Source organism: Lissotriton helveticus, chromosome 7, assembly GCF_964261635.1.
Source record: "Lissotriton helveticus chromosome 7, aLisHel1.1, whole genome shotgun sequence".
Classification (NCBI taxonomy): Eukaryota; Metazoa; Chordata; class Amphibia; order Caudata; family Salamandridae; genus Lissotriton; species Lissotriton helveticus.
The window spans coordinates 1,356,412,384-1,356,484,472 of NC_136068.1; positions in this window are offsets into that span (position 1 = coordinate 1,356,412,384).

Consider the following 72,089-nt stretch of genomic DNA (forward strand, 5'->3'; position numbering starts at 1 on the left):
AGACCGGTCATTTTTTGTTGTTATGTATAATGTCTTGTGTAGGGAAATGAAATGACAGGTCGTTAAATATATTTCCCCTGACCCCTTTTTCATACTTAGTCTTGTAGTGTAGTGTAGTCCCAGCGATCCTACAGCCTCTGGGCAGCTCCATTTCTTCTATCGATTTCCTTAACCCATTTACTTAGTATATGGTTTGTCGTGCCCCTAGGGCACCATTGTAATTTGTGCGACTATTGTATTTTTCTGAAGAGTATTGTTATGTGCTTAGCCCTCTGATCTCATAAAGAGTTTCGAGGTGTTTGTTATTAATAAATATATTGTTTATTTTCATAACAACCTGTGTGGTGTCCTTTCATCTGGTATTCAAGGGGTTATATGTGGTAAAACAGCTGGCTTCACATGCCAAAAGAGTTTAGCCTAAGACTGCTTTGTCCATGCTACCATTAGGATAGCTGGTCTATAAGGTTGACTTACAACCAATCACCATAAGGGTTGTTTGGACTGATACAAGGTGATCACTAGAACTAGTGAGCATCATATATCAGGCCAACTTCTCACAGTGTGTGTGTGTGGTTGTGTGTGTGAAAAGAGTGGGAGGCACATCTGCTCCCACTGGGTTTGGGTTCCCTTCAACACTGCCATCAATCAGAACACACTGATGCAAACAAAGGATCCTTGGCTGCCTGAAAATTCTCAACGCGGTTACTTACAATTTCTTTCGAGATGGTGGTGAGTTGTTCACTATGGGTAACAGAACAGAATATGTCACTTCTGGCAGCATTTCTTAAGTTGAACCTGCGTCTTGTAGAGCACTGGTTTCTGGTGAACCTATAAGTCTTAAAGAAGGAGGGAGATCAAGTGGTTTTGTAGCATGAAGCCTTTGAAATCAATTATAATGAAAATATTTTTGAATGTGAGGAAGGGATTTCCATTGAAGTCCAATAGAAAATTTTTCCTTGTTTGGCGAGTGTGCAGAAGCTGCAAAAAACTGAAAGACTGAAAGCATCAAATCCAATGTTGAAAAGGTAGCAAATCAGGTGTATTTACTGTAGACCAGAGAAGTAAGTGGGCATTACTAGATATAATTCTCCTCCATGCGAACCTCTACCAACAACGAGGAAACAGTTATGTATCAATTACTGTAGGTGTCAGAACAAGATTGCAGGGGTTTTATTCCTATCCTGGGATGTCCACCAGTGTGTTGGTGGGAGCATGTCAGCCTGCATGGCTCCTTCTGTAGTTGTCACTCAAAGACAGCCTCTGCTCCACCTTTCATCTAGCAGCAGTAGTCATGGGAGGAAGGGACAGATGGCTTTGCCTGGAGACCCATGGCCCAAGTATGTACCTTCTTCCTGTGCTCGTGCTGTCACCGGATGCCTGCCACAGCAGGAGATGTCATGTGCAGCTCCTACAACGCGGCCAGTCTTTGAAATCAGAAGTAAAACGGAGGGTGGATAAACAGACAATGTTAGAGAGTCCTAAGTGTACAGTGTACAGAGTGCTTAAAAGGCGGGTGCCTATTATCAGCTAGTGTCTCATTGGTTGGTGAGACTCCCACATTCTCTAATATATTCTAAAAAAGTGTTCCTGTGCTTACTGAGGGTGTTAACTCCTTTTAATACTCTACATACAATTAAAGATCAAAGGTCGTGGTGGATAATGAGGGGAAGGGCAAATAACAGTTATTTTTTGCTGGCACCGTCTGAGCAATCTGGCTCGCATTTGTCCTTCCAACTTCATCGCACACAATCATGCACACATGCACCTCCTAGGTTTGCTTCATCTCTCTGCCACACAGTGTAGGAGGATGCTATGGTGAGTTTGAGGGGAAGGCAAGGAGTGAACGGGTGAGTTCAACTAGGTTAGGGTTTAGTTTCTTTTTTTATTTGTATGGTTGCAAACCCATGCAGATTCTAAGTTTCCAAATGTTGGGAGTGCTATTGAGTTGGGCATTAGAGGTAAAGGTATTAAGATTTGCAGAGTGAAGGGTGAATCAAAGTCTAGCGAAGGGTGAATCAAAGTCTAGTGGAGCGTGAACCAAAGGGTGAATCAAACTCTAGTGGAGGGTGAACCAAAGGGTGAATCAAACTCTAGTGGAGGGTGAATCAAAGTCTACCGAAGGGTGAATCAAAGTCTACCGAAGGGTGAATCATAGTCTATATTTAGGTGACATATGGACAGTAGTAGAGGCCGGGAGAGGGTTAAAGAGAGCTGGGTGGCTGGAGCAGTTTTTATTTGCTCCTACTTCCAAACAGATGTGCATGTATGTCTTTGCTAGCATAGGTCCCAGAAGAAGGCTACTGGAGGTATTTTGGTTGTGCAGCTATCATCCCCCTAACCCTGGGTGAACTACAGCAATATCAACAGATACAGCCCTGCCTCATATCTAGCCTCCTCTTCTCCCTGTGGAAAAACTGCACCTGTGCATACATAGTGCAAGAGTGAGGGCCTCATAAAGTAGGGAAGGCAGGAGAGAGTATGAGGCAGGAGTTATGAAATGCTGAGGGAGATGGTGGTCATAAGTGGTATGCGTCTATCCCCCGCTTTTGTTCATGGCGCCTTACCAGTTTCAACTTTTCCATCACCTTACCCACCTCTATGACACGTGATTATTCTGACCGTCATTTTCACATACTCATAATGGGAGAGGCATTGGAAACACTGGAATGATTGTCTGTAAAAATGGCTTGACCTAACATATGTCAGTACCCCAGCTTCGAGGTCGACCGCTCTAGCCATTAGGCTACATCCTACATCATCACTGTGAGTATCTGTCAATCCCTATTACCTAGAAATGTATATAAATGGTAAGGGTTTAAGCATTAAGAACCAATCTTTGGAGGGAAGATGTCTTTCCGGTAGGAAAGGTGTTACTGAAGTGGGGTCCACAAAAAATACCTCCCCTTTCTTCTCACTCATGTTTAATATCCAAATGTTCCTTACTTGTCATACAAGAACAACATTACAGCTCATAGTATTCACAGACAAAAATAAACTTTCGAGAAAAAGTCAATACCCTTCAAGCCTGAACAAACGGCTACTCTTTCAATGCCGAGTAATTGGAATTCTGGGGCATATTACCAAGCAATAGCGATAATTATCGCTATTGCTTGGTTAGAGAGAAAAATTTACCGCTGAGCTGCGGCGATTTTTATCGCAGATAAACCTTGGTATTACCAAGGTTTATCGCAAATGCGATAAAAAACGGCCGCAATGCATGAATATCGCTGAAAAGTCAGCGATATTCATGCATTACCGAGCTAATGCTCTAAGCCATGTTATCCACCTCCCATTGGATAACATGGCTAAGAACTGCTCAGGGCAGGTGTTAGCTTTTGGAGATATTCGCGCTTGGCGCGAATATCTCCAAAAGTTGGTAATAGGAGATAGCGATGTTAGCGACTGTTTCCAGTCGCTAACATCTTGGCACGCCCACTTTGCATGTCATTAGTGATAAATATCACTGACATGCAAAGTGGGGCCCAAGATGGTCGCTATCTCCTACTAGCTGTCGCTAACTGGTGTTAGCGACAGCTAGGTAATAGGGAGATAATTTTATCTCCGCTTTCTTGGCTTTTAAAGCCAAAAAAGCGGAGATAAACCCCCTTGATAATATGCCCTTCTGTTTTTCTAGGTACAGCGCTGCAGGCTTTCTCGGCTCTGGCCACACAGCTCTTCACAATGCTGTTCAGTCCCCCACTGGCAGACTTCTCAAGTTAGACAAGTAACTGCCGGTTGTTTTTGCAGTTTTATAAAGCGCGAACTCAACCCCAAGGTATTAGAGCGCTTTACATGAGCACCAGTTACATTACAGGAAGACACAGGCGTTTTTGGTAGGCTCATTGAGCGATTTACCCAGAATCACAGGATGTAGAACCGATGCCGAGACTCGAACTTGGCTGGTCGTTGCGCCACACCCTCTATCTTGTGGCGCTAGATATTGAAATTGCAGAATAGAACTAACAAGAAGACAGATGTCGCAGATACAATTTTTTTTTCTTCATAACGTTTAGTTAATATGTGTGTTTTAACTTTTGTGTCGAGCTGTTTCAGGCCGTCGAAGGACGTCTTGCCAGAACATCACCGGACTAAGCGCCTCGCGCAGATCAAGGTATGTCTCATTAAACTGCATTAATATAATTGTCTGCTACCATGCGCTGCACAGTTCGACCAAGCAAATACGGTAAATTAAGACTGTTTCCAAAGCAGGAATGTACAAAACGGTGTCCCTCTGTGTCCTGCTGCTCAAATACACACCCGAAACCGAGCACGTTTACACGCCGGTAAAGTGGACGGAACTAAAAAGAACAGCAGTTCCAGAAGAAAAAAGTGTGCTCTTCCGTGTTTGTTCCTTTTCAAAAGTGAATTAAGAATGCCATTCAAATGATGATGTGGGGTATTGTTTGTTGAACTAACAGCCGAGGAGCATTGATGTAACTTTTTATCGGGAAAAGCATATATGAAAGCAGGAACTCAGCATTGCTGTGGCGGGGGAGCACATTCCTTTCAAGTCTGATGGGGGGGGGGGCGGGGGGGAGGCGGATTCCTTTGAAGTCTGATGCCGAGGCTCAGACAAATGGTATGGTGCGCGATGTGGCTGGCGATGTGCATGCGCCTGGCTCACATGAAGTGTACCCGATCCGCAGCAGTTTGGGTAGACTTTTGAAAGGGTTACTATTATCTCGACAAACAAGCATTGCTAAAGCAATGCTGTAGTTGAGACCTAAAAATGAATGTCTCCGTCTCTAATGCAACCGGTGCTCATGTAAAGCGCTCTGATACCTTCGGTCGAGTTTGCCCTATATAACTCCCTCCCCCAAAAAAGATGTTGCTGCTGGGCCAGTGGCAACGTATCTACATGGCAGAGGGTCTCAAATTTTATATCGTTCTGTGCAAAGTTTGTGGTCAAAATATCAACAACCAGAATAATGTGAAGAGAAACATATATAAGGATAGATTTTCTATTTTTAATCTATATTTAACTATACATGCTAACCTTCACAGTATCGTGGAGGTTAGAATTTTGGCCATGAACATTTTAACATTCTTAATTCCATATATAAGTAGTAGACATTTCGTCCTTGTAGTCAACATTTTAGTCCTTAACACTCTGACACATAACCTGGCAGAGAAGTCATCGATCTGGTTCCTGTTCAAGACCACTGTTTAAATCTAATTTTGATGACCGGGGATTCGGTTTGTAGATTCAAGGCACAAGAGGACATGCAGGGGGCTGGCAGGAGAGAAAGAAAAGCTTTCTTGTCGTAAGTATGTCTGTGCCCTCTTCTATATCAGAATGTTCATAGACTTCCCAGTCATCCACTACCCTGCCTTTTATTCTGTTGCACTTGATTGCATTGACCAACTGCATTTCTCCCTATGATCCAGCAACCTCTCGCCACCCTCATAGTTTTATTTAAACTTTCAAACCAGCGTGCCAAGTCCAAAGATAATTTAAAGTCTTTAAAGTTATCCAGAAACTATCAAAGCTATCCTTCAACTTACAAAGCTAGCCTGTAACCTACGCATTTATTCTTCAAACTCCAAACTAACTTTCGACACCGTCTAAGTTTTACCATGGGCTCAGGTATTCACACAACCGCTAAGGGTATGATACAGCTTCAAAACTTCTAATTGAACGTTTATACTTATCTTTCAATCTCCAAAGCTGATGTGTCACTGCCAAAGGTATCCCACAAGCTCCAATATTATATATCAAGTATCAGAGTTATCTCTCAACCTCTTGATGTCACCAGTATTAAAGTTGGCCCACAACCTTCAATGTTATACAGCAACTATCAAAATTGTCTCTCAACTCCCAAAATGATCTTGCAACTCCCAAACCTCTTATTCCCCAAGTTGTCTCAGAAGATCAGGTTATCACACAAATTCCAAGGTTGTCACACATCTTCCAAAGTTATCATGTAACCTTAAAAGTTATCTTTCAAACACCAACACTGATGTGACACCTTCAAACATACCAACAATCTTCTGAGTTATCCAGCATCTGTCAAAGTTATATGTCAACCTCCAATGTCATCCAACACCTATTAAAGTTATATCTTAACTTCCAGTGTTATTCATCAACTACTAAAATTACCTACTGTCAAAGCTATCCCTCAACTTCTTACATCAGTCTGCAGTCCCCAATGTTATTTGCAACTTTCAAGTTATCCTGCAACCTAGAAAATTATCTTTCAACCCTTCAATGCCCCATGATAACCACTAACATCCTGACACCGGCAGCGCCTAAAGCTACCTAGCAATATCCAGATACCTACCACTTCGAAATGTATTCTGAAATCTGCACAGCAAGTCCTCAGTATCCAAAATTATCGGTAAGACCTACAGACATCGAACAATATGCAAAGTTATCCGAAAGCATCCTACGGTATTCCAGCAGGCTCAAAGGTAAACCTGCAAACTCCAAAGTTTGGCACTAGGATGGCTCAGTGACTTAAAAGCCTGCTGCTAAGATCTGTTTGTAACCCACAGGCCACAGTCGAAGACCGAGCTGGCTAGATTCATCCTTTCATTCTTTGAATACTGAATAAATTAGTATAATTAAGTTGGGTAATTTTCACAACTGTTATTTACAGCACTAGACTGTTAATAGCAAGCCCTCTATAAAAACAATTTCTTATAATTGTTGTGCAGCCCACAATATTATTCCACAAAGCTTCAACCTTATTATGCAACCTCACACAAAGAATAATGTCCCTATCTTCAGGCCAAAAGTCTTGTGAAAGCCAATGCTTAAGGCCTGATAAACAGCTCAGACCTGAATAACGATACATGTTAGGGGCTTTTTGGATGTGATGATTTGAGGTGGTCTGAATGTATCAGATGCAATAAGTATTGTCCGGGACCAGGTGCACTTACATCGAGAAAGCAAAAGACACACAAATGATGGACGGAATGCAGAACAAATCAAACATTCAGCCCTCAGTCAAAAGATCTGGGCTAAATCCATCGTTCTTTTACTCACCATGCCACCCAGTTTAGACCCACCCATATGCAAATCAGTCTTGGCCCTGCGCCTCATTGGAACAGTGCAGGCCGCACTACCAAGCCAGGTCCTCCCTGACCAGAAACAAGTATCCTGAGACGCTTTTTGCATTTCACACTGGAGGGCAAAGATACAATGATGTCCTGATTACCAGGTCTAACTCAAAGTAAAAAGCACACAGTAATGTCCCAAACGGTAGGTCATTTCTGAGAAGATGGAAGTTCTGGCCTTCTGCAACACCGACCATGGGACTCCACCTCGTGGCTGTCGGAGCTAGGACACCTACGTTCTGCCGCACTCTCACTTGCAGACTCGCACAGCTTCTGCAAAAGCCAAACCATAGGTTTCTCATTCTCCTGCATTGCACCAAAGACAAAGAATGACCTTCGTCAACACATCAGGGCCTTGAGTTCCACAAGAAGTTGAAGACCTTACTCTTCACATAAGCACCTTGGGGACCACCCACCTACACACCTGCCCAAACGCATGGCTATCCTCTTGGGTGATTAGTGCGCTATACAAATCAACATAAAATAACATGAGATGACATGACATTGCAATCCCCACCAAGTGTCATGGAAAGGGGTCACCTCTTGTGAATCATTCCCCTCTCCACTGCGGTAATAAATAGAATATACAATACTAATAATAACAATAATGTTAAACGATTACATAAAGCACACAGCACAAACCAAATCTTCTTATGCTACTTTAATAAAGGTGATAATAAAGGTTGATTGACTGAGCAGGCGCTTTTAACCTACATTAATTGAGCTCTCTTGTAAGTATACTTCATCTAGTTGCTTATTATCCAAAGAAGGTGAATGCCAGACCCTGCTGTTAACACCTGTGCTGTGTGGAAGAAGACATGGTCTTGTAATGGCCCTTTACATGCATTCTAACGTTCCCTGATAGGGTCGCGCTGAGTTCAAGGGGTGCCTAGAAGTTTGCAAATGCCATTCCAGGCAAATGTAAGATAAAAGCAGCTTAACCCTATCCCTTCTGTGGCTTCTTTTATCATCCAATTATGTTGTGTTACGTTATTTAACCTTTGTTTAGCGTCCACCTGGCAATAGTGTGGCATTCTAGCACTCAAAGAGTCTCATTATGAGTCAGCCAGTAATAGTAGTTATTGCCCCCATAGACAGATGTGTGCGAATACTGCATCTCCAGGGGGTTTCACCTGATGATTTCTCCTGCTGCAAGCAATGGCTCTGTAAACTACTCGGGACGAGAATGCCAGATCATCACGGTACATCTGATGTCTGCATAATATCCCCAAAACCATATTTGCTCTCCTGGAATTACCCGGACCCCCTTCCCCAGGAACAGTAATACCAGGGGAGAGAAATAACAGGGTTTATTCAGGGCCTCTTGTAATGAGGGCCTGGGTATATGAAGCAAGTATAGGCAGGTCTGTACAATTGTTTGGAGAGGTGTGTGGTTGTAATATGGCCAATGCCCTGTGAAAGTTCTGGGTGAGGTGCACGAGGCCCTCTTGACACAGAGTCTGCTCGTGCACCAACAATCCCATGGGATATAAAGGTCTAGTCCAGAACTAAGCCTTGCGAAGCCTCATATAATCAAAAGATGTATAAAGAAAATATACATACAGAGTGCCTTTAGGTCAGCCCCTTCATCCATTGGTCTCAACAACTGCCATTCACATTGCACAGTCTGCGCAACACAACATACAATGAGTCAGCCCACTTCAGCCATTGGATTTCTTGCACTGAGTGATGGCCTTTTCCTAATCACATGTGCATACTCAACTGAAAGAAGTGCACTTCAGTGCTATGTTTGGTGGACAAGTAATTACCATTACCAATGCTTTTTGCTTTCCATTCTTTATTCTGTTTGTATTTTGTAGACATTCTTGTGTGTTTGAACTGTCTTCAGGTTACAGTAGTGTACCTTATCTTTGCACCAATAACATTCATATTTTCCTGTAAGGTCCATTAAAACTGGAAAGGATTGCTATCCCTGCTCTACGCACACCCATCTGTATGGAACTACTATGTACACACATCTGTTATGACGTATCTGTAATGATTTAGTAAACTTGTTTGCAATAATGTATATCTTTATAAAAATTCTAATGTTTATTGCACACATAAATATGCCATGTATAACCAGCAGTATTTTTTCATTTTCTTTTATTATTTAAATTGTGTAGCGTATTTTAGATAAAAAGTAACAAAAAAGGATTCATCACAATTCAAGACAGGACGGCTTTGCCAGTGCGTGTTTATAACTGAGCGCAGAGCAGCTGGTTTCAAGTTATGTCTACAACACAGTTGCTTACTATTCTCTTGCATTTGTGTGTGTTTATTTTCTTTATTAACAGATGTACATAGCATGAACAAGTCACAGTAGCCGTCAGTCAGAAGACTTAACGTTGTTACCAGGAAAACATAAAAACATTATGTTATTAAAAAATGCAGAAATAAAACACAACTACATCTAGAGGGCTGAAATAAGGACATGAGAGATCAGAACTGGATCGATGCATTGGAAGGCGTAGATTAAAAAAATATACAGAGAATAATTATTTTAGATAACATCATAAAAGACATGAACATTGAGAAATTACCGTAGCTATCATTGGTGGATCAGGTGCAAAGGCACCAGGGCGCTGGGGTAGAGGGGCGCACTGCTCCCTGAATAGGATTGTCATTTACTATTGTGGGCGCTATCTCTTACATAAGCTGTAAAATAGACATAGCACCCATCACAGTGTCGGGTATGGTGTTGTCCGAATGAATAGACGAGGCAATGTGTCCCTAAGATAAGATTCAAAACAGCATTTCAAAATACAGTAAATAAAAAAAGACTGACAAACAATTTTAGCAAAATCCATGCTTTACTCTTTTCAAACCAATTGCATCACTCATTTAATTCACGTGGAAAACCAGTGTTTGGGTTCCTGTAAACGGTTTAGACGTGTGCAATATTTACAAGTTAATCAACCAACAGCTTTAATTGCCCAGCATTAGGTGCAGTGTGGCTCGTAACCTGGGAAGTAATCTCGGGTTAAAATTCCAGTGAGCGAGCCTCACTTCTCAATGGGTTTAGGGGAGAGGGCCTCACTCAGTCCCATTCTGGCTCACTCACTTTCACTCGGTCTCATTCTCACTCCGACTCACTCACTTAGTCTCACTCATTCTCAGTTAGTCTGGCTCAGTCTCACTCAATCTCATCATTCTCCCTCAGCCCCACTCATTCTCATTCAATCAATCTCACTCTGACTCTCCCAGTCTCACTTGTTTCCACTCAGTCCCACTCATTTCGACTCACTCATTCTCTGACTTTCTCTGTCTCACTCATTCTTTGAATCACTCACTCTCTGAATCAACCATACTGTGGCTTACTTAGTCTCACTGATTCTCAATCAGTCTCACCTAGTCCCCCACATTTTTCACTTATTCTCAGCTCAATCAATCAATCTTACTCTGCTGCAGCGGCGTTACGAAACTTGAGGCCCCCCCCCCTGCAAGGTAAATGGAGGGGCCCTACTATGGATTTAATCAGGAGCTCTCGGGCCAGAGTACTGTGCTGAGGGGGGGGCTGCAGCTCGGAGGAACGACCGCACTGCAGGGGCTACAGGGGCCTGTGTTATATCACTGCTCTGCTTTATTCAATCTCACTGACTCACCTAGCATACAACAATACCAAATATGGTGGATTTCACCCTCCATGTATATAATTGGCAGTTTCTGACAATACGCCCTCTGAGCCAGCAGTGGTGGAGCAAAACAGACAATGCATATTATGAGATCCAGTAAATGGAACATTGAGGAGCTTGCAGTATGGTGAATACTTTGTACATCTGAAAATAATCAGTTTATTATTTTGCATCTGAAACTAGAATTTTTGCAGCCTCAATGCCTAGTAGGCGTAAATTCGGCCATTTTCATTCATAAACATACAGTTATTGCAGAATTGTCCCATAGAACAGATCTTCTTGATATTTGGAGTGGAATTGGCAAATGTTATGAGCTGAGATGAAAGTGGGAATGATGAAGAAGTTGATGACTCACTCACCCTTACCTGCATATATGGGTCTTCATGTTAGTTATTGGTAATTCAGATCAAATATGGTAAGAAGGAAGGTCATGCAATTGCATTATCAATTAACACAAGTGTGGCTGTTTTCTGGTTGCAACCGGGACTGAAAACGGATCATTGTAACTCTAGTTTGTTGTTATAGAACATATTATAACTTTGATTTGGGAGTGCACCAACTTGCCTTTGCTAGAACGGAGATAGTTGTGATTGGTCTGTGGTGGAATGAACAATGCAGTTATGAAAACGCTATTATAATTTATACACGGGACAGGCATATTTGACAATTAATATGCATATATATCGTATTGTCTGAAAATATTCTATCACCATAATCAATAGCTATTAGTTTTTATGGATTTGACCTCTACCTTTGATAATGTTTACAGAATTAAACTATATGACTGGAAAAGGTGACTGAAAAGCAACAAGTAAAGTTCCTAAAAAGGATGCAATACTGTTGACAACTACTTTAGATGTGTCTAAGAGGGAGAGCGTACTGTGTTTCGGTAATTTCTTTTTCTACAGAGGCAAGCAGGGCCTCTCCGAGCCCTGTTCCTTTTTAGGTCAAGCCTAGGCAGGTTGCATGCTCTGTCTGGAAGACCTGTCGTAATCACTATACGGATTGTTCTGCCTACTGCTTGCCATTGGTTCACTCCTGCATTGCTCTTTTTCCTGGCTCCTTATTGGTTTGCGCTCCCGATACATCATTTCCGTTTTATGTCGAGGAGCACCAGCCAATAACAGTTTACTTTTGGTGTAGGTAGTTATGTGTTCCTTTAGGGACTACTTGTTTTATTTCCTCCTAGTCATTCACCACGGTGCCTGCTTCGTGGGCTGTTGGGCGCATACGTTTTTTGTACACAAACGCTGCGCTTCATGTTATAGCACAGCACCTGCTTTCTTGAGGGCCGCCATGTGCATAACTTTTATTTTTTTATTTTTTTAAAAACATATTTTATTGGGGTTGGTTCACATCCATTACAACTTATGACCCGTCTCCATAACAACATGTACTGGTGATTCCTTATACATCTTTGCAATTATGTTTTCATAGAGCCACTAGTGAAGCGGCTTTAAATGTGTTATAGTCCAGTAAAATAATAACCTACATGGATTTACATTTACATATGTGTGAAAAAGAAAAAACAATTTTGCAAAGTTTGTCACTTTATACATCCTGACTATATCTTATATTCTCTATACCGTGCCATGTGAACATTCCCTTATTTTCTCATACCTAATGAAGCAAAATAACGTCGTCAACAACTGAAATTACTCATTCCCCCTTCCACCCTTCGGCCATTTGGTTAATTCGCTCATTTGCAGCTAACACCACTTTCTGTATGTTACTTCGTGAGTTCTCAACTCAAGCTATAGATTTTACCTTAACAATAAGAAAATTGCATCATGAATGTACTGGCAGCTTTACTATTATCTTATCCATATTTACAGTTCATCAGTATACTCGTCAAAGTGCATGAATATCGGTCGCTTTAAGTTCTTCCATTAACACATTCCAATCCAAGAAAATTGTTTTTTTCCTCAGTCCACGCCTTTCTCCCCTCTGGATTTCTATACCCCGAAACAGTACCCCAACGGATTGCATCATTATACCAATCCTGGACCACTGGTGCTTTCCTTGCCTTCCAGAGTATTGTTATCGTTCTTTTTGCTAATATTAGCATTAGATTAAGGAAGCAGGTTGTGGGTGCCCAGGTTTGCTAGTAAGACTTAGTCCCAGCAAACAGCATTCTAAGGTGTTAATTATTCTCCCAGGTGCTATGGTTGTTAATATGTTGTGTATTGTGGACCAGTCATTTAAAATTCTTGGACAGGACCATAACATGTGTAGTAGGTCAGCGTTCAGCTCTTGACATCAGGGGCACTCATCAGCTACATCAGCAAACATCACACTTAATCTGTGGGGAGATAAATATGCCCGGTGTAATATTATTAGTTGTATGAATTTAAATTTGGGATTACGTGCCACCTTCCTAGGGTATTCGATAGCACCCTTCCATTTCTTATCTGTAAGATCCCTCCCTATTTCTGCATTCCACCTTTCTCTGAGAGACCTTAGTGATGCCGCCGTATGTGATTTGATCCCATGTGCCAACCACTTTGTTAGATGACTACCGTTTACCATTAGGTGCAACATGTTTACTAATTCGTGCTTTGGGGTTATTGTCCATCCGGCACCCATCCCTTACGTATAAATCTCAGGATCTGTGTGTGCTTCAAAAAAAGTGTATTGGGTACTCCTTGCTCTCTTACCAGTGTTTAATGATCTACTAGTGTACCGTCCACAAAGAGCATACCTATTGTATCCACTCCTGCTTCCAGCCAGGCTGAGATACGTCATTGGGATACTACCTCCAAAGGCAGTGGGATACCCAACAAAGGAATATTCGGGGCGTACCGTCTTTGTTGTTTAGTGTATAGTAGTGCCTTCCTCCAGTAATGTAGAGCCACTTTAAGTAGTGGAGGTGTATTCGGTGGTATCTTTACGTTTGGCATCTGTAACTTATGTAGCTTACCCCCTCCCACTCCCTCTGTGAGAGTCCTATTTCACGTAGATTCCTGCCTGCTAGCCAGTATGCCATCCACTGAAGCAGGCTGGTGTAACAGTATGTTTTGAAGTCCGGTACCCCCATTCCTCCGCTTCTGTTGTTTAACTTAAGCTTTGCTAGTCCTATTCTTCGTCTACCCGTGCCCCAGATTAGTTCTATCAACAATGTGTCTAGTGCTTTGTATATGTGGGCAGGGAATACTATAGGCAAGTTTGTAAAAAAGTACAACAGTCTGGGGAGCATCACCATTTTGGTGATGGCTATTGTTCCCGCCACCGAAATGGGCAGGGATGCCCAAAACGTAATTTGTGCTCTAATTGCGTTAATTGCTCTAGTGACATTGCCATTTATCAGGTTGTCCAACTCCCTGTATATGTGTATTCCTAGATATTTAAAGGTTGTTTGCGCCAATTGGAAGGTCCATGGGCCAAAAAGTAGCGAGTCTTGTGATCTGTGGCACCGGAATGAGTAGGCATAAGATTTGCTTTTATTGATAGAGAGCCCAGAAAGCAGCTGGAATTTCTCTAAAATTACTGAGCTAGGTGCATGGTCTTTATATAAGTCCTCTAAATATAAGATTATGTCATCGGCATAAGCCGAGATAATGTGTGTTTCAGCCCCAGCGTATATACCATGCTGTGGTGCTAGGAAACGTATTTTAACTAGAAGAGGTTCCAGTGCTAAGCCATGTGCATAACTTTGATATAGACTGGCGCCATGCTTTATGTTTTCGCACAACACCCGCTTTCATGTTTGCAACACAAGCACCGCACTTTATGTTTCAGCTCGGCGCCCGATTTCATAATTATTATCCGATTAGCTCTAAGTCTCGCAAATTTCAAGACCTATTACATTACAAATGCTTGTTAATGTGTATATTGCCCTTCTGGAGGGGTGTTTGATGACTCATCCAATCTAAGTGATTGACACCTACCACTGTTTGCTGCATTCCAATAATGCTGTACTGTATTTTGGCACAGCTACCTGACTGCAGCAATTGCTTTCTCAATTCAATTCAATATAACTTGATGTGGTCTAAAGAAATTAGGCCATATAAGTACATAAAAGTGATGCACATATCTGTAATCAGACATAAAAGTTTTTTTTTTAAATCGTACATTTAAAACTGTTACAAAATAAGTCAATAAAGGACTTTAGGCTTCAACAACATGACAAATAATACATCAAATAACCAAACTTACATTGAGCAGAAAAGCCAGATATCAGTGCTCCATTACAGTATTATGGGCAGTGGCTGCTGTTGAGAGAGCATGAAGATGTGATAGAGAGAGAACAAAAGCCTCCAATAGGGTTCGCCATGCGCTCCTACTATCCCCCAGAAGTAAACCCAACATCTCTACCAACTCTACATACTGAGCCACAGTGCCCGTAAAATTGTGACCGACTAGCCCATCATGGTGTTTCTAGCCCTAAGTGCTGCTTTCAGGAAGGCACAGACAATGAAAACGATTTCAGGTCAACACGGGGATTGTAAGTGAAGGGTAGCTGACCTACAGCCACGGAGGCCTAGCCCCCGTAATAAGGGTCTCAGAAAGTCTTCAGGGCTGTAAATCACAAAAACATACAAAACCACCATAAGTGCCACAACATAAAACCAGCATGTATGCATACATACATACATCAGTGTTTTAAAAACAATGCAATTCTATACAGACAGCGTCAATGGGAAACCTTGATCAATATTTGTAAAAATCTCCCCTCTGGCTAAAAAGAAGAAAATCATTTTTTACATCCCAATTATTTTTCATGTCCCATGTCGCATGTTCTTGACTGTATTCTTAAATTTACATTAAAATTTATAATTTATACTTTGATTGTGTATGTCAGCGTCATTCATTTTATACTAGTTCATTCTTTCATAATCGATTGTGGGAACTAATTTAGCATATAACACATTGATTTATAAGAAAAAATCAAGTCACTTTGCGGGAGATGGCTTCTCCCCAAGCACATTGCAATTCAAGCTCGGAGGTCATAGAAGGACAATTCCTTCATGTAATCATCACTATCATCATGTCAACATTGATATCAGCTAAAGTATTAGAAGTAGGCATTCCAGCACGGTTCATTACCAAATCACCTATCTCCAAATGTTTTCACCAAAGTAGTTCATCAGACTAAGAACCCACTGGAAGGAATATATGAATTCAAGACCACAAAAACACACAGTATCTGGCTCAAAAACCTTACCCTTTCCAATAATATATATCCTGTGTGCTATTCGATGGAGTAACAACTTGTTCTGTGTCTATACATTTTTAACACACGTGAAACAACAGATATTTAGAGTCATTCGACCAAGAGTCCTACCTAAATAATTTTCCAGACGCTGGGTTTTTCTGATCCGAAATCCTCATCCATACAAGTATCAATATTTCCAGGATTACCTCGCTAAGTTAGGATTCATCTTATTGGTCCTGTTCCATTGGGAAAACATATATGTTCGATATTGTGCCAGGTATTAGCCTAAAGGGTAGGATGACAAGAAAAGGAATACTGGAATATAGGGGACTAGTATCCACAATTATATTGGTACATGTCCACACCAATATCTTAGATATGTGCGGACAAATGGTACCACCCGAACATTACTTGTTTCCAATGGCATTAACTACCCCTATTAAAAACGCCTACCTTTTCAATATGTGCGGAGTCTCTGTCTTCAATTAAGAATGTATCCCCTGGGCTCAATAGTCAGTTTCAAAAATAATATCAATTCGTGGTAGTTACCTATAAAGAACAAAAATATATACAAGAAGTGTAAATATAATCCTTGTTTACATAAGCACTAGGATCTGCTAGCCCTGTTTGTGTATTAGTATATTACTACGTCCACATGTAAGTTGTGTGACCCAATTATTGGTCTACACGCATATCCACATCCCCTATACTTCAAAAAGAATATGTGAAGGGGATAATTATACATGTGCACGATTTAATTAGTAAAAGAAAGCGTTCCGACAGTCGGGGACTAACACTTCCTATCAGTCTGAGATATAGAGAGGGAATAGACGTGGACCCCGCCGCCAAGTAAAACACTTGTGTGCAATTGCTAGTATGTCGCTAGTTTGGCGAGCTAAATTAGTTCCCACAATCGATTATGAAAGAATGAACTAGTATAAAATGAATGACGCTGACATACACAATCAAAGTATAAATTATAAATTTTAATGTAAATTTAAGAATACAGTCAAGAACATGCGACATGGGACATGAAAAATAATTGGGATGTAAAAAATGATTTTCTTCTTTTTAGCCAGAGGGGAGATTTTTACAAATATTGATCAAGGTTTCCCATTGACGCTGTCTGTATAGAATTGCATTGTTTTTAAAACACTGATGTATGTATGTATGCATACATGCTGGTTTTATGTTGTGGCACTTATGGTGGTTTTGTATGTTTTTGTGATTTACAGCCCTGAAGAAGTTCTGGTAACGGAACGAAACGCGTTGGCTGGTGTTTGTATGGACTATTAAAGGAACATTGAATTCCATATATTTCTCATCATTATTCACGATTCAGCGTCGGTATGAATGTGAACGGCCTAACGAGTTAATACTCTTCAACGAACTATTGGACATTTAACTTTGTAGCGGTGCTTTTTCATTTATAAAAAATATAGATTATTTCCAACTCTTTGGATATGCTCTTGGGGACAGGGGGCATTTGAAAATTGCACGCCAGTACCTTAGAATTTAGCAATACAAATTATATTGGTGATCTTAGGATTGGTGCTTGGAACAGGAGTGGTCCACTGTCCGTAGTTTTGTTACATTAAGATTTCATTTTTGGACCCATTTGTTGCACGATCCTAACCAGAGGGATTTGTTTGGCCTAAAAGGGCTTGTTGTTTCCTTGAAAAACTTACTGTGGGAATTTGTTATTGCATATTGCTTGATTTAACTTGTTACTTTTTACTATATAATGTCAAAATTCAAGGATACCAGAGAGGAGATGGCTACCAGTTTGTTTGGTAATACTCAATCTACTAGCACTAGTGCATCAAAAGAGTTGAGCACGGAAGGCTTACGATCAAAATTCCAGAAATTAGAGAGACTACAAAAGTTAGAAATGTCTAGATGGTGGGACGGAATTACTCTACAGAAGTATTTGGACAATGGTAAAATCCCACGTGGCCTGTGAATTCTCATTTTCCCAACCTTCGAAGATTTGGATGACGACTCTCTCAAGGATTGGGAAGAGAATTTAAAGCAGGCATCACACACCATGATGAAGATATTGATCCGACATTCAGAAAAAAAGGTCGAGATGTTGAAACAAGAAATTGTTGTTTTACAGCGTGAAATAGACGAATCCAGTCTTAAGGATAGCATAAAAAAGAATTATGAGATATTTGATGATGTAATTGGACGCTATCAAGTATATTTACGTGATAAAAAATTAAGAAAGATTAAGCGTGACGATAACGACTACAAGTCAGGGCGTATTTACACTTTCGCTCACAAATTTGACAACATTAAACCGGGTGGAGATGGTAAGCGAGCCAGAGAAGAGTCCATAAGTGTGAGCAGCAGCTCAATCTCTTCCCTGGAGAGTTCATCCTCTAAGGATGCTGGGGCATGTCGGGCAGTTTCTCCAAAACATAATTTTTTAGTCGAGATGGAACGAATCCGACAAGGGAAAAAGAAACAGAATACCAACCCAGACCCAAAACCAGGAGGGGGGGCAAAGGGTGGAAAAACAGTACCACCAAGAGGGGGAACATTGCATCCAATGGACACCAGATCAAAGACAACTTAGAACATGAGATACCCCCGTTAACTACCATGACTGACATCAATAGTGACTCTACTATTCATGCCTCCAACGCCCTGACTGTTGTCAATTTATCAGATCGCAATCTTACTGATGTGGAAATTAACATCTTACAAAAAGGTTTAAGTTTTTGTCCTTCGCAGGTTGGGGATCCAACATTATTGATGATAGATTTGTTCAAGTTCACGCGACAATTAAAATTAAAAGACCATTTTGCAAACCATCCTAAGTTGGACATTGATATTTCATCTGCCACACCATCTTGTACCACCACAATTTCTGAACTAGAGAATGCACAATTACTTTTGTCTATCGAAACAGGTGACAACCCGTCACTATACGAGATACGTTCGGACCTCAACATTGAGGAAGACACAATGATTTCTAGCGGCCTCAAACCACGTTCCAAATACATCCCGGTGAACACACATAAAAACATTGATTTATTTCGAGAACGAGTCTCACAGGACTTTCATAAAATGATCGATTCACCTAATAAATACACACATAGGCACCAAAATCTGACCAAGTCCGAAAGATTGGCTCTGGCCGGACTGGCTGGGGACAATAGCATTACCATCAAAGAAGCAGACAAGGGGGGAAATGTGGTTGTCATGAATACCATTGACTATGACGGTGAGATAAGAAGACAACTAGCAGATACAACTTGTTATAAAAAATTGCATGCAAGTCCCATTTCCTCCCTTGTCGCTCATATCAATGTAAGAATACAGGACTGGGGCGAGGTCGGTCTCCTCTCTGAGGAGGAATGTCGTTATCTGAAAGTGGCAAAACCTATGGCCCCATGCATTTACCTACTCCCCAAGATACATAAGGGGGGTCCTTTTCCACCAGGACGCCCGATTATCTCGGGGATTAACTCCCCAACGGAACGACTGTCCCAGTACGTGGATGGGTTCTTGCAACCATTGGTTGTAAACCTACCCTCATACATTCAGGATTCGGGTGACATACTGAACAAATTTGACGGATTACAGTGGTCACCTGACCTCATGTTTGTCACATTAGATGTGACAGGGTTATATACATGCATACCCCAACATTTTGGCATCAGGGCACTTTCTTCTTTCTTGTCTCTAAGAACAGCTGACCACATTGAACATAACGAGATGTTGCTCGAAATGACTGAGTTAATTCTTTCAAGAAATTTTTTTCTACATGGCGAAACTTGGTACCACCAAATAAGGGGTACCGCGATGGGGAGCAAATTTGCTCCTTCATACGCGGGATTGTTTATGGGATGGTGGGAGAAGGAACACGCTTGGGGTCGATATGCCTCCCCCTGGATGGATTTGATCATTTTCTGGGGGAGGTATATCGACGACATCATATTGTTGTGGAAAGGGGGTGAATCACAATTGATGGAGTACTTCTCCTACCTGAATGATAACCCCTTTAATGTACAACTGACTATGAAATCCGATCGTAATCAGATCGAGTTCTTGGACATTCTCTTCCACATAGAAAACAACACGATCCATAGCAATCTGTATCGCAAGAGTACATCTTGCAATAGCTTACTGCATGCCTCAAGTGCGCACCCTAGCTCCACTATTAACAACATACCATATGGAGAAATGGTGCGCATCAGACGGAATTGCAGCACTGACAAGTCGTTTAGAGAAAATCTTAATGACACCAAGGTTAGATTTACCAATAGAGGGTATGACACTAAGGTCCTGGAGAAAGCGGAGAAGCGAATACTTACTGTGACTCGCAAAAACACCTTGATCAAGAAAGCCAAGCTCTCTAAAAAAACTCAGAAATCGCACATGGCATTTGTCACCCAGTACACGCAACATAGTACTGAAGTTTTCAGGGTACTTAGACGCCATTGGAGTCTCCTCACAGAGGTACCCAGTCTGAATAATGAGGTTAACAAGACTCCTAAGGTCACTTTTAGGAGAGGTAAAACCTTACGGGATGTTCTATGTCCGAGTTACCCTGCAACTAGAAAACCGAGCACTTGGATGTCTACTAAGCCCAAAGGTTTCTTCACCTGTGGGGGGTGTAATATTTGCCCTTTGGGAAAAAATAAATCTAAAAAATTCCAATACAATACCAGTTGTGAATATGAGATAAGGCATTACATAAACTGCAATACCAGCCATGTAGTTTATGTGATTGGTTGTGGATGTGACAAGATATATGTCGGTAGCACGACACGACCCTTGAAAACGAGGATCCAAGAACATGTACGGGCCATCAAAAACTTCGATCTACGATACCCAATGATATATCACATGAGAGAACACCACGAAGATAATTGTAAGATATGGGTACAGGGTATTGATCATGTGCCTCCACACCCCAGAGGGGGTGATCGTGAACTTACCCTAAGGAGGAAGGAGGCAGCTTGGATTTGTCGCTTGAGGTGTCTGGAAAAAGGACACAATACAGAGGATGAGATGCACTACTATTTACAATGATCTGTTCTGTTATATCTATTTTGTCAAACGTTCCATGAACACACATTGAAAGGTATTTCATATGTTTGATATACACTACATAATATTATTGGGGTCTTTCTACTGGCTCTCTCTTGCCAACTCACTTGGAGCTTACTTATGAGTTGCCCACGCAATGAGAGTTGTCAATGACATGAGTTGCGATAAGTCTTTCATCAACATTCCTATGATTTACACATTTGCTATTATGGTAACATGATCACAAATTAACTGTCGATTCCTTTGTGTATTTGAGCTCGCATGACTTTGGATATAATGTTTAGTCCTCATTGCCATTTGTACAACATGTGCTACAAGTTTGAGAGATCTGTTTTCCCGCTATTGCTGTTATACCACATTGTGCGCCCCTCTGCTAAGGAACTTGAATGGTTGTTGCTCTAAATGTGTTTTGTTCTGAGGGATGCCATTCCAAACTAATTCGATATGTTATTATTCTGCCCTAGCGATGCACTCATATTTATGGGTTGCCTTTCGTTGATAGACTCTTATTCGGGCGAATTAGTAACCTGCACAAATTATCTATCACCTCTCGCTTCGTTTGCTAAAAACTAACCATCAAATGACATTCACTTCGGTGGCATGGTTACTATGTCACCATTTGTTGAGGATGTTTTCTATCCAAATCACTACCTCGCATTCAGCGATATTAGCTGGTTTTAACGTATTTTGTTTATAAACCGCCAACTAATGACTAGGCTAAAATGGCGGTCATGTTCGTGACTTCCTCCAAGGTATAACATGATTCAATTGCGGCCTTACACACGTGATTGACGCGAATCGCGTTTAAATTCCATGGCGGGCGAGCGGGCCGCCTATCCTTAGTTGGATTGCTACTGACGCCGGGGATCCGAGACGCCACTACCGAGGACGGTCTATTGACCACACGGGTATGTACATAACTCGAATCTTTGTCTATTGACAATAGTGTTTCTCGTTTAGGTCGAGACCCTTTCTCCCACTTTGCCTTTTCGTTTGTCCCCGTTTCTGTAAAGCGTTAAATATTTAGCTGCACTCGCGTAGTCGTATGGGATGGTAACTGCACGCCAAACTAGCGACATACTAGCAATTGCACACAAGTGTTTTACTTGGCGGCGGGGTCCACGTCTATTCCCTCTCTATATCTCAGACTGATAGGAAGTGTTAGTCCCCGACTGTCGGAACGCTTTCTTTTACTAATTAAATCGTGCACATGTATAATTATCCCCTTCACATATTCTTTTTGAAGTATAGGGGATGTGGATATGCGTGTAGACCAATAATTGGGTCACACAACTTACATGTGGACGTAGTAATATACTAATACACAAACAGGGCTAGCAGATCCTAGTGCTTATGTAAACAAGGATTATATTTACACTTCTTGTATATATTTTTGTTCTTTATAGGTAACTACCACGAATTGATATTATTTTTGAAACTGACTATTGAGCCCAGGGGATACATTCTTAATTGAAGACAGAGACTCCGCACATATTGAAAAGGTAGGCGTTTTTAATAGGGGTAGTTAATGCCATTGGAAACAAGTAATGTTCGGGTGGTACCATTTGTCCGCACATATCTAAGATATTGGTGTGGACATGTACCAATATAATTGTGGATACTAGTCCCCTATATTCCAGTATTCCTTTTCTTGTCATCCTACCCTTTAGGCTAATACCTGGCACAATATCGAACATATATGTTTTCCCAATGGAACAGGACCAATAAGATGAATCCTAACTTAGCGAGGTAATCCTGGAAATATTGATACTTGTATGGATGAGGATTTCGGATCAGAAAAACCCAGCGTCTGGAAAATTATTTAGGTAGGACTCTTGGTCGAATGACTCTAAATATCTGTTGTTTCACGTGTGTTAAAAATGTATAGACACAGAACAAGTTGTTACTCCATCGAATAGCACACAGGATATATATTATTGGAAAGGGTAAGGTTTTTGAGCCAGATACTGTGTGTTTTTGTGGTCTTGAATTCATATATTCCTTCCAGTGGGTTCTTAGTCTGATGAACTACTTTGGTGAAAACATTTGGAGATAGGTGATTTGGTAATGAACCGTGCTGGAATGCCTACTTCTAATACTTTAGCTGATATCAATGTTGACATGATGATAGTGATGATTACATGAAGGAATTGTCCTTCTATGACCTCCGAGCTTGAATTGCAATGTGCTTGGGGAGAAGCCATCTCCCGCAAAGTGACTTGATTTTTTCTTATAAATCAATGTGTTATATGCTAAATTAGTTCCCACAATCGATTATGAAAGAATGAACTAGTATAAAATGAATGACGCTGACATACACAATCAAAGTATAAATTATAAATTTTAATGTAAATTTAAGAATACAGTCAAGAACATGCGACATGGGACATGAAAAATAATTGGGATGTAAAAAATGATTTTCTTCTTTTTAGCCAGAGGGGAGATTTTTACAAATATTGATCAAGGTTTCCCATTGACGCTGTCTGTATAGAATTGCATTGTTTTTAAAACACTGATGTATGTATGTATGCATACATGCTGGTTTTATGTTGTGGCACTTATGGTGGTTTTGTATGTTTTTGTGATTTACAGCCCTGAAGAAGTTCTGGTAACGGAACGAAACGCGTTGGCTGGTGTTTGTATGGACTATTAAAGGAACATTGAATTCCATATATTTCTCATCATTATTCACGATTCAGCGTCGGTATGAATGTGAACGGCCTAACGAGTTAATACTCTTCAACGAACTATTGGACATTTAACTTTGTAGCGGTGCTTTTTCATTTATAAAAAATATAGATTATTTCCAACTCTTTGGATATGCTCTTGGGGACAGGGGGCATTTGAAAATTGCACGCCAGTACCTTAGAATTTAGCAATACAAATTATATTGGTGATCTTAGGATTGGTGCTTGGAACAGGAGTGGTCCACTGTGCGTAGTTTTGTTACATTAGGGTCTCAGAAAGTGCTTTTGTGCTAGGCTGTGCAATTTGCAGCAGAACGTAAAGTGCAGTAGTGATTGAGCGTAATGCTTATCAGAGGGGCAAGAGGAGACTATGGTCCATTCTGGGTCTAGAAAGTGTTTGAAAAATAGAGGCCAATAAATTGTCCCTGCTCTAAAGTGAAAAAGGAGTGACCTCTCTCATATTGACAAGTCCAGCGACAAATACAAAAGGGAATCATCTATGTATAAAAGACTTTAATAGTGCAACACCAAGGGTTTGGATTACTCATGTTTAAGCCTAATATTTGCAAGGTGGTCCTTAAATAATGTTTTCACCTCCATCTTGCCATTTTTGCGTATGCAACTAGGTTTGGTAAACCACCAGGATATACAGAGGAAACCAAGAGTATTCTGTATACAATTGAGCATGCCTTATCCAGCTTCAGGAAATCAGATATAATGGATTTGCAGTGGCGCCTGCTGAATCTTATCCTCAATAAAACCTTGGTTCAACTCAAAATGGGTAATGAGATTAGGAGTGGACGACGGTGTACTTAGCAACCGTCGCAAAAAGCGTTTTTCCTCTGCCTGAAGAGAGCAACATTTACTGGAACCCCATACTCCAGCTCCATAGGTGGCTACACTGATGCATTGCAAATTGTAAACTTTCAGTGGTGGAAAAACAGTCCCCCTAATATGTGGTCTAATGTGATTGCAGACTGTGCCCTTGGTTTTAATAAATGTAACACTAGCCTGTGCAAGATGATGATTAGATGACCCTGTTGAACTGAAATGTAATCCCAAATAACAAAAGTTCTCAACAGTCGTCAAAGCATGTCCATTGATACTAATTTTATTTAGCCTTAGTTTACCCGGGCCACAGGACATGATGTGCGACTTAGAATAATTTGTGTTTAGATTCAGATTGCGCATAAAGGAAGCAAAACAGTCTATCTGATGTCTCAGTGCTTTTGGAGTGAGTGCTAACAACACTGCGTCATCAGCGTACAGCAAAGCGGGGATAGAGGAGCCTGCAATTCTGGGTTTATCTGTGTGAGAAATAGATAAATGGGCTGTCAAGCCATTGACATATGAAATAAATAATAAAGGTGCCAAACATCCATGTCTCACTCCACTCTTCAGAGGGAATTCAGAAGAAAGCTCCACAAGGGAATTTAAACGAACCCGGACTGAAAGGTCTGAGTGCAGACACTATAGAAATTCATTAAAGGGGGATCCACGCCTTGATCCAGCAACATTAACCAGAGTTTGGTCCTGTTTACTGAATCAAAGGCGGTGGATAGATCCATAAAAACTAAGTAGATGGGGTAGCGCTAGGCCTTGGTGTATTTCAAAATGGTCAGAGCCAGTTCAGGCACTGTTTGTTGGTTCCTAGTTTTGGCCGTAATCCAAATTGAAAAGGGGAGAGTATGTCCCTGTCAGCTGCCCATTGGACCAGACGGTCATAAATGACTACCTTTGATTTTAATAGTGCTATCGATGAGTGAGATAGGTCAATAGCACTTGGGCGACATACAGTCACCCTTTTTGGGTTTCGCCTGCCGAAGGCTGCGCTCTGCGCAGCTTTTCGGCGCAGGTGAAATCCTTTGTTGACAATAAGGACTTCGGGAACGTCCCCCGGCTCTCATTGGCTAGCTCCATAAATAGAGGCTAGCCATTGGGTGCCGGATCTGTCCGTCAAGGCCGGACCAGATTCGGGGGCGTTCCCGAGATTTTTTCCCTGGGCGGAGTTTCGTTTTTTCCCGTTCCCTCCCCTCACTGAAAGTGATTTCAGATGCGCTGTCCATTCCCGCCCCCCTCCGTGTGCCTCCCCGCCCCCCCTCGCTGTCCTGTGCACGTTTCCCGCCTCCCTCCCGCCGTCCGTGTCCTCTTCCGCCGTTCGTGTCCTCTTCCGCCGTTCGTGTCCTCTCCCGCCCCCCTCCCGCCGTCCGTGTCCTCTCCTGCCCCCCTCCCGCCATTCGTGTCCTCTCCCGCCCCCCTCCCGCCGTCCGTGTCCTCTCCCGCCCCCCTCCCGCCGTTCGTGTCCTCTCCCGCCCCCGCTCTCAGAGCTGGGAAGGAGCTGTTCATGGCGGCTGTGCTTTGGACAGAGCAGCAGTTTCCAGTGTTTTTATTCTCCCACTTGGATCAACGTTACCCAATTCTGGAGCGGCGTAAGGGGGTCCGATCTCCCCTGGACACTGACATAAGCTTATTGGGGTGCTCCTTCAGTGGGATTTGATGTCAAAATCGCGTTTTTTCGATGCTAGTTTCCGTGCTCTGTGAGAAGACACGACGGAGAAGGGGAGAGCTCGTTGTTTTTCCCAGCTCGGAAGCCATGGCGCACCTCCATTTTTGTGCGCTTCGATGAAGAGCCCTTTCCATCTCGGGAATTCCCTTTGTGTCCATTGTTCCTCGCCTGTGCCCTCTGTTCAGTATGTTACTCAGTTTTATTTTTCCAATCCTAAAAATACTTCAAAACATTTGAATTTAAACGTTTTAGTGGATTTTAAGGTTTTCCCTTCCGTTGTCAACAAAAGATCTTATTAACATCGGCCGCGCATTAATTTGGTACGTAACAGTTGAATTTGTTTCCATAAACGTTTCCTCCCCGTGTCCAAACGAAGTGTGTAACTCCCCATGCTGGGGAAAGAAAGCTCCCAAATACATTTTTGTTACCGTACAGTCAGCCGATCACTTGACAGAGCAGGCATTAGTATAGATGTCTCAGGCTATTAACAGCATTTCACAGCCAGATGTATTCAATCTGTTTCTACGAACCTTTGAAAGGCTAGGGCATTTGACAGTAAAGCTTTTTAGGCTGCGTGTAACTGAGCACAGCAACATTTGCACTTCGCCCAAGATTGTAAGAAAGTCGAATTGCCCAGTACAGGGAATGCAGGAGCTGGAAGAGAGAGACATAGCGAGAGAAAGGTAGGAGATGCAAAGTCAGGGAAAGGCATGCGGAATAAGACGGGGACAGACCTGGAAGTAGAAAGAAAGTCAGGAAAAGAGGGAGAGGCAGAAAAAGGCAAGCAAAAGAACCATATAGATTTGGAGACACGGAAATGTAGGTAGAGAAAAAGAAAAGGAAGACGGCTTAAAGAGACGGAAAAACAGACTGGGAGAAAGAAACGCATATAAAGGGAGAGAAGAGACACGGAACAGAGAAACGGAGAAAAATAGGGAGGAAGAGAGGCAGAATAAGAGGAGGGACGAAGGAGAAAGACGGAGAGGAAAACCAACAAGAAAAAGGCAAGTAAAGATGGAGACAACCGACAGCTGGGAGGGAGTTAGGAAGAGATAAAGACAGACAAAATCAGTATCGCTGCCTCTATCTCTGCCACTATATCTATTTGCCTGTTGCTTCGTCTGTCACTGCATCTGTATTTCTCTTCCTTGTATGTCTGTCTCGATTGACTTCTGTGTCCCTTACTTCCGCTGTCACCTTGTATTCTTTCTCAATACAAGCACCGAGTTTGGCTGACAATCTTTTGCTGGGACTAGTGTTTTCTGGGCTCAGCCGCCTGACCTGTGTCTGCTGGGCTGAAGTGCGATCAGGCCCACGGCACAATCTGATCTTAAATCTACGGGGATAGCAGTCTTGACCTTTACTATATCTTTAGTAGTCAGTGGGTTTCGGGCCTTTTGCGTGTTTTACAAATAAATAAAAAAATCTTTAACACTTGGGTAATTTAAATAAATAATTGCCGACTTTCTGGGGAAAGTCCGGGGGTGTTAAATTGATATGACCTTTTTCCTTTCGGACACCACTGCATTGCACCATTTGTGTTTTTAAGCTTTTACATTTACTTATTAAAATGAAACCTGGCACATGTATTATAACCAGAATGCGGTAGTGATATCCACACAGTTTCATCTGTAAATGCCACTCCGGTTGCACAGAGCTTATATCATCATTTACAACTAGCTGACATATTTGTTTTAGATAGTGTGGTTTTGCACAAAGAGTATCTGCTTCTCCCCAGTGGAGCTTTGTTTTTGCCAGAGCTTGTTGTACATTGGTGCCGTGGATTTGTATTTCATATTGGCTAATTGCTTGAAGTTTTCCACCCACACAGGCAAGGGAATCTGTGGGCTACGTAAATACTTATTTAAAATATTGAATATTGTAAAGCTATCAAGGGGATTATTTTTTCATCCCAATGAATTAAAAAGAAGTCGCGGAGGACCAGTTACTATTTGCAAAACATTTTGTCAATTTGTAGTAACGCCTCTGCAATGGTCCAGACTAGTTTTGCCCTTTTATTTTCTCTGGTGTGACACTTATTTTTGCGGATCTGGTAACATGCATCCTGTTGCATTTCACGCTACCTTGTTCTAAGCAAGTTAGCGTTAGCTGTGGATGATGTTTTTGATTTGTTGGCATTACATATTTAATCAATAAAGAATGCGAAAGTAAAACGGTCTAGAACCTAAAATGACCTTTTAACAGTCCTAAGTATGATATAGGATCATACTATATATTATCTAATGGGATGTCTGCATTTGGGCGTCTATTGGAATCAATTAATGTGTTTTTCATATTTGTGTAGAAAGTTAATCAACGAGCATCTGAAGTAATAACTTGTTTCTTTGTGTGCAGGCTGTGTACAGCTGCATAGCATAAATGATTCTCCGCGTTCCGGTTGTCTTACCTCTTAACATTCAGGTCAAGTCTTTTCCATCCTTTGGAATCCAGTTGTTGGGCTGCTGTTATGTATAGCTATGTAGAGGCCAACAAAGTAAGTGCACAACAAGTGACCCGTCGCAAAATGCGTTTCTGACCTCATTTTTGGGTTTCGCCTGCCGAAGGCTGCGCTCTGCGCAGCTTTTCGGCGCAGGTGAAATCCTTTATTTACAATAAGGACTTCGGGAACGTCCCCCGGCTCTCATTGGCTAGCTCCATAAATGGAGGCTAGCCATTGGGTGCCGGATCTGTCCGTAAAGGCCGGACCAGATTCGGGGGCGTTCCCGAGATTTTTTCCCTGGGCGGAGTTTCGTTTTTTCCCGTTCCCTCCCCTTTCACTGAAAGTGATTTCAGATGCGCTGTCCATTCCCGCCCCCCTCCGTGTGCCTCCCCGCCCCCGCCCCCCCTCGCTGTCCTGTGCACATTTCCCGCCTGCCTCCCGCCGTCCGTGTCCCCTCCCGCCGTTCGTGTCCTCTCCCGCCCCCCTCCCGCCGTCCGTGTCCTCTCCCGCCGTCCGTGTCCTCTTCCGCCGTTCGTGTCCTCTCCCGCCCCCCTCCCGCCGTCCGTGTCCTCTCCCGCCCCCCTCCCGCCGTTCGTGTCCTCTCCCGCCCCCCTCCCGCCGTCCGTGTCCTCTCCCGCCCCCTGTGTCCTCGTAGGTGCTTGTTTTTGTGTGTGTACAGCATTTGCCAATCCCTGACAACATGCTTTCACCCAATCCATGACTGCGCTGTTCCCCAGGGGCGGGTTAAAGAACTCCAGCGGCGGTGCCTAGAAGTTGTGGCTGTGCACGCGCAGTCGTCTGTCTCCCCGAGGTTTGCCGTGGACTTGGTGGCCAGCATTCTCGTGCAGGGCAGTACGCGAGAGTAGCGCAGTCATTCCCCTGGTTTGAGCTTCTAGCTGTTTACGGTCAGTTTCACCCCATCTTTTGCTACTATTGTCAGGCTGCCAGATTAGCAAAGCGGCGCTGGGATTTTCCTTCTGTCGTAGAGACCACGTGTTCCACTGCACACTGTGCTCTTTTGTTTTTCAATTTTCGCTAATGCGTGTGAAACCAGAAAATAGTACCAGTGGCATTTCTGTTCTTGGGTATTCGTGCGACGAGCATTTGACAAGATGGGGCTAATGAGGTGGTGGCGTTATGGTGATCCAATATATTTTGTTTGTTGTTTTATTTTGGAGTAGGTTTGCTGGTGAAGGTTGAGCCCGTCACCCCTTCCTCCTGTGCACTCCCTACCACCCCATGCATTATGCTTGCTCACAACCGTCACCACTACCCCATGTAACGCCACGTCTGCCTCTGCAATCTGCTCTCATCATGCATCACCTCTGTTCCCACTGTGAAGCGCTCCGACGCCACTAGGCAAAGTCCGCGCTACACAAAAATGCATAAACAATTAATAAACAAATAAATATTTAGAAACCAGTGAAGTGTCTTTTCTACCTGGCGTTCCTGCACCTTAATCGGCAGTGAATGAGTCATAGTTACGCGTTGACATCACTCTCTTCTTCTAATGCTGTTACCAACTTGTATAAACAGCACCCAATGCATCCGCATGAATCTCTCGCATGTCCATCCCCATCGCAACCCAACCTGCCCGCCCCATAAAAGACCACCCCTCCCCTGTCCTTCCAGGCCATGTGCCCGCCTATCCCCTGCTTCGCGCCTGATCTCCTTGTCATCGCCCCCTCCCCTCTGCTCCTATTGATGTTGTGCTGAGCTCCGCGGCGCCCCCGCACCATCCTGCCGCGCGCCACTGTCCCGCAAGACACCGCCTCGTCCCTTCACTTTCCGAAACCTTTGTTACCTCTTAATTACGAGCCCCCCCCCTCCCGCATCTGGTCAAGTCCGGGAGTGGATCCACTCCATTGTCAACTACGCGATGCCCCCTTGCCCGAGTGTGGCACGAGACCTCTTGCCCTCAGACAGCACCGCAACTCAGGCCACAAGGCCTTGCATTTCCTCGCATTCCTCCCTCCCCACCCGCCCTTAGGTCGCCCAGCAGGCACCCCCCACCAGCCCATGCCTGACCCCACCGTCCTGCGCCAGCAAAACGAGGACCCCCAGCAGCCCCCTGTCCCCAGAGGCCTCTTGTGCCGTCCATGGTCAGCTAATATTGCGGGAAGTGACTAACAAACTTCTTTTCCCTTCCGCCATCTCCCTTCTCAGTGTTTGCTCGGCCACCGACTCTTTTAACATTTTACTTGCATCGCCCACTCTGCTCGTTTGTCAAGGGTAAACTATTTATGGGTTTACAAATTACGTAATTAAGTTACAAGATTATTACATTTACTCTTAACACAAAGCAGCAGCTACATAAAAGTCGTGTCCAGCAGCAGCACTAGCACCATCACCAGAGGCTTGGGGCTCGCCCGCCCTGCTCTGCTGGGCCCTGCTGCTGCTCTGCGCCCCGGAGAGCTCCGCGCTGGCAGACTTCTCAGGTAAGACCCTCTCTGCTTCCCGGCCTGCCCTCTCGCGGCCTGCCCTCTCGCGGCCTGCCCTCTCGCGGCCTGCCCACTCGCGGCCTGCCCACTCCCGGCCTGCCCTCTCCCAGCCTGTCCCCTCCCTGTCCACTTCCAGCCTGCCCTCTCCCAGCCTGTCCCCTCAATGCCCTTTCCTAGCCTGTCCACTTCCAGCCTGCCCTCTCCCAGCCTGCCCTCTCCCAGCCTGTCCCCTCCCTGCCCTCTCCCAGCCTGTCCTCTCCCTGCCTGTTGTAGTGTCCCGGCGGCAGCAGGCAGGAGCGTGCACTGCGTCCCCGAAGTAACAGCCCTAAAGCAAGCAAGAAGTACGCCCCCCTCCCACCAATCCCTGTTAGGTAGTGGAAACTGTCCAAACTGGGGTGCAGACAGCCCCTCTCACCTTTCGGCTTGGTACCACTGCACCAGCCGCACTACTTCCCTACTGACCGTTCTCCACTTCAGCCCCGTCTAAATTACAATTCCTGCTTGTGACCCTTTTGCCTGCTTGTGCTTGTTTTCGTGACCCTGTTGCCTGCTTGTGCCTCCGTGTGCCCCTGTTGCCTGCTTGTGCCTCAGTTTTCGTGCCCCTGTCGCCTGCTTGTGCCTCAGTTTTCGTGCCCCTGTCGCCTGCTTGTGCCTCAGTTTTCGTGCCCCTGTCGCCTGCTTGTGCCTCCGTGTGCCCCTGTTGCCTGCTTGTGCCTCCGTGTGCCCCTGTTGCCTGCTTGTGCCATGTGGGTGTGTGTGGAGGGCTCTGTGTGGCTGTGTGTGTGGAGGGCTCTGTGTGGCTGTGTGTGTGGAGAGCTTTGTGTGGCTGTGTGTGTGGGGGGCTCTTGGATCTAATTAACTTTACTAAGTCCCAGAAGGATTTACTGTCCTTGCTTTCTCTGTACAGCAGTATATCGATTATTTATCTGTGAAAAAATTGAGAGAACAGCAATATTGGTTTATTAGACATAGTAATCTTACAACTATATCTATGTGTGTTAACACCATTGTTTTAGAGAGCTGTGTCTTTCTCATTTTAATTGAATTTGCTTGAAAACCTTTTGGAGTGCTCCTTGTGTGAAATATTTAACCACATATTGCACATGTAAAGATTTTTTCTTTTACAATTAGTGTGGTGGACCTCCTTTCTCGGAATAAATATTATTTTGGTTACTCGAATTAAGTCTAGATGGACTGATGTAACAAAACTTTGTTTGTTTCCGAAGAATATTAATGCCCTAAAATGCAATTTGTTATGAATACTTTTTATTCATAGTTTTTTGTAAATAATGTATCATCTTTGTGAAACCTTTGTTATAGGAGCCCTAGTTGCGATTAGGCAGAAGTTGCATAAGAAGGTGTTTAAAGAGGCGCCATCTTAGAAATTCCCAAAATTCTGTACAGGAGTGTTGGGGATAGGATGGGGTGATGGTGTGTTACCCTAGATTAAGAAATGGTGATTAGCTTCTGGAACTTTAGACCCCCACTTAAAAACCCATGCACAAGGGAGAGAATTGGGGAGAGGATGTGGTCTAATGGCTACGGTGCTCGAACTCAAATCTGGGGAACTGGGTTTGAGTCTCGGTAATGACGCTCACCATCCTGTAATTGTGGGCAAATCACGTAATCTCCCCGTGCCTAACAAAAATGAACGTATCCGTCTGTAACGCAACTGGTGCTCATGTAAAGTACTCTGATAACTGATACCTTTGGGTCAAATTCGCAATATATAAAACCCCAGCAGAAAAAAAAGAGTTGTGAGAGCAATATGGATTCTAGTGAACCAGCACCAGACGATTGCCCAGCTAGAACAAAAAAGATCCCTATCTGACACAGAGATGAACATCAGGACCTGAATTTGTTTCTGCCTGGCCATCATATGTGGGCTGGTCCTGCAGGAGTGTAGCCCCCAAAATGACCTACTGACACAGGTGCCTGCAAGTGGTAAACGAATGCTGTGGGGGCTTAAGGGTGCGGCAGAGAGGGCGTTCTTGCTTTTGGGCCCTAGGGGTGCTGCTGAGGAAGGCCTGGGCCCAGGAGACGTTGCAGGCACACAGAAAGGAGACAGTTGCTGTGTAAGGAATGAGAGCAGTAAAAATCAGGCTTCCAAAGAATTGCTAAATTTAGAGGCCATGAGGCCTGAAGAAACCACTCCTTGTGGGTCGAGTGCTCCACCAGGAGGAAATTGCAACTTCCCCTGTGTAATGAATCATTACAGGTATTAAATGTTAATGTGAGAGGGTACTATAATGGGTATAATAGTTTTGCATTCATTTATCATGATACATTTTTGCTTTTCTTACTATGGTGTCATCATGAAAAAGCAAGTGTGAGCACTGTGTGAGCCAGCAACCTTACACAGTGGCTCACCAACTGCGCAGATGACCTCGCACCACTGAAGAACCCTCCCAGCAGACCCGGCAGCAAGAAAGCCTCTTGGTTCACCGACGAACTCCAAGAAGAACTGCCACACCCTCGAGAAAGCCTGGCGCCACAACCAGACCACAGAAAACATGACTGCCCTCAAGCACGCCACCCGCAAACACCACCAGCTGATCCGCACCACCAAAAGGACAACATTCAAAGAACGACTGGACAACAACGCCCACAACAGCAAGGAACTCTTCAGCATTGTCAAAGAGTTCTCCAACCCCAGCGCCGGAAAAAACAACATCACTCCCTCGCAAGACCTCTGCGACTCACTCGCCTCGTTCTTCCACCGCAAGATCGCCGACATACACAACAGCTTCGGTGCACCAACCACGCACCCTACCACCGAACCAACGCCCACCACCACCACCCTCGGCGCCTGGATCCCGGTCAGCACCGAAGACACCGCCCGCACGATGAACACCATCCACTCTGGATCACCAACCGACCCCTGCCCCCACCATGTCTTCAACAAGGCCGACTCCATCATCGCACCCCAACTCCGGGACATCATCAACGCCTCCTTCAACACTGCCACCTTCCCGGAGAGCTGGAAGCACGCCGAGCTCAGCGCCCTCCTGAAGAAACCAACAGCGGACCCCACCGACCTCAAGAACTTCCGCCCCATCTCGCTCCTCCCCTTTCCTGCCAAAGTCATCCAGAAGACCGTCAACAGACAGCTTGCCGCCTTCCTCGAGACGAACGGATCCCTCGACCCCTCACAGTTCGGTTTCCGAGCCAACCACAGCACCAAAACCGCCCTCATCGCAGCCACTGACGACATCAGATCCCTGCTCGACAACGGGGACACTCATCCTCCTGGACCTCTCTGCAGCGTTCGACACGGTCTGCCACCGCACCCTAGTGCAGCGCCTCAGCAACATCGGAATCTAAGAGAAGGCACTGGAGTGGATCATCTCGTTCCTCGCCGGAAGAACCCAGAGAGTCCGCCTCCCCCCGTTCAGATCCGAGGCCACCGAAGTCATCTGCGGCGTGCCACAAGGATCATCACTCAGCCCAACCCTCTTCAACGTCTACATGAGCCCTCTCGCAGCCATCGCACGCAAGCACAACTTCAACATCATCTCCTACGCCGACGACACCCAGCTCATCCTCTCCCTCACAAACGACCCCGCCACCGCCAGAACCAGCCTACACGAAGGGATGAAAGACGTCGCCGAGTGGATGAAGAACAGTCGCCTGAAACTGAACTCAGACAAGACGGAAGTCCTCATCCTGGGATCATCGCCCTCCGCCTGAGACGACTCCTGGTGGCCCCCTGCCCTGGGCACCACTCCCAAGCCAACGGACCACGCACGCAACCTGGGCATCATCCTAGACTCCTCCCTCTCGATGACCAGACAAGTCAACGCCGTCTCATCATCATGCTTCAACACCCTGCGCATGCTCCGTAAGATCTTCCGATGGATCCCCCCAGAACCAGAAAGACGGTCACCCAGGCACTCGTCACCAGCCGACTGGACTACGGAAGCACCCTCTACGCCGGAACCACAGCCAAACTACAGAAAAGACTCCAGCGCATCCAGAACGCCTCCGCACGACTCGTCCTGGACATCCCCCGACACAGCCACATCTCCGGCCACCTGAGAGACCTGCACTGGCTCCCTGTCAGCAAGAGGATCACGTTCAGGCTCCTCACCCACGCACACAAGGCTCTCCATGACCTGGGCCCCAAGTACCTCAACAACCGCCTGACTTTCTACACGCCCACCCGCCAGCTATGATCGACCAGCCTCACCCTCGCTGCCGTACCACGCATCCGCAGAGCCACCGCTGGAGGAAGATCCTTCTCCTACCTGGCAGCCAAGACATGAAACTCACTCGCCATCCACCTCCGACTGACCCAGGACCATCCCTCCTTCAGGAAGCAACTCAAGACCTGGCTTTTCGAGCAGTAACGACCCCCCCCCCACAGCACCTTGAGACCCACCGGGTGAGTAGTGCGCTATACAAATTATGTTATTGATTGATTGATTGACTTTTGATAATTACAACCTATTGTATTGTGCCTAGGATATGTGGGGATAGTGTAGCTATAGGGCTCAGGGCTCTCTCAAATGTGCGAACTCTTAGGAGGGTGTCACCATAGGTATTTTACCTGCTACCATGTATATATTTGTAAATGCATGCGTAGTATTGGGTATTGTGTGTATTGAATTAACTCTGTATTCACAGAATATTCTCAGACTTTGACCTACAAATTCAGCTAAAATTAGCAACATTACAACAATTTTATTATTGGCGTTCTGAAGACTCCTTTCGCAATGTTAAACCCAATACATTATGCCCACACCTTCTCTTCCAAACCAAAACGGGTGTATAAGAAGGATCTGAACCTACAAGCATTCACATAGCTGTTAAGCAGGAAGATTTTTCCACCATTCTGTGCTTGCAACAACATTCTGTACATTTTATTCGCTTCTTGCCTTAATCATCAGAATCAGCTTTCACACATATGGGAGTCGATTTATTATACATTTTGCACACTAAGCCATGGTGCCTTCCTTTCCCGTGTTATCAGTAATGCGTTTTGAGAGTTGGGCATTCCTTGGCATTGGTATAATGACCTGTTGTACCACAAATGAAACTGGGACCTTGGGTTCAGTTGCCCTTTCCTCCCTTTATATTCTCAAATGCTCCCACAGTTTTTTTTTTATTTGAACTCCTTTTTGTTAGGTCTTGCCTACGCAGCACGCATGCGCTACATAGGAGGAGACCTTTAGGAATCGATTACCTTTTTCGGCCAAAAACGTGCACGCTTTGCATTGCTTTCAATGGCTACGTATGCACATTTGGCGATTCTCTTGCGGGAGTGAGCTTTGAAACCATCTGTTTGTAATTAACTTTCAAACAGATGGTGCTCCTGCTCGCTCCTGCAAGGGAAACTCTTAGTGTGCTCTCGGTCGCACTCCCTCCCCTCCCCCTCAGCGTCTACAGACCAGCAGGGGCGCAGCTATCAGTCCTGCGGCGGCACCAGGCTTTCAGATGCCCACAGTAACCCAAAAGCTGTTTTGACAGAGGTCACACTTGTATTTATTTCCTCAAAAACCTGCCCAGATCTATGAGTGGTGCAGAGCCAGTCCGCTCTCAAGGTGTTTACTAGCTTGTACCAAGGGAAAGACACTCCTCTACTGCCAAATCTTTAGCGTGCCCAGTACAGTGATGCTTGCATCACATATCTCACAAATTGGAATGCACATTTTTTTTTTGAGACTGTGGTGTCGTCGGATGATCGATGGTTGCAACTGTCGTTGGCTCAGAACCTGGCCTCTGGCTCCCCGCCCCCTACTCAGAGGTCAGAGACCAGCAGCACAGGAAACAGGGAGCTGTGCACCCTGCTGTCACTAGTACGCCTTACGGACCTGCAACCCGCCGCCAATTCCATCATTATCTCAGAATTATGGCCGAGATCACTGTCAGCGAGAGAAAAGGCGAGGTGAGCGAGTGAGAGCGGAGAGAGGTGGTGAGGGCAGCACCAAGAGATCAGGTGAGGCACAGAGACACGGGCTCCCCGCAGGGTGCAGAAGCGGCCAGTATTAGGCCGGTGCGGCTTGCCCCCGGGGAGGGCGGGCCTGCTCACCATATTTCTTGTGCTCCCTTCTCTCTCCCCCCATCTGACTGACCATCTGACATTTCTTTTTGTATAGTTCTGCCATGTGATTATAGTAGCTGTACTGTAGATAATTATCTCAGAGTGCTAGTTTCTGAGCTGGTCTGCATGGATACTGTGAAGGAGAAAGGTGGTGAGCTCTGAGCTCCGCCATGAGAAGGATTGTCTAGTAAAACATGGCGCCGCTGAAGAACCTGCAAGTCATACAAGTAGCCACAGGGAAGGGGAGGATTGTTTGTAAAATGGAGGCAGTTTGTTGCAAGTGCAGATTGCACTGGAATTTAGCAGCTTTGCTATGAACACCCACGACAATCAATTTTTTAGGAATGATTTTAGCATTTAACAAGAACTGCCTTGAAAGCGTTGCACGTCACTCAATGCCCTTTTCGAAGCGGCCAGCGGATGATAGCTGCTTCCATTGTCATTGTTAGAACCATGTTGATTTATGGGGTTAACAGGTGGCTTCATGTCATCAGGTGCACAATATTCCAGTCCTGGCTTTCCACTTTAACGACCTGTTGCATTCTGGGAGTTGTAGTCTCTCTTCTATGGCAGTGTAGGTCACGTTCAGTTAGGGTATTAGGTTTAGACAACAAACAATGTTTCTATCAGATCCTAAAGGATGTTACCAATGAAAATATGCCTCTCACAAACTCATATTTAAAACATTGCCAACCAATACGACCCTCGTGCATCACAGCACATTGGCAGAGGCACTAACTCGTATCTTTAGACACTGGTGTAAGAAACACCCAAAATGGAAAACTATTATCTGTATACTTTCAGAAACACACCAAAGGTATTGGAACTTGAGCACATGACTAGCAAACACACATCACAAAAAGGACTAGTTTAAGAGTGATGCATGTGCATTTTTTTGGATTTTAGGGGGTTATAAGCCAAAAAAATACATGTGCATTTAAGGCGTAAGATTTACGGTTGGCTGTGTTATATTTGCATAGTTAGTCTGTGTAAATCATTGCCATGAACTGCACAAATAAAAAGAACTGTGCCTTGCAGTCTCTTTGCATTTTTCCAAAACAAGGTCACAGGAGGGAGGTGGGGGAGGCAGAAGTAACTCCTTTGGGAATCACCCTTTGTTCATCCTCAGACTCTATGGTTAGAGGGGCAGCTTAACTGACCATGCACAGTAGGGTGAAGCAGGAACTGCTGTGCACTGCAGAAGAGAAATAAAAATCCTCCACTTGATTAAACTTTTTTTGTTGCTTTTGCTTACTTAATTTGTTGTACTGTAAAATTCTTCCTGGCTACACTGGGAGCAATGCACATGCAGCCTTTTTAGGTTTCGCTGGAGGGCGGAGCTCTTAGCTCCGCCTCCAGAGAAATCTCTTGATTTCAGTAAGGACTCTGGAATAGGCCCCCCTGTCCCATTGGCTAGCTCCATAAATGGAGGCTAGCCATTGGAACAGAGATCTGTCCGTCAAGGCCGGACCAGATTCGGGGGCGTTCCCGAGATTTTTTCCCAGGGCGGAGTTACGTTTTTTCCCGTTCCCTCCCCTTTCCATTCCCGCCCCCTCCGTGTGCCTTTCCGCCCCCCCCCCTCGCTGTCCTGTGCACGTTTCCCGCCGTCCGTGTCCTCTCCCGCCCCCTCCCGCCGTCCGTGTCCTCTCCCGCCCCCTCCCGCCCCCTCCCGCGTCCTCTCCCGCCCCCTCCCGCCCCCTCCCGCCGTCCGTGTCCTCTCAGATGGCGCTGGCCAGAAGACTAACTTCAGTAAATGAGGGCTGCAGTCAGTGTCACACCCTCTTCAATACAATCACAGTAAATTGTTGCTGTTTCCCGCCGTCCGTGTCCACTCCCGCCCCCTCCCGCCGTCCGTGTCCACTCCCGCCCCCTCCCGCCGTCCGTGTCCACTCCCGCCCCCTCCCGCCGTCCGTGTCCACTCCCGCCCCCTCCCGCCGTCCGTGTCCACTCCCGCCCCCTGTGTCCTCGTAGGTGCTTGTTAAAATATTGCATTTTGCTGTTCTCCCAACAAATGAATATTAGGACCTACAACAAGCAGTGTATTATATAAATTAACTTAGCCTTCAAGTATAATGGTGTCACGTAACACTGGAATGGTGCAGAAGCCCACGTGGAGAGGCTGCACGGGTATGGGTTATGCTTTGGAGTGACAAGCGTGCGTAGGGAGACTACTATGGTGTGCCAACAGGAATCTTAACTGGCATTGACAAAGCCTTATACTTTTTTCACTTGTACATCATTCATAATGCAGCAGCCATTAAGCTTTTTTCCAAGATGACAGACGCCAACCTTTCAGCAGTAGATTAAAAAAGGTGCGCAAGTGTACAAACGTTCACATAAGGAAAGGAATAGTCCCGCAGCACATTGCAGCCGCAACCTCCCCCCCCAAAAAAAACAAAGAACGGTACGCAAGGGACAGGAGAACATTGGAGGAGTGGGGTGGGGATTGAGGTGCAGTTAAGCAAGCCAAACCCGACAACAAATGGTAGGGAGGGGCTGGGGTGCAATGGATTAATCTGGGAGGGGAGATTACAGAGGAAAGGTGATTAATGAAAAAAAGACAAGTAGGATGGGGATGGGTGGGGTAAGCAATGGGCGAGAGCAACATTGTATGGGGGAATGAAAATGTAAGGTTCGGGGTACCATTGTGACTGAGAGCAAATAAACGCATGTACTCTTCCTGGGGTGCTGAATGCAAAAGAACACAAGGTCAGTGAATGTAGGTAGTAAAATGACACAGGTCAACCAATCGGCACATTGTAATAAGAAAAGCTCTAAAGGTGTGACAAACCGAATAGGGAGGTTAAGCATGACAATAAAGGATGAAAACTACATAGACAAAGTAATTTAATCAAAAGCAAGAAGCCAAGTTAAACCTCACTTTAAGTATACATTTTAATGGGTTGGAAAGAACAGGTCTTCAACAGCAAACAGCTAAGGCTGTCTGTGGGCAAACCCTAACTATCTCCCTCCCACTCTAATTAGATGACTGACCAATAAACGTTCTATTTGTTAAGAGGTTTGTAAACCTCTCCGGCAGAGACCTGTGGGATGGCATCACACAGCTATAGCATCCGGAAAGCAAATAACTTAACAATGCTAGATCCAACAAGCTGAACTGAAAAAAAAATATCCATGTAAAGTGAGTGATTTCAAAGAAATGTGGAAATACACGTCTTGTCACATCATCTGTTCATAAAACACAAAATAATTATGGATTAATACCAATAAAATGGACACATTCAAACCGAAATCAGCAAGAATAAATACCATCAAACAGGGAGCCCTAATCATAATATGAATATTAACAAAGGTACTGACTGCCACATGCCCTTTACTACACACGCTCACGCTTGTCACGTGCTGGTGCCGCCTCCACTGCCGGGCTGCGCACGCTCCCTTTGGATGGGAGGCACCCGAGCTCCTCATAACAAAGGTACTGACAGCCACATGCCCTTTACTACCCACGCTCAGGCTTGTCACGTGCTGGTGCTGCCTCCACTGCCAGTGTGTGCAGGGTCACCCTGGAGGGGAGGCACCCGAGCTCCTCATAACAAAGGTACTGACAGCCACATGCCCTTCACTACCCACGCTCAGGCTTGTCACAGGCGCCGGTGCCGCCTCCACTGCCGGGCTGCGTAGGCTCCCCTTGGAGGGGAGGCACCCGAGCTCCTCATAACAAAGGTACTGACAGCCACATGCCCTTTACTACCCACGCTCAGGCTTGTCACGTGCTGGTGCTGCCTCCACTGCCAGGGTGTGCAGGGTTACAATGCAACGGTTTCGCCTTTGGAAAAGTTTGAGCTATTGGCATTGTAAATGACAAAATTTGTATTTATGTATTGGTTTTGAAAACAGATAAATAAATGGCATTGTCATTTACATTGCCAATAGCTCTAAATTTTCCAAAGGCGAAACCGTTGCATTGTAAATGCTTGTTTTAAGATACAATCCCAAAAAAGCATTGGCATAGCCAAAAGGTTTTGCCTTTGGGACCTTATAAGTATTTAGCTATGCAGCACAATATCCTTGGTGCAACAACATCAAATATTGCGTGGCTAAACACTTATAAGGTCCCAAAGGCGAGACCTATTGGCTATGCCAATGCTTTATATTTTCTTGTTTCCTTACCTAGCTATCGTATTCTGTCTGCTGCATAGCACACATTCTTCTTACTATGTTTTTACAAACATACTCTCTATTTAACTCAATACCTATAGCTTTTTAGGTCAAGCTCTGCAAGGCATACTGTATACGAATATGGACTTGAAGCTCCACCCACTCCCCCGCACATATTTTTAATTAGCTTGTGTTATTGTCCTTTGTAAATGATGGCTTCTGTTTCTTTTATAGGTCTTGTTAGTCCCTTCTTAGAACCGTCGTGTCTTCATTTGTAACCTCCCACGGCGACTGGCCCTTTTACTTCTGCTGTTACATGGTACGTGCTTTTTAGTCTGTCAGCACAGTTTCTTTAATGAGTTTCTCCTACTGCAGGCACGACATGCTTTCCTGCAACATTCAGCGCGCCATGTGCACTTTCACTTTCCAAGCAGCCTGGGACAATGGGGGCCGCTTCTTTGAAGTGAAATAGGTCTTGCATTTACAAGAGTTTGAGCTATTGGCATTGAAATGACAATGGCTTTTGTTTGTGTTAATTAGTAAAACAGATAAATAAAAGGCATTGTCATTTACAATGCCATTAGCTTAAACTCTCGCAAATGCGAGACCTATTGCATTGCAAATGCTTGTTTTCTATAAGACCAAGTGTAGGATAGACATAGCCTTTCTTTCAATTTTACATTATTGCACAGCTGCTACATTAACATGTGGTAGGAAGGCAAATCGGCCGCAGCACAATTCTCCATCTTTTTCCATACCATACAAGTGCAGGCTTTCAAGAAAAGACAGGTATAATCTAAGGAAAAAATCGTAAACAGTCCTGGCCTCTTTTGCTTCAAAGTCGATTAAAGACATGGTTAAAGCGGAAGCCTGTGGTGGCCCATTCGAAAATAGAGGGACAGCATTTTCTTGTGACAAAAAATGGGGCATCCGTTGGACTGCTAATGAAGTAATGGAAGAGAAACGAAAAAATATTTTAGGAGAGATAAACAAAATTTGCACCTGTTGTAGACGATTGGCTATAGCATAAATTCCAGCCTTTCATGTGACTGACTTTAGTCTACATACCAGCCTTGCAGGGACACCAACCATGATATAACTGACATATGTCCCAGCCTTTCAGGGGCGTCAAGGCAGGCGTGTGAGGAACTCGGCTCGTTTAAGGTGCGATACTGGAAAGTGTCTGCCAGGGTCACCGCTCTAAAGAACTTTGAAAGGTGAGACTAACACATTGCCCCCCCCCCCCTTCCAGCTTTGCAGGGGCACTGAGCATAAGCGGAGGCTGACTCTGCCACACCTCTATTAGCCCATGAGAGGCATCAGAAGACATGTGATTGGTTGTACCCCAGCCCTATAACCCTTCCGGGGCTGAAACTGACAAGCCACTGAATCTACCACAGAGCCACCTGGCTCTCAGAGGAACACCTGACATGGTTAACAATGACACATCTTATATTGAATTTTGAGAGAAATGATAGCGGTAAATTAATTATGTATGCAGAACTTCCTACTACACTTCTGCCGTTTCCAGGCACTGTAAATACCATGTGTTACTGTTCCCACCTCCTGGAGGGTGGGCGGCTGAGCCAACCTTGCTTATATTTGGGTTTGTGACCTTCCACTCGACGCCTTGTTGCAATAGTGAACATTCACCCCATTGAGCTATTCCTGAAAAGTTATTGACTCTTTTCCAAGCCAGCCAGCCAATATGAAGACAAGGGGCTAGTATTGACTGACACTGCACTGCAAGCTTTTCAGGGGCGAACCTGACATGTAACTGACTCTTTACCAGACCTGCCAGCCTTGTAGAAGCAATACATGGGGCATTATTGACCCTGCTCCAGTTCTACCATCCTTTCCCGTTCAAAATTGGGTTTGTGACTGACATTGTCCCAGCCCTCTTGGCATTTGAAACGTGAGCCTGAAGTGTGGCCTGCTCCTCTCCTGCATTATCAGGTTTCCAGAGAAGCCGGGTTACTGGGCCAGTGAGCTCCTGGCATGTGAGAGGGCGCACATCTTTTCACAAGTTCAACCTTCCTTTGAGGGGTGAACATGTAAATGTAAATGTAAATTGATACTTGTATAGCGCACTACTCACCCGCAAGGGTCTCAAGGCGCTTGTACGAATACCGCTGTGGAACTCATCCTGGCTTTCCCTGTGAGGTGTCCACTCCTGGGCACCCCCAAGGTGGAGGCCAGGCATCCTTAGCGTTGTGGGGGCCGTTGTGGAGATTAAGCAAGCTATTGCCCAGAGTTGCAGAGTGGGACCCATGATTAGAGTAGGCACCGAGGCGAGAATTATCAGGTCCGTGGAATTTTTTAGCCCAAGGCCCGCAGAGGCGGGGAATTGAACCCTGGTCCTGGGCTAGACCTCTGCATCAGGGTTTGCCGCTCTAACCATTGAGCCACACTTCTCCAACATGAGTGCCCCAGCCCTTCTGACCTTACACAGCCCCATCCTGTTAGGCACTGCTGACACATGATTGAGTAACAATGCCGAAGCATGCCCTGACTTTCAAAGGCGCCCCTGATGTGTGGCTGATTCATTCATTTGCTAGTAAATCTTTTCAGAGATAAATCTAGCATGTTGCTGAGGCAGGCCCTGCATTACTGTCCTTTCTGAATTCAGACTGACATGTAACTGATTGTACCTGCTGCTCTACCGGAAATGAGCCTGACATGTGACTGAAACCGCTACAGCCCTACCCGCCTTCCAAAGACGAGCCTGACTAACATTGGTCTCACACTACCTGCCTTTCAGAAGCAAACCTGGCACCTGTCTGACTCTTCTTTAGCACTACCTACCTTTCAGACGCGATCCTGACATGTGACTAACCCTGCCCCTGATTGCAAGCAGTAAAGAGGTGAGAACTTTGTCTGGATTGTCAATATTTCTAATGTAACTTCATCACAGATTAATTGGGGAGCCCTCTGTGGCACCTATGTGTTTAAAACAAATAGTAATAAATAAATACCATTTCCAATCTTTATTTCGGCCATTTGGCCATAAAAGATGAACAATACACATATACATCACAGATAAATCAGTTCATAAGGAGATAAAACCATTGGAATGCATATACAAAAATGCTTTAAAAAAAACTGTAGATCTAAAATTTTAAGAAGGACCCAACATCTTTAAAATACGATTACGAGTATGCCAAACCTTGGTAAAAAATGTTGTTAATGCGAAAACAGTTGGGCCAGAGAGATCAGATTTTAGAATCCTATACATTGGTGCATATTCCCTGCAGCCCATATTCCTTATCAGTGGGAGGAGCCAGTATTTTCTAGCTACCTTGTAGGCTGGGCAGAAGAAGCCACGTGTAAGTCAGTTTCCTCCATAGCATCACAGGCCGGACACTGCTTTGTAGTGGAGGATGATGACCAAGTGCTTGTAAAGGACCGGAAGGGCAGCGTGCCGTATCTCCATTGAAGAAACAGCTTTCTAGCGAGTACAGGAGAGATAGGATCCAATACCTTCTCAAACCTATAAAGGTCCTTGCTTTGCAAAAACACAAAAGATAAAGACCCTTCTGCCTGTATAGCTTGGGCCCTAGCTAGTTTTTGTTCATGGTATATATTAGCCAGGGACCTTTTGGAGATGTTTAATGTGGCATTCGCCGGCTCCGTCCATAAGTCAGGGAGCCCTAATTCCATACAAGTGGCTTGGATGTTTTTGACCCAGGGGATGCAGAGCGCTTTTGGATGGTTCAATAATTCGACCAATTCCGCCCTGTATTCTGCAAGATCGTTACTGCTCCACAGCCTACGCCAGAAGGCTATGGGTCTCAGGCTTATTTCATCGGCTAGCGGTCGTAGGCCCAAATCAAGCCTCAAGGGGAGGAGCGGGGTACTGGGCAGGAGTGCGGCTATCTGCCTTATAAACTTGTTTTCCGTTATTGACAGACTCCGACAAGGTGTATGGCCCCACAATTCCGCCCCATACATGATCGCTCCCCTAGCCTGAGCCTTGTATATCTGGATTAATGCCCCCAATGGACGGTATGATGAGCCGGTCATCATCCGGGCAATACCCCCAGTAGTTTGTGTGAATTTGAGGTTTGCCCTAGTCTGGTGGGATCCCCAAGACATGGTTTCGTTAAGAGTCACACCAAGATATTCAAAGGTGGCTACTCTCTCGAGTCGTACAGCTCCCAGTTGCGGATTCGGCCGCAATTTTTTGCTCGGGTTCAAAACCATGAATTTGTTTTTTTCCGCGTTGATTTCTAGCCCCCTGTCTGCACAGAAGGCTACAAAGGAATCGAGGATCCTCTGTATCCCCATTGGGGTTTTGGATAACAGCAGGGTGTCGTCCGCAAACATAATTGCGGGCACCCTGCTGCCATTCAATTTGGGGGCGTCAGTATAATCAGTGGCATTCAGGTGGGCGATTACCCCGTTGACGAAGAGGCAAAACAGGGTCGGTGCCAGCACACAACCCTGTCTTACCCCCCGGCCAACAGAGAATCTATCGGTCAGTTCCCCCGACCGCCCACACCTCACTCGGGCGTAATTATTATGATGCAGCCTCTGTAAGATTAATAGGATGTCCGGGGGAACGCCCATCTCTGCCAGGACGCTCCAAAGTTTCCCCCTAGGCACCAGGTCGAAGGCGGCCCGTAAGTCCACAAAAATTGTGTACAGACTGCCGCCCTCGAATTTTGCTGCCCTCCAATAGATAAGGTTCAATCTGAAAACCTGGTCCACTGTGGATACCCCCCTCCTGAATCCCGCCTGGTAGGGACTAAGGGCACCCACCTCCTCCATCCAATCTTGGAGCCGATTCAGCAAAACCCTACCAAACAGTTTCTGTGCTACGTCTATTAAACTGATGGGTCTGTAGTTGGCTGGGAGCAGAGGCGAGCCCTTTTTAAAGATGGGGACCACCTCTGCCCCCAGCCAAGTACTAGGGATTTCCATTCCGCCAAGGACTCCATTGAAAAGGAGTCATGTAACAGGATGTGCAGCATTAATTGCATTTTATTGCATAATATGCTGCACAAATAACTCTTTTCTTGCTGCATAATGGAGTCATCCATGCACAAGTTATTCCTGCTTTGCCTCATAATGAAAGTGAGCCTACCAGCAGTCCACTTGGGCCGGGGGTGTGGGTGGGGGGCACCGGCGCTCGGTGTAGGGTCAGGCTATATCTTTCATTAGACTTTGTTCCAGAGCAAGAGGGAGAGAAAGGGAGACCACGAAGAAGGAAGAAAGACGTAGTAAGACAAAGGTAGGAAAACAGCAACAAAGGGAAAAACTGCTGAAGATGAATCCGCAAGAGTAATACTCAGGGCTTTAAGTGGGATGAAAACATTGGGGGGTTCTCTCAAAGGGGCGTGGCCGATATAACTAAGCGCGTGACTTAAAACAGGTAAGTTAGAAATCTCTGCTAAGCGTTATATGACTTTAAAGTAGACCCCTCTCAGCACCTGCTCTAGGTGCCGGTGTTGAGCCTCGGGCAGGACTCGGCCCACTTAAAGCCTTGCAAATACTCCTGGGATTGGAGGGCATTGAAAGGAAGAGGTAAGAGGGGTGCAGCAGAATCAAAACTCGAAAGCCTTGGTGTTCAGAGACTCCAGCATTCGGCTTTGGGCTCCTGCACATATTATTTATTTTATGTTTTTTACAGATCAAGCGCTGGCGTAGCACCAATGCTCGTGGAAACGAGGACGCTTCTTATTACTTCCCACAGTCCACAAAGGCCCGCGTGGCTCTCGAGATGTCCTGACTCCTGTCGTCTTCAGTATTTAACGCGTCTGTAGGCGTTGACCTCTCTGGCAGCGGAAGACCCTATTTATTCCCAGAGGCGGCTGCCAGGGAGGCTCGAGCCATGATGTGTTCACACGGGATTTACGACAACATTTGCAGTTTCCGGAGAATGCTGTGACTCTCTGCTCTGATTTACGGCCTGGTATTTTGAAGTCTCCGCCTCCGTGTGTTTAACGCTCTGGTCGCAGGCCAGGGCTGCCGCTGGTTTCTGTTCGCTCACAGGCCTTGTCTCTGTCCTGTGACCAGTGCTGGAACTGGATTTTTTTTTACTCCGGTAACCCATAAATTGGGGCGTCAAGATTAGGGTGACCAACTGGCATGGGTGCAAATTCAGGACAATGAGTGTAAAAATTCAGGACAAAGGGTGAAAATTCAGGACAAAAGGTAAGTTTTACAGACACATCAAAGGAGGTTGCGTAATAGTATATAAGTATGTAAATAGACAACCACTTCAGTACAAGTGAAAATAAGTTTATATTAGGTTGAGACAATTGTGCAATTCATGGTTTTTCAGTATGCGCGCAGCTTTAAGCAAATGTGCAGGTCTTTTTGTGGTAACAAAACCGCCCCAACCCACCTTCCAGCTCCCAGAGAAAACGACCGATACCCGGTTTGGCAAGTGTGGCCTTGCTACCACCCTCCAGTGGTGCCCCTCATCTTTACATTGAACCTCTCTGATGTGTATTTCATTTCTTTCATAGTGCTACTCGTCCCAAGTATATAAGGCAGAGTGTAGGAGTGTGTTACAACACACACATATTATATAGAGGCAATGACTCATATAAATGTGAAAGTCAATGTATAGGAAATGTTGCTTAAGATAATGGGGCTTACAATGTGTAATCATACTTTCATCCATCATTCAGTCTTTCACCATTCATTCTGTACTTCCGTTTCAGTTTCAAAAGCTTTTATTCGGGTTGTCATAACAATCCATGTAAGCACAAACAAAAATCAAAACAGCAAATTACGATAATAATTAATCACAACAACACATTATGGCTGACAAAAATTATGAAAATTATTTGCGGGATAGCCAATGCATTTCTCTTTCGTATTATACATATGTACAAGCCAAGTCCCCCCAAAATATTGCTTCGATTCCTTGTGCAATGAGTGCGTCCATAAAGTGCAAAAGTGCTACATATAATTCAAGGATATACGGCCTTAATACATTATGGTAGAAATATTCCATCAATATTTAAAAACATGTTACCAAAACGGCAGTATAAACAATCGACTATGTACAAATATAAATATTAAAACTCTTCTAAAAGGAAGAATATGCCAGCAGGGTGAATGTATAGTTCATGTATTTTAACTATATACTGATTACCTAGTTAAACGGTAATAGATTTCCTAGCATCTATACATTTCATTATGTACATAGCAACAGCAAAGCAAATATCTGGATTTTCTAGGCGCATAATTAATTTCATTGCAAAATTTGTGGATTGAGCGTTAAATTTTAAAAGAATTGGTTTAAGATAAAAAAGCCTTAAAAAATAATAAAATTTACAAAACAGTAAGAAATGACGGCAGCTTTGTCGTGAGATTCCATCGCAGGGGCAAACAGAGTTTGAACCAGTTCTCATAACAGGAAATACCACCAAATGATATACGGTACCCAATCTAAAACGCGTTAAAACAAATCGATGTGAATTATATGTGACCATAGACAAGTAAGACTGGAAGCCTTTATTTGAATCAAGCTCTTGGTAAAAGACAACCGTTGGTAGCGTCCTGGATTGCCTTACTCTATTCTCTCTCTTGTATTATAAAAATTTCTCCTTTAATTCCTTCTTAGGGATAGAGGCGGCAAAATCTGGATTTAACAGAATGTCATTGTTAAATAAAATACGGTACCAACAAGGAATATATTTCAACCATGGTATATGGGAAAAGTAATCAAGTTTTAGATAGTCTCTTATTATTTGTTGTGTAAACAATGTTTCTGATTTTGCCCAAATGGATCGCCATAATGTTAAAGGACGCAAAGCTGCAAGATCTGTAATATAGTTAATACCTACTTCTTCATGCACAAGTAAAGTTGATGCAGATTGGGGGACACACAATACTCTCTTTAGGAATTTGTTTTCTTCACATTGCATGGTTTTCCCCTCGCAGTAACCCCAGATTCCTGCCCCATACAATGCTGATGAAACACATCTAGCATTGTAGATGGTTACAAGGTCCTTAATTCTTCTGGAGCCCCCCAATTTAGTGGAAAAGCTGAAGATGCTGTTTGTATTCCTATTCATCTTCAGGCCTATGTTGTTGAATTCTTGTGTCCATTTCCCATCATCTGAAAATGTTATTCCAAGATAACAAAATTTCTTTACAGTTAGCAGCTTCTCGTTATCAATAAAAAAAGAGCTTGTTGAATTGGTTTTTTTTGCCACATGACATGGCAACAGTCTTGCTTTTATTAATTTTTAATTTCCTGCCCTTGATAAATTCAGCAAAGTTATCTATGAGGCGCTGTAGTCCGATTTTTGTACGAGATATTAAAACAGCGCCATCCGCATATAATAGAATTGGTACCACCTTGCCGTCAATGCGCGGGGCATCTGCTGAAATTTGGCCGAGGGTTGAATCTATTTGATTAATAAACAATGAAAATAGAAGAGGAGCTAATACACAACCCTGGCGTATGCTTCTAGTAACTTAAAAAAAAGAGGTACATTCTCCGGATGGGCCGTATCGGACTTTACAAGACACCATTTCATAGAGCCTCCCTAAAAAGTGTACTATTTCCTTGGGAGCGCCTAAGTCCAATAGGATCCTCCATAATATGGCATGGTCCACGAGGTCGAAGGCGCTACTTAAGTCTGCGAAGCAGAGAAATAAATTTCCCTCCTTTGCGACAGTATATTTATTTATCAAGAGGTCAAGGTTGGCACATTGCTCTAGGGTGCCTAGGCCCTTCCTAAAACCATATTGTACCTTAGTTAAAATATCCTGCTCTTCAGCCCAGGTTTCCAATCTCCTTAGCAAAACTCTGCTCATCACCTTGATGGAAGCATCCAACAAGGAGATAGGGCGATCGTTGCTCGCCTCGGATCTGGATCCTTTTTTAAAGAGTGGTACTATTATCGATTGGCCCCATGTTAGTGGGATTTGTCCCTCTGCTGCCATATTAAAAACCCTGGTTAGGATGGGTGCCCATAGATCCATTTCTGTTTTATAGAGGTCTATGGGAACTCCATCCGGTCCAGAAGCTTTACCACCTTTACTATCGATTAAACCGTCATATACCTCATCTGGGTTAATCAACAGAGGTAATGGGAACCAGGTGGAAGTTTCAGGTGTTAAAAAGTATGGGGTATTCCTAGCTGGGTTAAAAATCTTCGTAAAATGCTCAATCCAAGCATTACATTCAACATAAGAAGTTAATTCAGGCATGCTATCAGACTTTAAAAAGGGACTGTTTATAATTTCCCAGTAAAGTTTGCCATTGTTTGTTTCTGCTGCAAAATTAAGATTAGTCCATGCCTCATCCTGAAGGCTTTTCTTCCTGTTGGAAATGGCTACCTTATAATCTAAACGGAATGATTTTATGGTTACACTGTTGCGAGGTTTAACACTCAATGCTTGTTTTAATGCTTGCGTGTACAATCCCCATCAAACCAGCCTATTTTCTCGGCCCTCTTCATACAGGTTTTCCTGGTAAAAATCTCATCAATGGTCACATTCATTTTGACAAATTCATCAATTATATTACAAACAATAACTCCATCACTCAGTCACTTCTCAATTTCAACTCTGCATTTAGTCACCACCTCTAGATGTTTTGTTTGAGGATCGATACCGGACCATTTGATTCTCATTCCATTTGTTCTGGTGGCTGTGGCATTGATGACACGATTATTGTGAACTGGTTCTTTATTACCCCAGCACAACAGTGAAATATGGATACTGTTATGATCGCTTAATGGTTGTTCCATAACCCAAAGATTTGAATACTCGATGTTATTGGAAAGCAAAATATGGTCGATGCTAGTATTAGTATTTCTGCCTGTATAAGTTGGGCAAGAGAGATTTTCCTTATTCTTTGAGCAATTCAATAGATCCAAGTCAAATTTTGCCAATAGTTTGTTCAAAGCCATACCATAAATGCAATGGGAGAAATGAAGATCATCCGCTGCATTTCCGACACCAGACTCCTTTCTGAGTCCACAAGAGTTACTTTTAGCTAATGGGCATAGCTTGATGTTAAAATCGCCCGCCCATAGAATAGTTGCCTGTTTTCGGGATACCGCTAGGGCTTTCTCAAGTTCACTCTCTAGAGGAAGTAGGGTTTTCCATCTATTATTATCGAATTTGTTATTATAATAGTTGATCACTATAAGATCATTGCCTTTGCTAAATTTGAGACGAAGCAGCTGATTATTGATCCCATCTGAACTGTAACTTTTAGTTTGACATGCAGTTAATTTATTTGATATCAATAGGAGAAGACCTCCCTTCGCGCGTCCTGCAGCAGAGTTAGCCATAGGTAACCAGTGGGAGGAGTAACCCTCTATAAAGATAGGTTCTTTACACCATGTCTCTTGGAGACAAATAATGTCATGACCATCAGTGATAAAACCCTTCCAAAATGGGGTATCCAACTTTTTCCTAAGGCCCGCTATATTCCAGGTAACTAGACTGTAGCCTAAATCTTGACCTATGACAATATTTGGTTATACGTCTATAAAAGGGAATGGTGAATCTACAGCTGAAATTGTGGATATTTCTGGAGGCGTTTGAATTGGAATTTGTACCTGCTTGGGTTCATCAGGTTGCTCATCCATGCTAGTAGTCAGCGCAATGGGGCTACCTAATTCTGATTCCCCAATGCCCAACTGTAGAGAGTTAAGCAAAGCCCCACTACTGGATTCGTCTTTACCAGTTGACTGTAACCCATGTGGGAGCCTTTCTAACACCGTCCCCGCAGGTGGCCATTGTCAATCATTGGACTCCAGAGAGTCGAATGCCTAAAATCTATTTTGTGTTGGGATTGTATAGCGCGCCAAGGGAGCAGTTATTTTACTGCGAGTAGGGTTTTCATCGATACATAGTGCAGAATCAAGTAAATGCCTGTAAAAATATCCCAAGGGGAGGAGGGTCATGTTAAACTCCCAGGGCGATGGGGGTGGGGCCAAAGCAAGACTACTCTTTGCCCAGTGTGGGGATCTGTAATTAATAATTATACAGTCCCCCTCGAACTTTTTTCTTAGTGGGCCCACCCAGCCTACCCTTTGTGTCATAATAATCTGATTGGCTCCTAATTTAGGGTAACTACAATTGTTGGTGAGCCAGTGTAAAGTTTTATTTTTAAGTGCATCGTGTGATTCTGTTTGGCCCTTACTCAATTTTGGGACATTAACTAATACTGCTACATAGGCGCTACATTCTGGTGGGAGATTAATACAAGTTGGGATTTGTTTATCGATGCTTGTGAGCAGATCGGTGCTAGGTCTAGTGACGCGTTCTGGCGTAGGTTGTTTCCTAGTTACTTGATTAGCTTGGCAAACTGGAGGTAGAGATTTTGGTCCGACGTTCTCACTAACTCATGCATCACTTCCAAGTGGGGGATCTTGATTATCATTACTAGTCTTATTTGAAGCAGTTAGACGTGCATCACTCCCAAGTGGGGGATCTTGGTTATTGCTACTAGTCTTGGTTGAAGCAGTTAGATTGCCTACTGCATCCCTATACTTAGACAGAAGTCCACCCAATCTATTAACCTCCGCAGACATCCGATCAAGTTTTGCCAATAGAGGTTTAATTATACCCTTTATCTTGGAATCAATAATGCTAGCTAGGATATTAAGTTGTTCTTCATCCATTTTTACAATGCCTGCTTCCACTGGGGTAATATCTTCCTTATCTAAATTTTTAAGGGGTGTAGCTACTTTTTTCCTAGAGGTGCGTGTACCCCCGCGTTTAGTCTGAACTTTTCTACATGCTCTGACCACTCTGGCTACAGGGGTCGGAGGATGATGTACTATAATGTCTATAGAATCGTTCAACTCAACTTGAGTAGAGGTAGACTGCTCGGGTATTACCCTATCAGATACATCAAGATTGATAGAATTGCTGCTATCATCCTGTACTAGTGCAGCAGGGGAGGTGCATATGATAGGGGGTAAGGGATCACAACACAACCCTAGCGACTGTCGCCTTTCACTATTAATTTTGTGAACGACCTTAACTAAATAGTTATCCAAAGTGCCAGGTGCAGGTGGGGCATTGTGTTTGGACATATTTAAAAGCTAATGAAACCAAAATATAGATAACCGAAAGAAGCTCTTGAATTAGTTGCACACTATATGCTAAACCGCCACCTAGTGGCACAAATACTTTAAAAATAGCACAACAGTTAGTCAAAAACCACATATAATGTAAAGTCTCACTGTATAAGTAGTAAGGGGCTGCGTCAGTCTCTGAGGAACAAAGTCTGTGGCCCAGCCCTGCCTCGTTCTGCCCCTGACTGCCACTTGTCCCGGGCTTCTCCCGGCGCAGCCCGCGCGCGACGCGGGAGCTGCCCTGTAACTTTATGCGAGTGTCCCGGTGCTCCGTGCCGGTGTCAGGAGGTGCTGCAGCGGCTCACAGGCGGAAGCGGCGTCCACAGGTTGGTGCCCCCGGCTCACTGGCAATGTTCCATCTGTGTGCCCATCCATGCCCATATTCAACCATTTACAAACCTATCCATCACGTATCCTTATATCGATGATTTCACTCATCCATCCCTCCACCCCCCCTTGTACTCATCCATCCATTATCCATCCACCCTTTCACCCTATCCATCCATACACTCATCAATCCACTCTTCCACCCATTCACTCATCAATCCATCTATTTACCTATCCATCCATCCTTTCACTCCTTCAATCATCTATCCATCCTTTTGTCCATCTACCTGCCCTTTCACTCACTCATCCAGCCTTACATCACCCTTTTACCCATCCGTCCACAGACGCGGCCCGTGAGGGAGTTGCGGTGGGGCAGGCAGGCAGGGGGGGGGAGGGACAGGGTGGGGGGTGATAAACACCGGAATCTGGATGATTGCAGGTAAGTAAATAATTTAATTAATAAAACTCATTTCGTTCCGTGCCCTGCATCGCATTTTGCGATGCAGGGCGTGCTACGAAATTAGTTTTATTAATTTAAATGTTTACATTGTGTTGTTCTTTTTGAAAAACAGGGGACCCCTACTAAGGAATGTGTTCGCTATACGTAGGGAATAGTAATCATTTGAGGAAAAGAAACTATAGCAAACAAATTATGTTTTAAGCGCCATTTCCTATAAGGTGGATTTCTATATCAACATAAAGTACACAACAGCATGAAAAAACAGCCAATAGCTAACTGGTTATTATAAAAACATATATATATATATAAAAATATATTTTGCACTAGGCATTCACTTCTGAATGATAAAGTGCGCCAGATTATATACTCTAACTGGCATCTACTTAATGTCAATAGATCTGAACAGGAAATGCTTCCCAAACCACTTTTCGCCTACAAAAGAAACAAAAACATAAAAGACATGGTAGTAAGATCCAGAATGCCAGGCCCTAAAAAATTTGTACAGAGAAGTATCACAGGAGATAATCCTGTAATTGGGAATTTCAAATGTGGTAACTGCAGAACATGCCCACAAGCGAAAGAAGGCAGTGAATTAACATTCAACAATGTAAAAATTAGGTCCACAACTATGACCAACTGTAAGACCCAAAACGTAGTATATCTACTAATTTGTCCCTGTAATAAGGGATATGTGGGTGAAACATTGTTTTTTTTTTTTTTCAAAATCTGTTTATTAGCATAGTAAGTAGAGCAGTTACATGTATATTGGAGCGCAATTGTAATCAGGATGGTACATGCATGTGCGTGCCCAAAACATATACATACATAGAATCACCAATTTTTCGTTATGTCGCCCGGAACCATATTAACTGAACAAACCCACGTCGTTCCCGAACCCTCCCTCCACCCTCAAGAATCCCTCCCAGCACTCTCTCATTATACGTATAATCATAGTATTCACTTCTGGGTCACCCGTGACATTTTGACATGTAACCTTGTCTATACACACGGGTAGGCTGAGGGATAATAGTCGATGGTCCGGGATTCACCGTACCCCATCATCACAGTGCACCTTAGTCTGTGGAGGCCTGTGAAAGGACTAGGTCTGAACGCTCATCCCATATGTGGTGAGTCATGTGTATCCTCATCATCCCCTTCATCCCCCGTTTCAAACGCTCCCAAAGTGGTAAACCAATCTAGGGAGATCTGTGTTTTCCGGAGACCTCTGCGTTCCTCTCGCTGTAGTGCCTCGCCTTCTGCTTTGCCCCACCGTATCACCTCTGCTTTCCATAGTTCAGGGTTGGGAGGTGTGGATGACTTCCACCTCATCGTGATTGCTCGCTTCGCTATTAATAGGGCCATGTCTGTAAAACGTGTCGCCACGGTTCTAGTGCGTGTCGGCGGTCCTAGCCCTAACAGTGTATGTTCTGGTGTAGGTGATCGGGACAGGGCACCAGCCCTCTCAAGCGAGTCATGGACAGTGGTCCAATAATATCCCAGTTTAGGGCAGTGCCAGAGCATGTGTAGTAGCGATGCGCCATCAGTGTCACATCGGGGACAGTTGTCATCAGCATCAGGGAACATCATATGTATGCGATGTGGGGTCAGGTAGGCTCTATGTAGCAACATCAATTGAATAAACTTAAACTTGGGGTTTCTAGCTACCTTCCTGGGAAACTGAAGGATACGCTCCCATTCTTTGTCTCTCAGGGGCCTGCCGATATCTCTCTCCCACGCAGCCTGGAGCGGTGACAGTGTGATAGCCCTCCCCTGTTTGATGTTAGAAGTGAGCCATTTGGTCAGATGGCCGCCCGTGCCCATGAGGTAGTGCATTGCTACGAGGGGGTTTGTAACAGGCTCTTGTCCCTCATGTGACCACGTGTGTGCGATATAATGGCGAAGGCCTGCGTGTAAGAGGAATGAGCCCCTAGGAACGCCATGCGCGGCCCTAAAGTCTTCGAAGGATAATAGGTGCCCTTCTCCAAACAGGTCACCCACGTGCGACACCCCTGCGTCATGCCAGGGCGCCAGTTTGTTCATCGTGAGTGTTCCCGAGCCCAGAGGGATACCCAAGAGCGGGATCGTGGGGGAATAAGATGTCTTGGGGGACGTGTATCTTAATGCCTTCCGCCAGTACGTTACTGCCAACCGGAGGAGTGGTGGGGTGTCTCTCGGTAGATTCGGACTCGCTAAAAGCAATGCGTGTACCCTCCCTTTTGCATGTTCATCCTCCGATACATCGATCTCATGAAGATTGCGTCCTGCCACCCAGTAGGCCAGCCATTGAAGTTGGCACGCATAGTTATAAGCCCTAAAGTCCGGTAGGCCCATACCACCGGAGTCGGAGGGGAGTTGTAGTTTGGCGAGGCCTATGCGTCTGTGCCCGTGTCCCCATACAAGTTCCGTGAGTAGTGTGTCAAGAGTATTAAATGTCGCTGCTGGGATCAGGAACGGCAGATTAGTGAAGTGGTAAATGAGACGGGGAAGCATCACCATCTTAGAGATCGCGACTCTGCCGGCTATTGAGAGGGGCAGTGTTAGCCAGAACTGAGTCTGTGTCTTCAGTGCTCTAATGGCCCTCCCAAGGTTGCCGTCGATCATCATGTCTGCCTCCCTGTAGATGTGTATCCCCAGGTATCGGAAGGTGGTATCCGCCATCTGGAATACGTGGGGGGTGAAGGGTAGAGGAGTAGATAAGCCCGTGGTCACAAAGGCGAAGCCATAGGACTTAGATTCGCTGATGGTGAGGCCAGAGATTGCCCTGAAGTCCTCAAATATTCGGGGTATAGGGCTCAAGTCGCCCCGTAAATCCCGGAGATATAGTATGATGTCATCTGCGTAGGCGGACACTATGTGCGCCGTCCCGTGCCTCTGTACACCACAGTGGGGGGCCAGCGTCCTAATCTTACAGAGCAGTGGCTCGAGGGCGAGGATAAATAGGAGAGGGGAGAGCGGGCAACCCTGTCGGGTGCCCCTCGCTATAGCTATGGGCCCTGAGATGTGGCCGGAGGTACGCACTCTAGCCGTGGGGAGGGTGTAAAGTAAGCGGACCCAGGCAACGAATTTGGGTGGTATCCCGAACTTTACCAGTGTGGCAAACATATAGTCCCATCTAAGGGAATCGAACGCCTGCTTCAGATCCAGAGAAATGCAGCCCTCCGAGCTCGTGCCCACGTGGTTGCCGAGCATCAGCTGGGCCAAGCGCCTGAGATTCATGGCCGTATTGCGGCCCGGTACAAAACCACATTGGTCCGGATGGATCAGTTGTGGTATGAACTGCACGAGTCTCGACGCCAGCACTTTGCTCAAGATCTTGGAGTCAGTATTAAGGAGGGACAGGGGTCTGTAATCGGCCAGCTGTAGCCCGTCTTTGCCAGGCTTTAAGAGGGATGTGATCAACGCTTGCATGGAGGATTGTGGCAGGGAGGCTGTCCGTAGAGCTTCCAAATAAACAGAGTGTAACCGTGGGGCCAGGAGATCTAGGAAAGTTGCATAGAATTCGGCCGGTAGGCCATCCGTTCCGGGAGCCTTGCTCTTCGGGAGAGCCCGTATTGCTTGCCTAATTTCCGCTACTGAAATGGTGCGCTTCAGGTCCTTGCATTGCCTGTCGGTGAGTTGGGGGAGGTCGAGGTCCCTCAGGAAGGCCTCAAACGCAGTCTCCGACAGGGCCTGGGGGGGGCTGTACAGCGTGGTATAATAGTCCTTGAACGCCGTATTGATCCCTACTTGGGTGGAAGTCGGGCTGCCTGTCTGGTCCAGTATTTCCAGGATCGGACGGCAAACTGGGGAATCACGTAGGAGGCGGGCTAGTAGGGGACCGGACCTATCTGCTTGTGTATGCTGTCTATTCGTGTATTCTCTGTAGTCTAGGAGCCGCAGGTCTTCCAGTAGCTCTGCATGTCTAATGTGGGCCTCCCGCAGTGGCGTGAAAGGTGCATTTGTGCCCGCTGCCTCACTCTCCAGGGGCGCCAGGGAGCCCTCCACTTCTTTCAATTGCCTGATCACCTCCCGCTTCATGCCCACTTGGGTGGTCATCGCTGCCCCCCTGAGACAGACTTTGAAAGCGTCCCATTCTATCTGGCGGGTGCTGGCTGTGTTCACATTTGTGGAGAAGTAGGTTTCTATAGTATCGGAAAGGGACGACCGGAAGACTGAGTCTTCAAGGAGATCCGGAGACAGTCTCCAGGTCGGGATGGGGGTCAGCCGCCTGCCCCACTGCCAAGTGAGCTCAACGGGGTTGTGATCGGATAGAGTTTTCCCCATGTGTTGTGTCTGTACAATGGAGTCTGTGAGGGAGTGGGAGCAGAAGACATGGTCGATCCTGGTGTGGAGCCGGTGGGGTGGGGAGAAAAAGGTATATTCTCTCTCCTGTGGGTGCGCGCTGCGCCATGCGTCTGCCAAATCCCAACCCACGTCCCACCGTGTTAGAGCGTCTGCCTGTTTCCTGCTCTCAGTAGCCTGCAAGCGGGGGTGTCACCTATCCAGTGTAACATCGAGCACAGCATTAAAATCTCCCCCAATAATCCATCGGTGATCAGCCCAACCCGCAAGTACTCCATTTATAGCTGACAAAAACTCTGCTTGACCTGTGTTCGGTGAGTACACACAACCAAATACAATGGCATCCCCGTCCAACAGTCCCCGCACAAACACATAACGTCCTTCCTGATCAATTCTCTGTTCCAGCATCTGGAAAGGGACAGAGTTTCGGAGCCAAATCGCCGCCCCCCTGGAGAACGTGTAATAGGAGGTAGCGAAGAGCTGCCCTCGCCATTTCTTGCAAAGCTTAATGTTTTCAGCATTGTTCAAATGTGTCTCCTGTAGGCAAGCAATCTGTGTCCCCCTGCGGTTGAGTTGAGCCAAAATTCTATGGCGTTTGTGCACCGATCCCATGCCCCGCACATTCCAGGTGCACAATTGGTAAACATTAAGAGGCCCCATAACCATCCGTGTGATGTGGTAGTGTGAAACACCAGGGTGACCAAGTCAGTTCCGTGCTGCTACAAGGTGAGAGTGTCTTGCAAACATGTAACCCCTTAACAATAAGGTCCCCAAGCCAACGGGCTCGGGAGCCAAACCAAGGTGCCCAACGTGAGCACAAGTCAGTTAGGTTCGTGTGCATACTGGGGGTAGTAGGCCTCCGATAACTGTCACTTAACGGCCTGCATGGGCCTGGTAGCCCTTGAAAGAGTGGTCCCTTATGCAACCCATCATACCTGAAGAAGAGGATCAGTTATACGTTACCACCTGGAAGGGATCAATCGTGTTGTCACTCAGAACTCCGCTGCCATCTGGGCCGTGATCATTGGGAATAGTTGCAGGCTGTCCGCTGATCCAGATACCTCAGTGCGGGTGTCGGTGGTAACGGTGATTCTGTCTCCGGTCGCTCCCGCGTCGTGAGCGGCCAGCGCCTCCTCAGTTAGTCGTATCTGCGGTGTCGAATGATCCGCCGCCTGACCTCCGGAAGGTTGCGTTTTCGTCGGTGCACCCTGCGAAGGGTGGTGTCCGGGGTCGGAAGCGTCGCTCCGTCTGTCCGGTGGGCCCCTGCGACTACCGCTGCGACGATCTGCAAGTGGGTCTTGAGAGTCCGGTGGGGTTAGTGTGATCTCCATCCAGTCTTCCGCCTCCTCCGGCGAATCGAAGAAGTGAGATTTGTTGGCATGCAGTATCTTGAGCCTTGCGGGGAACAGAAGCGCATATTTCATATTTCTGTCTCTCAATTTGCGCTTCACTCCCAAGAAGGTGGACCTGGCACGTTGCACTGTGGGCGTGAAATCAGGGTATACCGATATGTTCTTATCCTCGAAGCGTATCGGCGCCTTCTCCCTAGCCGCTCTTAGAACTGTGTCTCGATCTCTATAGTGGAGAAGGCGTGCAATCAAGGGGCGAGGAGGCGCCCCCGGTTGAGGAGGTCGCGACGGCATCCTGTGTGCCCGTTCCACACTGTATAGGGCAGTAAGATCTTCTTGGCCCACCAGTTTTCGCAGCCAATCCTCCACGAACTGGGTGGGATTCCTCCCCTCGCTTCTCTCCGGAATGCCCAGAATTCGGACGTTATTGCGGCGGGCACGCCCTTCCGCATCGTCCACCCTGTCCCAAAGGTGTCTGAGCTGCTTCTCCATGTTCTCCAATTTCGTGGAATGCTCAGTCTGTTGTGGTATGAGGTCGCCCAGCGCTATCTTCTGTTCGGAGACCCGCTCCGCCAATTTGTTATGGTCAGCCCGCAGTAGAGATAAGCCAGTTGCCATACTGTCTATACGCGATTCCAGAGCTTCGCGCGTCGCGTGTATTTCGTTCAGGATAAGGTCCAACTTGGCGTCCTGGGAACCCTTCCCAGTCGGCGGGATGATGTCCACGTTTGAAGAGGCAAGCGGGTCCTCGGAGCCCGTGGACTGCATGTCTGTCGGAGCGCCCTGGTCCTGTGTCCTGCCCCTGTGTCTGCCCATTGACCTCGTGAGCAGCGTGACGCCGAAGTAGCTGCAGCCGTCAGCCGCAACCCCTGTAAGTGTCCACTCAGGGAGGCAGGCAGTGGTTGTGGAGGGTCTGAGTAGCGCTAGACTAAGGCAGTGGTGGTGTTGCGGTGCAGACCCCAGTGGTGGTAGGGCTGTGGTGGTCCGCCCAGCGTAATTCCGCTGTAGAGTGGGCCGGCGTACTGCTGGGGACTCCGCAGGCTGGTGCGTCCCCGGTCCTACAAGGTGGGCGGAGGGAGGTCACAGCGTTAAGTGAAGCAAGGCAAGTACCCCTGAGGACCGGGAGCGCAACAGGAGCAAGGTATTCAATGTCGCGGCAGTGTGCCGCAGTGCGTGGCGTACTCCTACACCGCGGGCTGGCTCTGTCAGGTCGGACACTCTGGGCTTATGTCCCACTGTGAGGGATGCGGGCCTTCGATGCGTGCCACCTCGTGGTAGATCCTCGTACGCCGCCCGTTGTCGTGTGGTCTAGGGGTAGATGAGGCGCCACGGCCAGAACCCCGGGATCCCCTCACGGTCCCGACGCGGAGACAAGATGGAGCTGGTAGGGCAGCCTCGGTGACGGGCCATATTCCGTCTCGCAGCGTGAGGTTCAGGCAGAGAGAAGCGGAGCCCACAGGGCCGACGGTGGTCACACGCTCCCCCGTCCCACTGACCTCACTCGTGGCGGTGGTGGCGTAGGCACCGCCGGTGGTGCGGGCGGGCTGTGAGCTGGTCTGGGGAGGTCCCTCGCCTTGGGCGGGCCCGCGACAGGGCAAGCCGGCTGGGGGTTAAAGCAGTTCGGGGGGAGGCAGGGGGGTCACAGGCATAGCAGGGACCTCTCTCCGCAGCCCGGTGTCTCGGCAGGAGCCGCGGCTCACTTCCGGTCCGGGGTCCCGGTCGGGACGCTGCAGCGGCCAGGAGCAGGGCGGGCAGGCCACCCAACTGAGGCCGAGGCTTCACACTGTGCCTTAGGCCGCAAAAGGCACCACGGTCCTGTCGCTGTTCCGGCGTGGTGCGGGAGGGGGTGCAGCACCTCGCCGCTGCACGCCGCTCGCTCGCGGAGACTCCGTGTACAGGTTTCAGGTGGGCTGCAGGCAGGGATGACAGGATAAATTGCTTGTATTTAGGGCTGAGGACGGAGCTCAGGGACTACACGTCCACCATGTTTGACGCTTGGCCACGCCCCCCCATGTGGGTGAAACATCACGTGCGATTGGCAAAAGAATTACAGAACATAAGTCAGCAGTACGTACTAAGAAAATGAGTGCTCCTATAGTATCTCATTTTGTTGAAAATGAACATTCACCTGAAGACTTACAGTGGTTTGTCTTAGAAAACATACAAACCAGAGAAGGACTCTGCCCAGACAAAATCCGAAAAAAACAAGAAGTTTATTGGATTTTTGTCTTGGATACAGTAATAAATGGGTTAAATTTAGATATCCCATGGGAACAGGCAATTATTTAATACCCCCTTATCTTCATCTATAAGATGCGAATTTCGCATGTTTATTGTTGAATTGATATTTGATAATCCAACTGTCATTATCTGATCCGTACAGTATTAATATCGGATCTCTGTGGACTGTGCCTTTTCAGTGAACTCCAGTCTGAGTGTACCCATTTAATTTTCACATAATCACCGTAGGTCCTCTTGATATGACATTTACCATTTGCTCTACACACAATATGGCATCATATTGTAGTCCTTTCTCTATATCTGGGAAATACTTTTGCCTCCTTATTTTGATCCTCAATATGCTATTTTCACATGTTTTCTTTAAAACGGTTAATTGATAATCCAACTGTCATTATCCTATTCGCACAGAATCATTTTTGGATCTTTTTGAACTATGCCTTCTCAGTGAATTTCAATTTAAATATACCCATTGAATTTCACATTAAGACCGTAATCCCTCTTGATATGGCATCTACCATCTGCTCTACACGCAATATGGCGGCATAGTGTAGTCCTTTCTTTATATCTGTGACACATCTCTGGTCAGCTCCCTCATTTTATTTAACATCTCCTCTCCGTAGTTAAGATGGTTAATTGTAAATAATTAGTCCTTTTAATTCACACAATTAATTCTTTACTTTTTCTTAAAACGTAAAATATAATGGATCTCTGTACAAAGGAACTTAGAGGCTTTACAATAGTCCCTTCTTTATGCTGACATATATCAGGCACGTAAGATTCGGCCGAATACGTCATTAACAGGGCGACTTAACCATCTCTTAGATTATTCACACCGGGCTTTAATTACCATCCGAAACTACATATATATATAGCGCGGTTTTGAGTATTGCCGTTCACTCTTCCTGAACGCGGATGGCGGCACGTTGAACATAGAATTCCGGCTACATTGAATTACGATCTTTAACCTCAGGTAAGACGGCTGAGAATAGCTCTCTGGTGGACTTGATTTTATCAACTTCCGACTTTTAAATCTCCTCTTTATTACTCGTTTATTATCTAGATCTTCGTGATTTACACGATGGCGTCGATATATTACGGCGTCCCATAAACAACCCCTAGATGGAGTCTCATTTAAGACTGGCGATTGCTTAAAATAAGGTAAACGTTTCTTACGGTTCTTTTATGTAATGTAGATCCACCAGATATATAATTGGATAAAAATACCAATATCGGTTTCCCCCTTTGTTATGCCATCTATATAGGTATTTAAAACCATCACTTAACTCTTAGGAATTACCGTAGCCGGACTGACATCGCGTTCTAATATCTCAGTTGTTGGAATAATACCACGCTGGACATCGATATTCAGCCTTTATTTACATCAGGTATATGTCCACATATTTCTTTATATATGTTTTTTTTGTTTGCTATTGTTAAAAGAGACATCGCATGTACTGACAATTTTCATGTTATCCCCATTTAGGAAATATTCCTCTTTTAACTAAAAATCAAATTGTCAAGGGAACAGTCTGAATTCCTCATTCTTCGAACCGGAGATTAAATGTCTTGACGATTGCCGCGATACATTTCATCGGTATATTGCTCTACTTGAAATTAATAGCTTAATTAACTGAACGTACAATTTGGATTCATAGACTAGTCGCTAATTAGGATATGATTTATTTTTAGACATCAAAAAGAAGCCGAATAATTTCTTATGAAATGGAAGCCCATTACGTCGGATTATTGCATTCTTTGATTCACTACAGACCCATAAATATTTCAATCAAGACAATAGTGAGTTAATGTGTAATTTCTCTAATTCTTTGTTGGTCTATGTGAGATGATATTTGCTAAAGCGATATGTCACCTCTCTCTCTGTGTGTTTCTCTAAACAAACTATATAAAATAAATGAGAATAAATAAATGTATCTTGTATAATAAACGAGGCCCCATGAAGCTACATGTGGGCATACACCATCCCCAAACTGGTCATCTAGTTAGTTTATATACAAGGGAATACAAAATCCCCTCTATATTGTTTTCCTCTTAAAAAAAAAGATATAAAGTAAGTATAAACCGCATATTCTGATAAGCGGTTTATAACCATAATAATAACCTGACAGCCATACAATAGAGTTTCAGCTGTTTTTTAATATATGCTTTTCCTTACTTGCTCTCACTCTTATTTTATCTTTCTGTGGGTTTACTTGCTAGTTTGAGGATAAGACCATATTTTGTTTGTTTTTTGTCAATGAATTCCCTTGATGCGTCTTAGAGTGGTCCATGTATATAACCAGAAGCAATATCTTCGTTTTCTCTAACGTATAAACATGTAATGTGAACCAAAACCGAAATTTATGACTAAATTATAATAAGAAAATTGTGGTTGTTGTCTTGATGACAGAAATATTTTCTGCTATGGTTTTTATTAATAAATCTTCTTGTTGTGTTTTCAATGGCCCATGTATGTAACCAGAAGCTACACTTTTGTAATTCAAACATATAAAAATGTGATGTGAATTACAATTGAAATTCATTGTAAATAATAAGAAAACCACTAATATTTAGTCCCATAAATAAGTATCATTTGAAAATGCACTATATAGTGTTTAGCTGCTGTCCTAGATGATAAACCTATAACTAATGTACTGTTGACGAAAAAATATGACCATGCCTAAAGGTGGTTTTTTAATTATAACTATGTATATTGTATAAAAATTGTGTACACAACTGAATTTTTGATATAATTTTCTATACTTTTTTCAGTGTTTTCTCCTTTCCTTGTTTTGTCGCAAATGACGGTCTCCTGATGAAGGCAGTGGCCGAAACGCGCGTAGTGTTACAACCCACCGCATTGCCAACTTCAATAGCCCTCTAACCAACTAGTCATTTAATATTGTTTCATGTTTTCTTTTGTATAGTTTTTCTTTATTTGCTTGTTGATGATATTGAGTTAAAAATGATATCAAATATATTCAAAATTAAGATAAAATAAGAAAAAACAAATAAACAAAATATATTTTTATAATAACCAGTTAGCTATTGGCTGTATTTTCATGCTGTTGTGACCTTTATGTTGATATAGAAATCCACCTTATAGGAAATGGCGTTTAAGACATAATTTGTTTGCTATAGTTTCTTTTCCTCAAATGATTACATTGTGTTGTTTCCAGAGCTTTAAGTGGAATTAAAAAACTAGGGGGGTTCTCTCCAAAGGGGGTGTTCAATGTAATTAAGGGTGTGGCTTAGAACCCCTAAGCTAAAAAGCTGTGCTTAGCATATTGTGCCGCCCGACTGGTATCTTTGTTGCTTCTGTCATTGCATCCAGTTATATAATACAAGTAACGTTACACCTAGAACAAGTAAAGTTACACCTGCAACAAGCCAGTACTATTGTCTTTTTCATTTGTTGTTAGTTGCATGAAATAAAAAAGCAGCAACCATGGCTTCTTTGAATATAATATTGAAAATGCGAGAGTTCTAAAATGAAGAGAGAATGAAAGAACTATAATCCTTTCCTTTGAACTTGTTTCACCCCTTCCTTTGATGAACTGGATTCTCAGGTAGAAGCAGCATAAGCGTTTTTACACTTCCATGTGACCGAATGCCCTGCCCTGGACGGAGGCTGGAGAAGGCCACTACATACTGTGCCCGCCCAGACTGACCCATTGTCATCTGTATGTGGCAATCAGCCCCACACAGAACGACAATGGGCGGTGTGGGGCGGATCTTGTGCTAACAGGAGTGCGAGGTGGCCCCATCACAGTGAGGGAGCTGAGGCCTTTCGCAGGGGAACAGCTCTGATCCCTGAATGGCCTAAAATTACGGACAAAAGGCGTCCGTAAAAGGGATCCTCGCGGACAACGGACGGGCGGTCCATTTTACGGACGGTCCGTGAAATTTACGGATGGTTGGTCACCCTAGTCAAGATATTGCAGGTTAAAGGGGGTGAAGGCACTAGAGGCTTAAAAAGCAGACTCTGACAGTCAGGACCGGCTTTAGTGCTGGTGGTGGCAGTGCGACAATGTTTGTTGGGAACCCCTCACCCCCCATCTATGGTGAAGGCCACTCCCACCACAGATTCCCTCACCACCCTTTCAACAGCGCCCCTCAAGTCTCCATAACCCCTCTCTCTCATGCATTTAATTAGCTTTAAAGTGCCACTCATGCCAGTGTAGGGTGTCAGGGCACTTTGCATCACACATACGTTACACAGAGACAATCAATCATAGGTGTGTAAATCAGGGTATAGGGAATGTTACATAAGGCAGATATACAAGGTGTAGGAGTCACATGTCATCCATACTGGTAGGCAGTAAAAGAGTGCTTGGTTTGGAGAAGCACAAACTCAGAACTGAAAATGGAACTCCACAGTTGGGGGTTCTCTTTAATAATAATAAAAAACGATTCCTACTCAAATGAACTGTTTAGGCAACATTAATCTATGCTCTAATCTATACTTTGCAATGTGCATGCAGTTCTTTGATGACAGTTAATAATTCACTGTTCTATGTTAGCATTTTAACTTATAAACTGCACATAACAACAGGATATCCCTTAGAAAAGCAGTAACCCACTACCTATTTACATTATATGCACTTTGTGATCTACATGGTACACTTTCTTTGCAGCTAGCATATCAACCCTCTGCTCACCTTACAATGATGCAAAAGTTCCACTAGACAAAACTCTGATCTCTCTCCAGGAAGAACATTAATCACGAAAGTTATCTTGACTTTTTTTATTGTTGTGTGGAAATTGCTGGAGGCAAGGAACACTTGCAGCAGGTTCTTTTAAAACCAAAATAAACTTGCAAACATGGTGCCCCCTGAAGTAAGCACCCGGTGTATAAGCTGACTTCTGACAGTCAGCTTATACATCTATTTAAAAAACATATAGGGGCATATTAGCAAGGAATAGCGATATTTATCGCTAAATGTGCTTAGCGCATTTTTTTTATTGCTGGATACGGTAACGGAGAAAACATGCTATTAGCAACGTTTTTCTCCATTGTGCTAAAATATCCAGCGATAGCGGCGAAATGCGTGAATATCGTTGAAAATCCAGCGATATCACGCATTAACGCCAATGGGGACTTAACCTGACAATCCACCTCCCATTGGATAAACAGATAAGTCATGTTTTTAGCAGGCTATAGATTATAGCGATAATCGCGCTTAGCGCAATTTTTTTATCGCTAAGCCTGCCTTGCTAATAGGCGATAGCTGTGTTAGCGACTGCTTTCAGTCGCTAACAGTTTGGGTACGTCCACTTTGCATGTTAGCGATAAATATCACTGACATGCAAAGCAGGCCCCAAACCAGTCGCTATCGCCTAAAAGTTGTCGCTAACTGCTGTTAGCGACAGCGTACTGATAGGGCGATAAAAATATTGCCACTTTAGCGGCAAAAGTGCCGCCAAAGCTGCGATATGGCCCTTGCTAATATGCCCCATATAGTCTGCAAAGAAACTGGTAACAAGTATGTAGAAAAGTGTCCTTTTTGCAAAGTTACCCCCCCACTTTTTACCTGACGTTTGATGCAAATGTACCTGATGTGCCCTGTGTCCTTGGCAATCAGGTTCCCATGGCCTGTGTTCTTTCCCAAAACTGTACATTTGTACCCACAATTGGCACATCTCGGGCGATAGGTAAGCCCTTGTAAAAGGTACCATGGGGACCAAGGGCACTCTGACAAGGGAAGGCCTCTAAGGGCTGCTGCCCCTGTTGTGCCATTCTTAGAGACCCCACACCTTAACACTCACACACTGGCATTGCAGGCTGTGTGTTTTGGTGCAGAGAAAGTGAAGAGTCAACATGGCACACATCCCTGTGTGCTATGCCTGCAACCCACTGCCAGGGGCCTAGGTAAGCCACCCCTCTAGCAGGGTACACTAGCTCCAGGTGAAGGTACAGCTGCATGATCACTGTACCCCTACAGTGTCTAAGTCCATTCTTAAACTTGATAAGTGCGGTAACGCCACAAAGAGTATATGGCCTGAGAGTTTGTCATTACTAACTCCACAGCTCCATAATGGCTTTACTGAAACCTGGGAAGTTCGGTAGCAAACACCTCAGCACATTAAACCCACACTGACGCCAGTGTAGGATTTAATGTAGAATGCACGCAGAGGGCATCTGAGAGATGCCCCCTGAAAAATTACCAGCCTTGGTGTGGTTCCTGAATGGCTGTCTGCCATTTGCCACCACCAGACAGGTTTTTGGCCCATTGGGTAGAGAGCCTCTGTTCTCTAAATCCAGAAACAAAGCCCATCCTGAGCAGAGGTTTCATGGGATGGGTCCATGAAGGGGAATCTTCAAAGGCCTGCTACCTTTGTAAGCTGTCCTTGCCTTTTGCTTCCCCCAGCAACTGATTCCCACCGGTTCTGACCCCCACTTTGGAGGGGGGGAATCGATGGGAAAACCAAATTAGAGAGAGGGTGCCATAACAGGGGTATACCCACCGCCAGGAAGGCACCTATTGGTCCCGACCTGCACACCACTCATAACGCCCCTAAATTTAATATTTAGGGGTAACCCTGAACATTGGCGTCTCAGATTTGAGAAAGAAAGAAGAAGGACTGAAGAGCCGTGCTGACCCAGGAAGAAGAGGACACCAACTGCTTTGGCCCTTACACTACCGGTCTGTCCCAACTCCGACCTGCCTACAGAGGAAACCCCGGCGTGCCCAGCAGCCAGCAGCACCCCAGAACATGGAGGACCTGCCCTGCAATCATAAATCCTGCTTGGTTCTAGAAATAAAACATAATTCTGCCTTTTTTATACTTGCCTAATTGGTCTGGATTCGGCCTCTGAGTGTGTGCAATCTGCCTTGAGTGAGTAAATATAAAAATGCTTAACACTCACTCCTGATGAGCCTAACTGCTCGATCACACTACCGCAAAGAGAGGTGTTAGTGATTGTATAATTTAGCTTCTGCTGTACCTCTGTTGATTCCCTGGACTCTGTGAACACCATACCTTACTTTGGTAGAGCATATAAAGAGCCAGCTTCCTATAAAGTAAGTATGTGGTGAGAAAGTCTTGGATAATGCAGGTATAATGGCTGAACGTCTACGCTATCACAAACAACTATACTCCCCCTGCATGTCCAGGGACTCAGCTGAGATCGTGGTTTATCTTGCGGAGATCGCAATGGTGTGGATTACTGATTGTAAACAATGTTCCTTAAGCAAACCTATCACCTGTGAAGAAATCACTCAAGCTATAGTTGCCCTTGATGGGTCCAAAGCACCCGGCCTAGAGGGTCTCACTGGGGCATTCTACAAAGCATATGGACAGCTATTAGCAAAACACCGTACTCATGCTCTTATTAAAACCTGGTAAAGACCCCTATCTAATGCACCTCTAACTGCCCTCTTTCCCTTCTCAACCTTGATAATAACATTTTAGCAAAGGGTCTTGTCACTAGACTGTCCCTTTTGAAGGAACAAATTATCCCTGAAGCCAATATTTGAGATCCCCACTACACTAGTCCTATTAGATGCCAAAAAGGCATTTGATTTCTTGGAAGGTCCATTCTGAGGGCAACGTTGGCCAAACTGGACCTCCCCCGTGTGGCTGGACTGTGGGTGAATGGCTCACTCACAGTCCCTTTACCTGTGGCTAGGGAGACCTGACATTGCTGCCCTCTATCCTCACTTCTTTTAATTATCATGTTGGGGACCCCAAGGTTCTCCATCTTCAAGAGAAACAGATGCATTGTGGTCTCCAATTCACACATGGACCCTTTTCACAGTCCATATATGCCGAGGATATACTACTTTTCATCTGCCACCCCTCTGATAATATCCTTAGTTCACAAAATTTTACAATTCGGGGGCCTCTCTCGTCTATACATAAAATGGTCTAAATCAGTACTATTCCCTATCTCTGATTGCGCACAGCATGTTGCCATAGAATATCTCCTAACTTGGTGTGCTGACTCCACCAAGTACTTGGGTATTCTTCTACATAGGGAAAAATACCAGATTTTCCAACTGAACTATTGCCCCACCATCGATAAGTTAACTACACAGGTGAAGCATTGGATTAAACTTCCACTCTATGGCAGAGCGTGTGGCAATAATAAAAAATGATCATTCTCCCTAGTTTCCTATACCTTTTCCTCAATATCCCAATACCACTGACACAACATTTCTTTACCACTCTGCGCAGCCTCCAGATATGGCTCAAATGGACTGGGGCCATTTGCTGGGACACACTTATCCTTTCTTCTGAGCATGGCAGCTTTGGAGTTCTGGACCCCCAATTATACTGCCGCGCTGCACAATGCCAATTTGTATACCACAGGTCTCACCCAGATGCCCGAGTCCCCTATCTGAAACCAGAGATGGATAAAGCCCAGTACCTCCCGTTGTCATCCATATTACCGAAGGGCATCCCCATGAATCCATCAGACATGCAAACTATTTCAACCACCAGCTGGGAATGGTGGAAACCTCAAGGTATATCAGGAGGGGGGCATCTTTAATTCACCCGCCCTACCTTGGATCAATAGCCTCTGACTCCCCTAGCACACAAGAAGCTAGTTCAGCCCACCTTACAGAGCCATGATCTGCACACCACGGGCAACCTCTTTCCAGCTAGCCATGTACTTACACACGCTGAAGACATTAATTTCCATAATGCCTCTTATATGGACCACTTTGTCCTTCCATGACTCCGCAATACTTAGCGCTCCCGAATACTCACATATCCTCTAGCTCCAGACGATTCCTTCCCATTGACGCTTGTAATCTCTGATTCCGAAGGGGGACGGTTGATTTCTAGGTTATACTGAGCCTGTGTAGCTATGAGACCCAAACCCTCCTGGTGGGCTAGGGAAGTCGGGAAAGTGACCTGGGGCAGCCACTGTCCTATAAACTCTGGTATTTTTGCTGGAAGAATCTCCGTTGGCTTGATGCTGCCTGGGGTCTTAACTGCATCCCAGATTGTGCTGGCTCTACCTCCACTAACCTGGAACAACACCGCGGCCCCGTGGCAGCGATACAGCTCCCTTGCAGCTCCCTTCCGAGCGTTGGGCCCGCAACGAGAAAGAGCCACCGTCCACCACCGACAGCATTAACAGCAGTGTTCCCCCACTGAGAGCGTGCGGCAATAGCACTGAGCAAGCAGGACAGAACAGAATCCAACCGGTAGCCTTTAACGAGTAGAGGGAAAGCCCTGTTTAGCCTAAATTCGCCATTTCCCCATGAGAGGACCGCTGCCGGTTAGCTGGCGGTCGCCATGTTCCCCCTACCTTTCTCTGGGAAAGTGACCTGGGGCAGCCACTCTCTGATAAAGTCTGGTATAATTGCTGTACTCAGACTAAGCTTCTACATTTCAAATTGGTACAGCCGGCCTATACCACAGCCAAAGATTCGACCTGAATTGATCTCACACACTCATCCTAATGCCCAAAATCCATGCCATGGAAGCTGATTTTGTGCACCTAACCTAAATGTGCCCATATATAGGGCACTACTTGGAAAAAAATATTCTCTCTAGTCTCTGCTATGATAGGAGTCACAATACTGTCTACCCCTCTGGTAGAACTTTTGGATTACATTCACCGCCATCACATTACCATTGCAAAGCGAGGCCTGACAATACACTGGGGCAGTAGATATTACCCCACAGACTCTGCCTGGCTGAAGAGCATGACCCATTGTGATAAAATTAGCGAGGACTCAGTAGCGGCTCGTAGTGGGAGTGCTGTGGGGCGGTGGACGGGGCGGGGGAGGGGTAGGGTGAGGGGTAGTAAACTCCAGCATATGGCTGACTGGAGGTAAGTACATAAATAAATAAAATGAATTACAGTGCGCACGCTGCAATGCAAATGGCGTTGCAGCGCACGCAATGTAATTTTTTAGACCTGCTACACACTTATTTACACATTTCAATCTATCCAAACTCTCATAAATTCCTTCAGTTCCGTGTAATGAATGCCCACTGCCAGTTTATTGTTCTGCCTTTTGGGTTAGCTTCTGACTTGAGATTATTTACCAAAGTGATATCTCCGCTGGTGGGTAACCTACATTCATAGGATTATTGGTTTTCCATGCCTGGATGACTGGATAAGTTGTGCTTCTGCTTTTCCAAAGGATGTGGAAGGAGTCCAAATGGTATGTGAAACATGACGCGTCATGGTTTCCTACTAAATGAAAAAGTTTCATTTGGCACAATTCAGAATTTGTGGTACCTTGGAGCTCCTT